Consider the following 72,089-nt stretch of genomic DNA (forward strand, 5'->3'; position numbering starts at 1 on the left):
ACAAAAATACATAAATCTATGCAATGCATATAACAGAACAAGTATTATCATCCTCCTGTTATACAATGTTAGCTAGTGCCGGACGAAAATGCTGGTTATCAATTATGTCGACGGTGTCTGCGGGAAGGCGGTTCCATTCACTTGATGTACGAGGCGAGAAAGACTGAAATGTCGTTATAGTGTTACATGTTTCAATGCCAACTTTGTGGCGACGATTAGTACGGTTTGACACGTATCCTTGGGACGAAATGAGAGCATCGTGTAGCATGGGGTGATGGTATAGTTTATGAAAAATTATCAAACGAATTGTCTGCTGGCGGGATGCTAAAAGAGGTAAAGAAATATTAGCTTTCATGCGTGTTAAGCTTGCGGTACGGTTAAATTTGGACATGAGAAAACGAGCAGCGTTATTTTGAACCAGCTCAAGCAAAGTTATCAGTTTTTCAGGATGGGGATCCCATATCGCGGGCCGTGTTCCAGATTAGAACGTATTAGTGTTTTATGAAGCAATAATTTCAAAGAAGATGGAGTTTTGGAAAAGGTATGGCGCACGTAGCCCAACATGCGATTAGCTTTGTTAGTAATGTACTCAATATGGCGCGTCCAGTTAAGGTCAGCAGAAATACGAACACCCAGGTATTTATATAAAGTAACCGCCTTTAAGACAACGTTATTTAGGTAGTACACAGGCGGAGAGTTGGAACTTCTTTATATTCGTATAATTTTGCACTCATTAGTATCAAGTTCAATAAGCCATTAATTACTCCAAACATAAATGTTAGAGAAATCCCGCTGAAGAATATTAGTATCGTCGGGCGATTTTATTTCGCAGGAAATAACGCAATCGTCAGCAAACAAAAGAATGTTAATTGTTACAATAAAAGGGAGATCATTGATGTAAATAAGAAACAAAAGGTGTCCAAGCACTGACCCTTGTGGCACGCCCGAGTAAAATTCGCTGAGAGGTGAGTAAAAATTATTAGCGGAAACGAACTGCGATCGGTTAAGAAGTAGGTATTCCATCCATTTCAGAACATTGTAGTCCATATTCAGTTGGGTTAGCTTTAAAAATAATAAGCGGTGACATACCTTGGTCTCGCAAGAAAATGACCTCCGAAAGCCATGCTGTGAGCGTGTAAAAAACGAACTAGACTCGAGAAAGTTCACAGGCTTAGTGAAGATGTCATGTTCTAATATTTTGCAACAAGTACTAGTGTGCGAGATTGGGCGATAATCTGTAGGGGAGGTTCTATTTCCTGATTTGAATAATGAAACCACCTTCCAGATTTTCCAGTGTGTTGGCAGAATGTAACTATCGAGAGTCCGCTGAAAATTTTTATATTATTATTATTATTATTATTATTATTATTATTATTATTATTATTATTATTATTATTATTATTATTATTATTATTATTATTAACGAGCTGGAGGCAATTGTATCCTTTTAATTTACCATGAATGCGGTCCAAGCCGGGCGATGAATGAAATTTTAGGGCATCAATAAGTTTAGTAACGAAAGATGAATCGATGAAAATTTGAGGCATAGTTGGGAAATTACACCGTGGTGTTTGATGTGCGCGAGAAGTTCTGAACAATCTGTCCTTTTAGTATAATACATTACACTACTACGCTGGACGAATATGGTTGCACAGAATCACGAAATGTTTGGCATACTATGGCCAGTACTACTACATTCAACCCACATTAGTGAATGTTCTTGCCTCTTGCTTTATATTTAGCATCATTGGAGCAGTTTTGTCTCTTTTTTCCAGGTGTTCCTATAACAACGATGATGATCCAAATTGTGGGAATACCGAAGGACCATATCCTGTCTGCTGCTATTGCTCTTAGGCCGGCTGGAATTCACGATAATGTGCCGAGTTTAAAAGAAAAGTGCATATTTAGCAGTCAGGTTTCGTAGAAATGGTTGTCAAGACATAGATCCCGTTTGAATCCTCAAGCTGGGATGGGAAAGAACATTCGTAATCTAAGATTGTTTTCCTGGGGACGGCTTTCGCACAGCGTTTCGTCATGCGGAATAAATTCAGCATAGTATTCCATTTTATGATTTCGTTATTCCACTTGAATACAGTTCATGGAATTATACTAGTGACATACCATAAGACAGAAAGCACACAAATTTGCCTCACAAGATTTATCAGTCTAACAGCGTAACTCAGCGATAAATAAAGGAGAAAGGTATAGAAGAAATAAGGATCAAAGCAGTGCAGTGTAATTGCCTTTGAGTGGGCAGGCCCGCTTTAGCTAAGGTACAAATGTAAGCTGTGAAGAGCGTAGCCCGTGCTACAAGGGAAGAATGGTGGAGCAAATATGCACTGCTATCGCATGTGTAATGTCAAAGGGTTGCTGCAGAACCGAAAGCACAAATACAAAAGAGGCGCTTTCAATGGAACTAGTAAATTATTACACGCGCGTCACAATGCGCTCTTGTCGCGTCCGGCCCCAGACATGAGATCGCAGACAGAGTCAGCTTGTGAACAGCGGGCGCCAGAAAACTCGTCGGGCGGCATAGCCCGCGGGCGAAGAAGTACAATCACAGCCATGCCAAACGTCATTTAGTGCGAAGAAAGGTTTTAGTCTATCGTGCGTCACATCTTCCGAACAAAACACGAGTTACTGCTGAATAACAGCTAGTTAGCTCTTAAACGCGCGGACGCAACGCATTATTGAAGTTAGCCCGGCCAATCCTGTACAGCCTAACATTTTGGCAATCCACGTTGTTTCCTTCGGGTAGAGTAACGGAAATTTTTCCGCATTGCCTCACAGGTTGTTGCACTCGTATACTCGGTACTGCCACAGCGGTAATCACCGTAAACGCTGCCGAAGCTTTTCCCGCGAGAACTGGGTCGGTTCAGTGGTTAGAGCGCTCGGCCACTGATCCGAAGTACCCGGATTCGAACCCGACCGCGGCGGCTGTGTTTCGGTGGAGCTAGTAGTAGTAAGTGGTTTTATTAAAATAATAATAAAACGGAAGGAAAAGATTTTTTCTAGCCCAGGCATCTGCCATCAATACTGAAGCAATTGAGCTGGGGCACCGGAAATAAAGAAGAGCAGGCAGAATGGAGAAATGCAATGAAAGAGGTGAGGGGACAGGAAGAGAGGATAAAGGGAGAGGTCAAACGCAAATGGCGCCCGTGTGCTGTGCGATGCCAGTGTACGTTAAAGATCCTCAGGTGGTCGGAATTATTCCGGATACCTCCCCCACTAAGGCACCTCTTTCTTCCTTTCTTCTTTCACTCCCACTTTCCTCCCTTCTATTAGGGCGCGGTTCCGGTGTCCGCCGATATGTGAGAAAGAAACTGCGCCATTTCCTTTCCCCCAAAACCAATTTTCAGTTTCATTTTTTATCTTTAACGTGCGCTGGCATCGCACAGCACACGCCCGCCTTTGCTTTTCGCCTTCATCGAAACGCGGCCGCTGGGGTCGAGTTCGAATCCGGGCAGTCCGGATCAGTAGCCGAGCGCCCTAACCACTGAGCCACCGCGGTGGGTGGCGAGCAAAAATTAGCTCCATCTTTAACATACGTAACGAAACTGAAAATGACTGCGCTTTCTTTTCACATTGTACAGACACCGGAGTTCCCGGGTTCGAACCCGACCGCGGCGGCCGCGTTTCGATTCCTCAAAAACCAACTTTCATTTTAATTTTTCTCTTTACTAATCACGCGCGCAACCTGTACACATTTCTTATTGTGTAAACAGTTTGTGTATACTACTTCTCTCCCTACCCTCTCTTCCTGTCCCCTCACCTCTTTCATTTCATTTCTCCCTTCTGCCTGCTAGCCTTTATTTCCGCTGCCCCAGCTAAGGTGCTACAGTATCGATGGCAGATGCCGGGGCTAGCAAAAATCTTATCCTTCCTTTTTATTATGATATTAATAAATCCCTACACACTGAGAAAACTTTATGCTGATCGGGTGGTGGTGACCACTTTATTTGAAACAGAGGAGTTTAGGACACGCAGGTCCTTGTGCCACCGCACGGCCCCACTGCACCCAAACGTTCATGTCCAGGAGGCTCATGACGCTGGCAGGGCATTATATGCTGGGACATAAGCGTACATTAAATCGCAGGGGTTTTCCGGTGGCCGCGGCATGCAGGCGCATCTATGCTACTTCAAGCAAAAAGGATATGGAACGCCAACATGCACTTTTCTACCCTCTTAGTTACAATTTCCGTAATTATAACTGCTATAATTTCACACGCTATCTTTAGTATACACTCAAAACACCACTTTACATGAAACACCGCATCGTATATATCTAAAAACTTGTTTGCACCCAAACCATAGAAGCAGACCTGCATGTGTAGGTGGTACCATGCCTTCCTTGCGACACAAGGCTGTGGGTTCGAGTCTCTACTGAAATGTGCAACATTTTTTTTATGTAAAACCAATTACATGATCAAGTTCAGTCATTTCATACACAATCTGGCAATTAATCCGTCTTACGATTTTACTTTTCATTCGAGACGCCTAAAGTGGGTTTCTTGACACGCATGACATGAGTTTCTCGACAAGGTTGATGTGACTGTCTGGCCACAACGTCGATGCCCATTTCCCCAAACAAGAACTTGTTACTTTCTTTGCTTTGCACTTCGTGCTCCGTGCGCTGGGTTTGGTTGCGCTTGGCGATCCCAGCTTTTCTGTGATTCGCGGCTTTGAAAGCCCGAGAAAAATGCATTAGGGAATGATACCTTAAAACGATCGGCTACAGTTTGGTGTCAGTTTTAATTCATTGCTGGGCTCTGCTCAATCGTTCTACATACAGATGACATAACCTATATGCAGTTCTTCAGTACACACTCCTTTTCACAAATGTAGTTAGTGAAATGTAATTATTAAAAGCAAAAAAGTAAACATAAACATTTTAAACGTGAATATAATGACGTGAGGCTTCCCTAACCGAATGTAAAGTCTCTATCAAAAGTATACTGCGCGAAGAGTTTGCCTGTAAGCTGTTTTAGTGGGGCACCCTAGCACATCTAGCACTTCAACGCTTGGGAGGATTGAAGACGCGAAGCCATTCCTCTTTTAAGAGATTATAGTCGCTGAGGATGCATAACGAGGCAGGCTGCATGCCTCAGAAGCAAACCTCTTGAGGTGTATACTATCGATGGGGGTGTACCTTTTGTTCCAGCTATTGGGTATTTAACGCCCATCATGAGAGATATTGAAGAGTTTTTCCTAGTTCATGGACATATGTTCGCGCTGAAGTCGAAAAGAGTGAATGCGACGAAAGAAATTCTTTATATACTCTTAGTCTGGTTCCACTTATGATTCAGATAAACTCAGCGGACTGTTTATTTTCATTGCAGAAACGCTCACCTTAGGCTCATCACTCAATAATAAATGAAACAAAGAATATATATTTTATATTTTTCTAAGTAGGTATATTGTCGTGGTGAACGCGAACCAATGTTTAAAACCGGGGTTATTGAACTTACTTCGATCCGCTTACTTCTGCCTCTATCCACGTAACATTTCCTGTGAATCCGCATGTGAATATTTCTCTGTTCTCTCTATTTTTCACTTCTGATGCACTTTGTCTTATGGAGGCAGTGGTTCGTAACATAGTGTTTCTTTCTGGCATTGTGTCGTGTACTTTGACATGCGAATTTCTGCTGAGGTTCTGTGGCGATCCACAGTGGTTATGTGTTACCCTTGCTCTTCGAATTACGTTATTACTCGCTCGAGGCTAGTAATCAGAGCTCGTTCATCATGCTCTGCGCCGAATCCCACGTAGATGCGCTTCCTGCACAGAAGTGCGCGCGCCGAGATTTGGCGCCGTCAAGCATGAAATAACTGCCTTCGGACTCATCGTGCGATGTGGCCAGCTGTGTGTAGTTCATGTTCCTCCTTGTGCTAAAGAGTGTTTTCCGTCGATCCCACGCTGTCGCTTTCGAGCGGCAGTACCTCTTCATTTTCATGTCATGTTGTCTACCAAGAGCGGTGTCTTCGGGGGCCAGTGCCGTCGTCACACTCTTGTGAGGACGCCGCCGAGGTTGCCTATCACCGCTGCCTTGAGGTAGGTGGCGCACTAAAGTAGCGGCAAGTTCCTCTCTCACCATTGTCTCGGCTAGCTGGGTGCTCCCGTGAGCCTGAGATTTCGTCCTCACCCTATGACTGCGACTGCAGCGGGCTGCGGCCCGGCTGGCGGTTCCTGCTGAGGTCTTACTCCGGCGACGTTGGGAGAGGAAGCGTGCCGGGCGTGATGTAAGTACAGTTGAAGGAAATGATTTTATTTGTTTCGCGGGGCCATGCATAAAGCGCCACAAGTGCATTTACACTGCAAGTAGCAACGTATTCGATGTAATTCTAACGCTAGGAGCCGGCGTTGGCGGTTACCACAAGTGTATTCACTCTCCGCGCCCGCGGCGAGCCATATACACAGCTCTGGCTGAGTTCAAATTCAAATTCAAATTTATTTGCCACCATGGTACAGATGATGGCGGGGACCCGTAGTAAAAGCTGCCGTTTGACAGCTTGACAAGGCCACAGGCCCCCACTTTGACAGCAATACAGTAAAGAAATAAAGAAAATACAATACAATACAATAAAGAAAATAAAAAAATACATATAGCAGAGCTGTTATCCGGTTACAGTAGTCAGCATAAAATCAACAGCATTGTCCTGGCTGGAAAGAAAACTTACAATGATGGTGGAAGAAAGAAGAATTAGGTAGACAAATCACAGAAAAAAGGTTAGGTGTAGTGTAAAAAAAAAAATACTCGAACAGTTTGTGGCGTGTTGTGTTTTGGAGATCAATATCGTTTTGTGCGAGTTTGTTAAGAAGTCGTGGTAGTTTATTTTCTAATGTTTGATTACCATAGAAAGTTCTGTATGTTTTTACGTTCCATTGTGCTATATTTCTTGTGCTGTACATTGCATCTCGTTTTTCTAAACCAGCTAATTTTGATAGAAAAGATATGTTCTTCAACACCTCGTTTTTCACACACTTGCTCAGACGATAGTCATAAAGCTTAGTAATTGGTAGTAAGTTATACTTTCAGAAAAGTGCGGCCGTATGGTAGGTATGCGAAACATTTTCAACAATTCTTAGAAATTTTTTCTGTAACAAGTGTAGTTTCTGAAGATTGCCTGCTGTTGTTGCACCCCAGGTTAAATGGCAATAGCTGAAATGAGATTGTATCAATGAATTATATAGCATTAGCATTACATTTCGCGGCAGTATCTCACGGTTCTTGTAAAGAAGACCAATAATACGTGAACATTTATTTCTTACAAAGCTAACATGATCATCCCATGACATTTTTTCATTAAATAATATACCTAATGTTTTAAATGAAGGCACAACTTCTAAGGGTACGGACTGCAGGAATATGTTCTTAGTGAGACAGACCTTCTTGTTTCTACCTCTGAAAACAACGACTTTAGTCTTTGCTGTGTTAATCCGCAACGCATTTCTGCTACTCCAGTTTTCTATTTGCTTCAGTGCATTGTTTGCAGTATCTGTGAGTTCAGCTGCATTATCTCCGGCAAGAAAAATACTGGTGTCATCAGCATAGATGATAAATTTAACGAATGGAGTTGCATGTACAATGTCATTGATGTAAAGATTAAACAGAAATGGACCCAAAATGCTACCTTGTGGAACGCCACAGCCTACAGATTGCATATCTGAGAGGAGACCATTTATTGCCACTGCCTGTTTGCGATCCATGAGGTATGACTGCACAAGTGATAGTGCATGGCCGCGGAAGCCACAAGGCTCAAGTTTACGAAGAAGTATTGTATGGTTTAATAAGTCGAATGCCTTCGAAAATCAAGAAAAATACCAATGACTATCCTATTATGTTCGAGTTCGTTCAATATATATTCTCGTTGATCTAATAGTGCAAGTTCAGTAGAGCGGTGCTTACGGAAGCCATACTGAGCTGCTGTTATAATTTTGTGTTTTTCTTCAAACTGCAAAAAGTTTCTAAGAATTACTTTTTCTAGTAGCTTAGAAAACACGGGTAAGATAGATATTGGCCTGTAATTCCCGAGCTGGTTTTTATCACCCTTTTTAAAGATAACTGTTACACGTGCAATCTGCATTTTACGAGGAAATACAGCGGTACTGACACAAAGGTTTAAGATATGCGTGATGTATGGTAAAATAAGGTCAAAAATATACCGTATAGGCTTTATCTGGAGGCCATCAATATCAATGGATGTGCTATTGTTTAGTTCGTGGAAGGCTGCCGTTACATCTGCTTCTTCAACCGGTTTGAGAAATACAGTGTCGCCTATATGAACAACATCACTGAGATTGTTATGCGGGACTTGATTTCTAGAAGCGCAAACAAAGTGCGTATTAAACGTATCTGCTAATTCTTTTCAAGTTATACTTACACCATCAATATTTAGCATATTTAATTCACCTGATTTGCTATTTCTCCCCAAAATTGCGTTTAGCCGCTTCCACATAATGTCGACACGACCACAAGTTGACGCGAATTGATTTGTGTAATAGGCGTTTCTGGCTTTCTTGAGCTCAGTATTCAAGCGGTTTTGATATTTTTTAAACGCTGTCAGTTCACATTCAACTCTCGATTTAATAAACTTATGATATAGGATGTTCTTTGTGTTTATCTTTGCCACCAACTCCGGTGTGACCCATGGTTTGCGACTGTGACGCCTTTGTTTTTTTGTTAATATTGGGAAACAGGCCTCGTAAATCGGCTTCAGAATGCCTAAGAATGCCTCGTAAGCATTATTGGCGTCAGTTTCTAAAAGGACAGGCCTCCAGTTGTTCTTTTCTACCGAGTTTCTAAATGTGGACAGTGTTTTTTCAGATATAAGTTGGAAAGAATATGTTGAACTACGTTTCTTTTTAGACATGTTTTTAACACACATAAATATTGGCAAGTGATCGCTGATGTCAGAAATTATTACTCCAGATGTGATCATACTAGGGTCATGGTTAGTGATAAACAAATCGATCAGCGATGAAGACGTGATCGTAACACGCGTTGGCATTTTGATTGCATTCAGAAGTCCATGTGTTCTAAGCAATAAATCTAAACTCATTTGGGATGCATCAACCGATAACATATTAATGTTTAGGTCACCACCAAGGACAATGTTTAAATGCTGACTGGTTGCAAATGTAATCAGGCTTTCAAGAAAATTCAAGATTCATCTTGCGCTCGTACTTACTCCGCTGTTCGAAAGGTGTGACACAAATCAAGTTAAAGTTCCGGAGTCTTGAAGGATCGTTAATTCATTATTGCGACATAATAGGTTCGACGCATGAAAGAGCGACAAAGCGGTCTGCGTTTTGCTGTTGCTGATGCCATGACCCTTAAGTTTATCAGCGTGCAGAACACGCTGAGATCGGTAAAACGTCTTTCGACCATCTGAAATGCAGCTAAATGCATTACAAAACACTTTAGCGCGTTAAATGCGGCCGGAAAGCCACGTCTACCAGTAAGAGGACCTTTAGACTGTAGTGTAACGTGAAATTCGCACCACTGGTAAAGTGGTGGCTGTCACTGCACAGAATCCTGATGGAGCTGTGAAGATGGAGAAGAATGCATGCAAATGGAATATGTTTGTAATTCTTTCTTAATAATAGTGCTGCTTAGATGTGTGTTCACCTCTGTGTTCGTCTTTAGTTTGAGTTATTTCTAGGGACACCATGCAACTTCTCCAGATCACACTTCCACGCCTTGAAAAAGTTAGCATGTGTAGATTTCATTGTACCATTTTGTTCGCGTTCCAGACAGCATTAAGCTTTCACTGGGGAGCGCCTTTGATGAATGATTCACCACGTATCTGCTCAGAAAGCACTGAGCTGGCACTGTAATAGGTCTTGGCAAATCAACAGGTAAAGAAGTATTTACATATTTCCTCGTGTCATATGGAAGCAATGAAAACACTCGGATCTTTTGTCGTGCATAAATATTTGGTTCAGAACTTCTTTCTTCTGCTATACTTTTACTAACTTAATTTGCTAATACCCTCTATTGATAGTAGCAGCATATTCATCACTTTCTAAATGTTGTGTGATGAAAACTGGCATTCATGTGACAATATGATGGCATGCCAAATTTACTCGTGCAATTCGCTTTACACATTTGAGAAAATAATTGTACTAAATATTTATATATAATGTTCTCTGTAACCTAATTGCATTTTCGTGGACCTTTAGGCGGCAGCGCTGCTGAGTCTTTGTGCACTATGTCAGAAATCGATAATACATAATAATCACTCCACATGTTACAGGGAATGGCTAACTTTCATTTAAAACAGCGAAACTTGGTACACTGAAGGCAATTTATCCAAGTGCATTTATCATGTTATCATGGTATTACATCGTACAGCCTAATGCCATGAGAAAGTTATTCAGATTGTGTTAATTGCTGTAAACTAATGGTGTAATTCTGTGAATGGTGTAGAATTGGTGTAATTATAAATAGACGGTAAACCATTTCACGCCTTCATACTGTGAGATGAAAACGGGAATTGTATTTCTCAAGCAATATTTCAGTAAAATATACCCGTAACCCAAGCAGCACAGATAATTGGCCCAATAATGTAAAGACATGGTTGGACAACGTTACTTTGTGAAACCAGTGTTTACCAATATATATATTCAATATTGGGCCGGCTACCTGTGCTGCTGGGGAATATGTCAACACAAAAGAGGAGTCAAGTGAAAAAGGGTAAAAAGTAACCACTGTGCCGGACATGGTCACGCGAGGCGACTGCATGGAGTCGAGAGGATAGACAAAGAATTCAAGAGATTGGCTCGACAACTAGGGCTGTAACCATCATCCAGATGTCAGGAATCAATCGACAAGTGAATGGAAAGAGGAACTCGTTATGACATACATGACAGCAGCCAGCAGTCACCGAAACCAAGGAGCATAGGGAATTTTTTTTAAATTGTAGTTTTTAATCACTGGTTGATTAATAAAAGTTAGAGGACGCTTACTCTTCGCCTTAAAAAGTGGAACGCCATAGCGTGGTACAATATTGCCAGGGAGTCCATGGAAAGCCATCGCTTCGCCCGTTGGACAAATCTCTCGGTGTCTCTAGGAGGCCTCTTAAAACAACAGATACACTGCTCCACAATAGCACTCGTACACGGTTCTGGTTCCATCACAGCTATTCAGAAACGAACGACACTACTCCGAGGCAAGAAGGTCGCCTACGCGCGCCATCTGCCGGGCTAGCGCCGTGCGCGGTGAAAGGGGATTTCAGTGGGTGCCAGACAGTGGCGCTATGACTGCACTCCAAGCACGAATGAAAAATTTAAAGGAAACGCATGGTACTCGCTTAATTCAGACATCTGTAATTTATATGCTCATAATTACTCATGTACGCCTCTATACACATCTCGAAGATACGTTTCTAAGAAACCCGTGCATTCACTAGACGCGCCGTTATTCATGCTCAAACGCACCGCCGTCGTGGCGGAGTGGAAGCGTCCCCGTCTCGAACACCATAGGCCCTGGTTCGAATTCCGGCCTTGACCCCGGTTTTCCTAATGAGTCCGCGTGCCCTACGGTCTGATTTTTACGCAGCGCTTGAATATTTCCGACGCGCGGTGCCAAAAACTACAAGTACCACTACGACGCCGACGGCTTTTTGATCGAAAGAGCTGTATAGGCTGTCGCGTAAAAAGCTGAAAAAAAAACAACCACATGCCGCCGGTCGGGTCCGATCCCACAATTTCCGACCGCGAAATTCGAAGATACACGGATGTTGATGCACGGGCAGTATATTCGACGCGCACTTGCTAGCAGCTGTCCAGCAGAGTTGGCAATGAAAATATGAAGACCGGGACCGCCTCGCATCCGCCTCGTGTGCGGGAGGTGGGGTGTTTGATCCCCAGTGCCGCCGGGTACCCAACGGTGATACAATGGATACAAGCTTTCCCCTGGTCTGGTGCTCGGCTTCTTTAGGGTGAAATGCTTCGAAAATGGGTCTTTGACGCCATCTGGTGTAATGAAAACTACCTTGTGCCTTGGCGCTCTTTGGCCGAAGCTGCCCTTGCGCCATAAAAATTGAACATCATCATAATTCTATATTCCTACCTTTGTTGGATTCCTTCATCTCCTGTGAGAACTGAGCTATAAACAAGCGATAGTGTTTGATCTGCATCGCATTCCGGAAGAGGGAGGAATCGTGTGACGAATACTGGCAAGATGCAAACTGCAGTTGCGTTCCTCGCCATTTTCCTGGCATCTGAAGCACTCCCCTGTCAAGGGTTGCGTCACCGTCCATGCAGGTATGTCATATTATTTAGCTGTTCTTTATCAAATAAACCGCATAATAGTTCAAACATCGTAACCCCTCACTATGTATGCTCAATCTCGACGTTCCTTGCGTACGAGCGACCGTTTTAAAAAATACGCTTCATGATTGAAATATACAGCTGCAATTTGTACTGTGCTTGATCACCTTCGAATCTTTGAAAATTTCTGCGATCACATCAGTTTCGAGCTTCTCACTGTATTCTGGCATGTCACTTGCGTATCAAGATAAATATAATGTGGCTCACTGGAATCGGTCACATATACTAGGGAGTCTAAAATAAAATTATAAACGAAGGAGGCTTGAAGAAGACGACGAGGTTGGCGATGAGGATGAAGTGGATTAACCGAAGACTAAAGAAGGTGAAGACGAAGCATTCGGTGAGGTGGAGAGAGATGATTGGTGGAGAAGAGAAGAAGAAGAGGACGATGACAAGGATTACGTGGACTAACGCCAAGGCTATAAAAGCGCGAGGGAAAGCGAGGCACAGGGGGGGGGGGGGGGGGGGGCAAGAACAGAGAAGCGGAGGCTCCGGCGGGTCAGAGACGCTTCGGCTAGAAGAGAGCAACGCCGGCTACTGCTCCTGTGAGCTCGAGTTCCACAGCTTCGCACCGTGAACTTCCTGCCTTTCCTGAGCCGGGGAGTCAACGAAGGACGCTACCACCTGCTACGGCCAGGGCCGTCTCCAGTGCTGTTGCCACCCATCCGGGTGGTGCCCCCAACGCCAACATCACCTGCATCACCTCCACGGGCGCTTGAACCGGGAGCTTGTACGACGCAGCCAGCAACGCCGCCAGCGGCGCCAGCCGCAACACGTCGAACGCCATCTCGACGCCGGTTACTGAACCCATACAACGCCGCAGCCGCACCCAAACAACCGTGAGCACGAACGCCGACAGATAACAGTATAACGCTAGTAGTAGAGGCTGGTAGCAGTGTTCCCGGGTCGTGCACATCTTGTGAGACTGCCCGCATCTATTTTTATTCCCTGAAAGACGCGGTCCTTATACGCTCCCTCTAGCGTGATTTTAGAGCCGCACCATCAGTCCGACTAAAAGAGACGAGCAATTTTGCGTGGTGTGACGGTCACTTGAGTCCGCAACAAGCTTAAATCAGCAGGATAAAGGAATACCCTGGTTAGCTTACCTACTTTATTCATAGCAGCCTACTTGCGAAAACAGCAGCTTATTTCGAATAGGTCAAGCTTGAAGTTATGACCTAAATATAACGTTAGACCCCACTGACCAGGTAACGATCGGAAACGCGCTGTTCACGCAGAGGGAAAAAAATAACATCGTGTCGACCTTTGTAGAGCGAACAAATGAAAAATGAATAATAGTTGGTCACTACAGAGAAATTTAAACCTACTTGCGTCTGGTGTCCTCAAAAAGGAATTGGAAAAAACCATATACTTTAAATGCCATCTAAATAATTAGAATGTCAACTATTTTCCTGGAATGCTAAATTGGATGCTCATAAAAAATAGCGCTATATCGCAGTCCATTATTCTCTATAGACCATATCTTCTGATAAAAATCGTGATCTCTAAAACTCATTAATAGTTAAAAAATTAATTACTTGGCCAACACCAGCAAACACAATTACGTTGAGTTCATTGGCATGCCATTTACAGCATAAGCCTACTCTTAGAGCTTTAATTTTGCAATGTTAGGGACACTGACACCGTCAAAATATTTGATTCCGTTTAAGAGGAGCACAATTTTTTCCGTTTCAAATTTTAACGCTGGGATTTATAATTTCTGTGGTTTGCTTTTCGGACGCACAATAGTCATTACCCGATGGTGCAGTTTTGTAAGTCTGTGTTCGGTAATAAGGAGGTACCTATTTCTGGCCCAACGTTTCGGATGACTGCAATTACGAAGGAAGGAAATTGGTGAACGGCGAGTCGATGACTCTCAACTAAACTGGCATCCAATGTGGTGCGAGAGGGGTAGAGTACGGCAGAGGGAGTAAGTATTCTCACTTAATGGTGAGAAACGACGCTTCAAATAGCGCAGATTTCTTATATATACACCTGTTTCTCGACATTGCTCCTAGCGTTGTGCATGACAGTATATCATCCATTCAACCTATTCATGTTAAACTGACTTCTCTCATACTTGTGTAGGGTCTACATATGTGCCAAACCAAGGTGATCAGCACATTTAGCGGTGTCATGAAACCGGAGTGTAGAAGCTCACTAAACGTTGGACCAGTTTCCGAAGGGCTACGTGTGGACTAGAATGGTGGCCTATATGGGCTTCGAAAGCATACTTTGTCATCAAAAAAGTGTGCTTCGACTGTATATTTAAGCTGCATGCAGCATAACAACCCCGATCTGACAGCATGGTGTCCACCTAATCCTGTACGTTCCCCAAGTCAGCGTTTAAAATTGCATCAGTGCTTTATGAGAGGACGCTACTCAAAGGATGTTTTTTTTTGTCACGTAAGCAACAAGTCATTTTATTCGTTGTATTTTTTAAACCAGTGTAAGTGTGAACGCAGTCGCCCTATATTTTCCCGAAGTGTAAAGTGAGCGGATGTGGTCGTATTAATATAACAGCAACCGAGCTGAAAAGGGCGAAAAAACACAGTTTTAAAAACTCTATATTACACGGGGAAACTTCCAACTTTCGTTGATTTCTTATCTATAAGCAGCACTTCTGCAGCTGCTTCTACCAACCACCGACACCAGTACCGCCTTTAACTGGAGCGCAATTGTTTGGCCTGAACCATTAACAGCACACGCAGCGTAGCTTGAAACCGGGTCCTCAGAAGAGCGTACAAAATTCAGAACATCACGTGTGGGAACAAAAAAACGCACGCTTATAGATACAGTAAAAATTGCACCAAGAAAAGGCGCATGCAGAATCTTATCAGAACTAATCGGATTTGAACAACAAAAGCAGGTTATCCATTGCGGAGAAAGGTGAGTTTTTTTTTTGAGAAGGACCACCGAAGCCTTACTCACGCAGCCTTTCGTGGTGCTAACTTTAAGGGCCTCTACAATTTCCCGGGCCATCCTATCAGAAGCTCGCCCGATAACAACAGTGGAACGGAGGAGAGGACGTCACTGCTGTTTCTTCTTATTCCTGTCAGTATAGTATTCGCATTTGAGGCAATGCAAAGACAGATTCGAGCCGCCACTTGCGCCCAGAGAATTAGCATGCTCTCTGAGCCTGTCATTGAGACAGCGCCCTGTCTGGCCTATATACACAGACCCACAGCTGAGCGGAATCTTATACACCACACCAACAGTGGAAGGCACAAACTGAGTTTGGTGTTTGATTACACATTTGTTCTTTGCCCTTTCGTTTTGGCACCTGTTGGTCATGGCGTAAAAACGACATCAACTCCGAACTTATTAGCCACCCTCTTGACATTGTGCGATAGCTTGTGCACATAAGGAATGACTTGAAAAGGTCTTTTTTCTCTTAGCAGCGTGGGGTGAGGAACATCGACGGCCCTCTCAAGCCTACTAAATTGTTTGAGCATCGACTCCGCCACAGAACCTATTACCGGTCTCGGAATCCGGCTTGCTCCAAACGTTCAACCTGGTGGTCAAAACTGAATTCGACCCTATGCGTGCATGACTTTGAAAGGGCTGACCTAAGACATAAGACACAATGCCACGTTTTACGAGCTTAGAATGAGATGAGTCATATGGCAACAATGCTTTCTTCGAACGCGGCATATAAGCCCAACAATGGTGTTTGTCAATACTGAAAAATAATTTTAGATCTAAAAATTGCTGACAGTTGGCCTGTGGTAGTTCAAGGGTAAAATTCAGAGTCTTCGAGCAAGCAAAAAACTTCCCAAAGACTGAGTCAGCAACCGTAGAAACGTCATTGTTCAAATCTAGTTGCCTTTTAAATACTTTATAGATAGTCTATAGACAAAAGGAAGTCAAGGCTGTTATATACTTTAGCTATCGATCGTCTATGAGTGACTGTAGACAAAAGGAAATTAGGGCTATTATATACTTAGGCTGTCGATAGTCTATTGCATAGACTGTCTATAGATAAAAGGAAATAAAAGTGGTTATAGACATTGGTCTATTGATCATCTATAGGCAAATGAAAATTGAAACTGTAATAGAAAGTAGCCTATAGCCCAACCATAGACAAAACGATATTAATACAGTTGAAGACATTAGCCTATAAATAGTCTACAGAATATCTATATACAAAAATAAATTACAGCGGTTATATAATTTAGTCTGTAGATAGTCTATAGACTTTCTAAAAAGAGAAAGAAAAGTTTAAAGGATGGCTATAAAGTCCCTAAAAACTGTATAAAAAGTCTATAGACCATTTTTATGAAGAATGAAAGAAATTTTTCTTATAATGCAAGATTTAACTGCATCAGTCCATATATTCGCAGTCTCCCGCCTACAGGCTTGCAATTATTCTTATTAACGGTTAAGCTACCGTCAATAACCATGTTTTTCTACCATCCGTCCCCATCGGAATTCTTTGCTAGGCTTAACTACTTTTTGCCAGCGATAGAAAAGCTTCAGAAGACAAACTTTAAAAAAAGAAAGGGCCTCTTGCCAGAGTGACAGCACCTTCATTAAAAACAAATCACACATATCAAGCCTTCCAAAAAAGCGATCTGTGAAGTTTAATTGTATTTTTCAAGGCACGTCGTTCTGAAGCATGCGTGTGGGTGCCGAAGAACGAAGGAAGCATCTACACAAGCATTACAAGATCACAAGGTGAACAAGTATAGCAACACTAGGATTCCTTGAGAAGTTATTAATCTCAAAAAGTCGAAAAACGTAAAGAATTTTCTACAACGACCGAAATAGGCGACTTTTCGTCGCTACAGAGACACGTGCCTTTCTTCTAGATTTTTGGTTTTCTTCAAAAGCTTAGGTAAGGCAATTTTAGTGACATGAGAGTAAAGTAAGCTGTCCAGCCGGCTTTCAGAATTTTTCTTTTCTCGCAAAATAAAGAGGATCATGTGCAACGTTGGAGGCTTTCTACGATTAATTTTTTACTTTATTTAAGTGAAGGAAGAAAGGCTGAGGACTATACCCAAAGATATGCCAGTTCCGTAGCAATGAGATGGCAGCTACAAATGAGCGACAAGCAAGTATATAATTTCAATATCACTAATTACCACACTATTTAAAGTTAGCTTCTCGATCATTTGGAAGCAGAGGCTGCAGATGACGGTAGCCTTGTTGAGGTGTTCCTTCGGAAATGACATTTGTTCGGGCCTCCTGGCCGTTCTGCCATTACATCTGCTATCCAAGTCGGCGGACCCTTCCGCTCGGTTGGACCCGTGGAGAATGTGGGGAAAGTATAGAAGTGGGCAGGAGGAACGTATCTCTAGCCTCCAAGTAATACGGCATTTAACGTCCAAAAGATGTACGTATGGGACATAGGGGAGACGTCGTTAATTGTGCATGGCGCAGCAATAATTTAGACCGCTTAGGGTTGGTTAACTTTGACTGACGTCACACAGCAGATGGGTGTCCTTGCATTGCGGCTCTACTGAAACGCTGTGGTTGCAGCCGGGATTCGACTGTTCTCGATTTGAAGATAGATCATGATGCGAGGTGTTATCATAATTGAAGAAACTTAACAGCCACAATATGCTAGCCACCCCACACGCAATATGAGACAAAATTGTTGGACACAAAGGCAAACGGCTTCCTCTGCGATCACCGCAGGAGTCAAGCTTGATCTTGTGATGACTATTACTGCCAGATTGCAGCAGGTGTATAAAGATTTATCGTTCGCCATTGGCTTTGCGCAGATTAGCTAATATATCATCTGATACGAAGAAAAGAGAGAGACTACATAGTATAAAACTGGTTCGAAGATAAACCACGGTTGGCTAATCTCATTAGGAGTGACACCAGTCAGATAAAAAAAAATTTGAAACAAGAAACAAATCAGAGGTCCGAAGATAGGCACGCGCACGTCAGAAGGTCAAAAATTAAACATCCAGAGTTAATCGCACTGGCGATTAGTCACGATGAAGCATAGCTCGGCCTTCGATGTAATCCAGGCTGGAGCCTTTGCGGCAAAACCATCTTAAATTCATCATTCTGATGTACCGCCGTTCATGCAACATGCTTTGGTATTTTACTGTAGTAACTGTACCTGTGTTCCCCCTTTGTGTCTATATGTGTCGGTAGCGCTTGTGTTATTCACAATGAATGTTTACCAAGTTGCTCAGTTATCTGCCTTGATGCCCTTGATTTGTAGTATACTATATGACAGGAAACATAGGCTGTGTGTGGTCTCGAGCAGTCATTCTACTAAGTTTCTCTTGCCAATAGTCAAATGTGCGGCTGTTCTTCAGACTTCTGACCTGTATTTCATGCGTTTTACTTGGGTGCTTGTAAAAATCACAGTATGATTGTTTTTTTCTATTTAGATGTGATGGAAGATGCGTTTTCTTGCCTGAATGCCATGGTTCTATGCTATGCTAAGCAAGCTATGCTTTTTGAGAACGGAGTCCTCCGTATCCCCTGCGTGACGCCCGTGTAGCCGGAGACAGTCATTCGATGAGGGTTGAAGGTAGTGGGCATCTGGACTACCCACTGCAAGATAGACGAATGGCTGTGTCTTAGCAAACAAGGGAGGAATAGATTTGTTCTGTGTGCAGTCAATGCTCCTTGAGCGAATATATTCTCTCACTGCTCTGTAAAGATGGCAAGCAACGACACTGGCACATGGTCACAAAGGGACGTGAGAAAAGAGCCATTGCATTGTAAAAGTTTGAAAAAGCACTTTTTCGCTAATACATATGCTGCAGCCTCCACTCACAAAAACTCAAAACGTAGAAAAGGTGTTGACTCGTGTTGTTGTCCCGGCTCCACCATTAACATGAAATAAATAGACATCGACATCTTCTACAGCTGTTCACAGAAAAACTGCAGGGCGCTTAAGCTTCGCCTTTAAAGCCCGGGATACATGGAGCGTTTTTGAGGCGATTTTCGCCTGACGGCGCCGATTTGACGCCCGGCGTCGAGAAAAACGCCCGCCGCCGCCGATCAGGACCGGCTAGATTTTGACGCGGCGCGCACGCGTTTGACGCTACCGGAAATGCCTGTCGGAGTCACTTCCGTCTGTTTTCGGCGGGAGCGCCAGCCGTCTCACCGTTCCTTGCCGTCCCTTGAACACTTCGCGCGCGTGCGCTGGTCACCACCATGGCTACGTCGGCGAAAGCATCACGCGTGGAGTTTAACGACAAACTTATAGGCGCGATACAGAAGCGTCCCATATTGTGGGACAGCACAAGGAAGGATTTCAAGGAGCAGAGGAAGAGGATGGCGGCGTGGGCCGAAGTGGCCACCGAAGTAGGATGTGACCCGGAAGGTATGGTTGCATTGCTACTAGTATTTCTAGCAAGACACAGTGCAATAACTTTGTTTTACAACCAGGTCAGATAAAAAGGGACGCGCGGTATATCCGCGCCGACTTGCTTAAATAACCAACCACGTCAATGGAAGCCAAGATAAAATACTGGCATGCTTCTGCAATAAACAGCTGTCATTGATATTACAAAAGTATTATATTTAACTGTTTTATTTGATGGTAATGTGTGGTAGTAAACCGAGGTTAATCTGTGCAATTCTACTTGCAGACAATAATCTACAGGGGCGGTGGAAGAGTCTTCGTGATACATTCACGAAGAAGCACCGCGCGTGGAAGACTGGTGCGCCAAGTGGCTCGGGAGCTGCTGATGCACAGCACGTGAAGTGGCCCTATTTCCACATGATGATGTTTCCAAAAGATCAGGTGGATATTGGCAGGTATGTCCCCAATGCTTCGTGGGTTACTTTTTGAAATAACTTACTTGCAAAAGGAGCTGAAGAAAGCCTTAAGTAGCAACATAAGGATGCTGGGCAGGTAAAAGCATATTCTCAGTAAGACCAAATGGCATATAAACTGTTGTACAGCAGATGTTGAAATTTCTGTCTTGTTATGCACACACATTTGTTGGGCCCACCACTAGGCTAATCAATTGCATTTGAATACGAGGCCTGTGCTTCCAAACAAGGAAATCAATAAAACATTCGAGAAACCAAATTGTGAAATGTAAACCGTGTGGTGTTCCGTGTCATCTGACGCTTAATTTTTCTTTCAGCACCTTCTCAAACAGCCATGTGCAGGACAGTGAAACTGCAGAGTCGGTCCTGGAATCGATCTACAGTGAAACAGAAGGTTCAAATTTATATTCCAGTTATGCTGCTATGCACCTGCAAACACTGTCGTTCACAAGTACCCACACTTGCAATATAATGAGCCAGCAGTGAAGTCTCTCAGATGTGAAAATAATTTATTTACTTCTGATGCTGAAACACTGCAAGGTGGTTTAGTTAAGAGCAGGAAGCGATCATTGTATGCACTGCATTCAACTTATGCTGAACACCATCTTGTCCTGTGTGGGCTCTGTTCTGAAATACATGCTTTCATTTGAAGAAGCAGCATGGGAAGTTTACAAATCATTTCATTACTTTTCCACTCTTTAAAATGATCCAAAAACCTTTCTGAGTGCTTAAAATTTGCAATTCTTTTCTTTATTCAAGATGGAGCAGAACCTCCTGAAGATGGTGCTTTCTCTCCACTTGTGCCCTCAAGAAGTACCACCCCAGAGCCACACACACCAAACGGGAGCTCACAAGCCAGCACCGCTGCAAGTACCCTGGCAGCCCCTCGGTCTGGCAGAGGAAAGAAAAGGAAAGAGAGGTCTCGGTGGCAGGACGACATTGAAAAAGTTGACGCCTTGATAACTGAGGACAAGGACCAAGCGTCAGTCTATGGGCAGCTAGTTGCCCACAAGCTGCGTGCATGCCCGAAACATGCGAAACGGGACATGGAAATGGATTTGCTGCAATTCATAGCGAAGTATACATTTCATGATAACCCTGAATAAATGCACATCAGATAGCTTTCTAAAAGACCTCGTATAGGGTCGTGTCCGGAAGTTGTTGTCAATGCAGCAAAAGACACGCGATAATTTCACGCTGTTTATTTACTACTAAAGAGGGTGCGACCAGCGTCGACCGAGGCGGAAGCCGAACTGCCGCCGCCCGAAGGACAGAGGAGACGGCGCGGCGTCCACACGAGGGAGTGGCTTCCCGACGGCGCGCGAAGAGGGGCAAGTGGCCGTTAGAATGGAACACTGGTGACACAGAACAGAACGAAAGAAGGGGACACAGCACAGGGGACACAACACTTCCTTCCCCCTTTAGAAAGTTGCCTGGTAGCATGCAGGGGGTCTGCGCGGACGCGTGGAGGCGCGCTGGCTTTGTGCGCTCGGGGGAGAAGCACTTGTAGGTTGGCTGTTAGTCGCTGTGTCTTCTAGGTCTGCCCTGGGCGAAGTCTTTTCCTCCGGGGAGAGGTGCCAGGCTATGTGGTTAGACGGTGCTCGTGTTTTCTCGGATGCCGGACTGCTGTCAGCAGGCGTCGTAAATCCACGCAGCTGGTTGAGGTGTCGGCGTGCTACTGTTCCATGTATGTTGACGAGCCAAGAGCGCAGGCCTATGCGTTTGACAATCGTAGTTTCCTCCCAGCGTGGCTTTTTGAGAAACTGCCGGGCGAGGACGCGCTGCCCCTCATGAAGCGTTCCGCAGCGCGGAATTGGTTTTTCTTCCCGGAACGTCTCCGCTTTGGGCTCGGGGAGGATGGCTGTGAGCTGGGTTCGCATTTCGCGTTCAAACATCATTTTCGCTGGGGTCTGGCCCGTTGTGCTCTGAACCGTCGTGTGCTGCTTGAAGAGAAAGCGCGCAAGGCGGCGCTGCAGCGACCCTGTATTATCTCTTTCAAGGGCGCGTTTTAGCTCGGCCACGTAGCGCTCGGCTTGTCCGTTTGTTGCTGGGTGGTAGGGGGCTGATGTGACTGATGAGATCCCGTTGTCACGATAAAACTTGAGAATCTCCGCAGACACAAACGGTGTTCCGTTGTCCGACACTACCTTGCGAGGCAGGCCGAACGTTGTGAACAGTGATCGCAGGTTGTCAATAACTGCTGCCGAAGTCGTCTGTTTCATTTCTCTTATCTCAAGCCACTTGGTGTAGGCATCTACGACCACGAGGAAGATGCAGCCCTCAATTGGTCCTGCAAAATCAATGTGCAAGGTGTGCCAGGGTGTGTCTGGTTTTTCCCATTCTGGGAGAGGAGCTTTAGGCGGGGCGCTGCGGCTGCTCTGGCAAGGCTTGCAATCTCGGACCACTGTTTCGATGTCGTGGTCAATGCCAGGCCGCCACATGTAGCTTCGGGCACACTTTTTCATCGCAACGATGCCGCTATGTCCAGCGTGGATGAGAGACATGGCTTGTGCGCGTAGTTCTCTCGGAATCACAACTCGAGACCCAAAAATGAAGCGGCCGCGATGGGTGCTCAACTCTGTAGCTCGCCTGCGGTAAGCGGTCTTCGGTAGGGTGGATGCCTGCTGCATCAATTCGGTGTCCCAGAAATTGCACTTCTGGCACCGCAAAATAGCATTTCGATTTGCTTATGCGCAAATTTGCGCTTGCTATTCTTTGAAAAACAAGCTCTAGGCGCGCTGCATGCTCTTCAATGGAAGCGCCACTGATGATGACATCGTCAAGGTAGACGCAAACTCCTGTGATCCCTTGAAGCACTGTCTCCATGAACTTTTGAAATATGGCCGGGGCTGCAGCTACGCCGAAAGGCAGTCGCTTGACTTTGTACAAGCCTTTCAGTGTATTAATTGTCAGTAATTCTGCCGTTGATACGCTCACCTTCAGCTGCTGATACGCCTGGGTGAGGTCCAATGTGCTGAAGACTCTTGCGCCACGTAATATACTAAACACTTCCTCAGGTGTCGGTAGCGGGTAAGAGGATGCTTTAGTCGCAAGGTTGACGGTGCTCCAGTAGTCTCCGCAGAGGCATATGGTTCCGTTCTTCTTGCGAACTACCACAAGTGGTGTGGCCCATTGTGAATGTTGCGTCGGCTCGATGACACCTTGCTGCTCCAGCTTGTCTAACTCCTTTTCAACTGAAGTTCTGAGAGCAAACGGCACCGGCCTGGCCTTCAAAAACTTTGGTTGCGCATTGCCCAACAACTCCAGTGTGACTGGGGGCCCTTCGTTTCCTGGAATTTCTTCCGAGAATACTATTTCGTATTTCTCTTGCAGTTGCTGAACCACATCCTGGCTCGGCGTCTGGTGTATGCCGCATATGGTCACGCCTAATGAAGCAAACCAGTTTCTACCTAGGAGGCTTGATCCTGAGCCCTTCACAACAAGCAGAGGTAGCGTATGGGTCTTGCCGTTGTAATTAACCCGCACGTTGGCAGAGCCCAATAGCGGCAGGTTTTGTCCTGACCACGTTCGCAGGTGCGTGTCGTCTTGTTGCAAGGCTGGTGCGTCAGATGGCCACGAAGTTCGGAATGTGTCCTCACTGATCAGAGTACAGGCTGCGCCGGAGTCCACCTCGAACTTAATCAGTTGATCATGTACGCTTACTTCGGTCGCGTGCCGAGTTTCATGGTGTTCAGGTCGTACAACACAGATGGTGCTGCTGCTGTTGTTGTTCCATGGACATCAGATGGCGGCGTATTCTCTGAGGCGTCGACGCTGTGATTAGGCTGGGAAGGCGACTTTATCTTGACAAGCTTCCGTTTCTTAATGCAAGCTCTCTCGATATGCCCTCGCTTGTGGCAAAAATTACACGTGGCTGACTGGAATCGGCATTCCTGGGGGTTGTGTTGGTCGTCACACCGCCAGCAGCGTTGTGCTTTCTTTACCAATTTCGCAGCAACAGAAGTTTTGCGTACCTGGTTGCTTGTTTGGTGTACCGGCTCGGTGTTCCGGCGAATCTCTCTCTGCTGGTGACCGGCGCTCTCCGCTCGTACGGTGATGTCGTAAGCTTTGTTGAACGTGAGATCCTTCTCAGCGAACATGCGCTGCTGCAGTGACTCGTCACACAGTCCGCACACAAATCTGTCACGTAACATCACGTCCAAGGGAAGCATGGTGGGGTTAGCAGAAGAAGCTGCGTCTCTTTCCTGCCCGGTAGCTGTTGTGATCAGCGTCCCAAAATTGCAGTGGGCAGCCAGCCTCTTGAGCGCTGCTATGTAGGCGCTCACAGTTTCTCCTTCCAGTTGATCTCTTCGTTGGAAGCGAGCCCGGCTGTAGACCTCGGATGGCCTTGGGTCGTAGTGCTTTTGCAGTGCTGCTATGATGTCGTCGTAAGACACTGCCGCTGGTGTGCTTGGCTGAATAAGGGCGCAGACAGTGTCGTAGGTCTGCTCCCCGCACAGCGTCAGCAGGTTGGCCCTCTTCAAGGCTGGGTCTGTGATGTTGTTAGCTTCAAAGTAGAACTGGAGGCGTCCAACCCACGATGACCACGATGAGCCGTTGAATTCTGGTATTTGGTTGGGAAACCCTCGCGTAGCCATGGCTTGCCAATAGCGTTGCGTAGCGCGGGTCGAATCCACTTTCTCGTCGCCACTGTCGTGTCCGGAAGTTGTTGTCAATGCAGCAAAAGACACGCGATAATTTCACACTATTTACTACTAAAGAGGGTGCGACCAGCGTCGACCGAGGCGGAAGCCGAACTGCTGCCCGAAGGACAGAGGGGACGGCGCGGCGTCCACACGAGGGAGTGGCTTCCCAGAACAAGAGGGCGCGGGGGCCCGCCGTGGGGGCATCTTGCGACGGCGCGCGAAGAGGGGCAAGTGGCCGTTAGAATGGAACACTGGTGACACAGAACAGAACGAAAGAAGGGGACACAGCACAGGGGACACAACATATAGTGACAATGGGTGCTTTAAATCCACTATGGATTCTGTGGCACTGCAAGTCCAGTGTGAGCCCACTGCCACGCAACGGCACCTTCATTAAAAAAGTACTGGGCGAAAAGATTTCTTGTGTCCGCAGCACTTGCTCTGTAGTTTCTAGACTGCGTTGTTTCAAGGTCAAGCAGGCTACTTGACACAGCATCACTTCTCCACTGGCCTGGGACGATATTCCCATAATCATCCTCGGAATCCACATAGCCTGGTGGACAGTAGGTTGTTTCCCGGGCAGAAGAGATGAAGTTATGGAGAGCGCAGCAAGCCAGGACAGCAAAGGTTGCATTTTGGGGTAGAAGGTTCATGGGCCCAAGCAAGATTCTCCAGCGAGCTGTCAGAATGCCAAAGGCATTTTCCACGATGCGCCTGCACATTTTGTAAAAACATGATTATTTGTAGCTGTGCTTTAGCATTACACAAGTTATTTTACTTGAAAGAAGTTTCTCTGAGTGCACTTCATCTATTAGTAATTGAAAGAATATCACATGAGAGAACATTTGCTAAATCTTGTTTCAAAGGTGCATACACACCAAACTTTAGTGCTTTATTCACTGCTTCATTGCCTTAATTCACCATAAGACTAAATAATGCTGCCTCAAAAGAAAGTGTGACAATGAATGAAAAAAACGGGGACCATATTGCAGTTTTCTTGTGCCTCATGCGCCCTGTGTATAACTGTAGTATCGAAGCCACCATTTGGCTATTTATGCCGGAACAGCGTGACTAAAGGAATTCATTTTTAAACTATGCATTGGTCGTAGACAAATACAATGTGGTGATTTATGTTTATAATGCCTCATGAATCATTACAAAGAAGAAAACACACTATCAAGAAAAGGTGTTTAAAGCTTAGTTTTTTACAGGCCGGAACGAGAAGTATGTACTGCAGAAAACAATTTTCTCTTGCTTCCTTGTCACTCAATCACAGCATAAGATACTGTACTGAGCCATCGCTGGGCATGAAAAGCAGTGCAAGAACACTTGAGTTCGTTCTTTTTTTTCCAACAACACAAATAAAAAAATGCCATATTTTTACAATGGCATTCAATACCTTGCTCTGCTCAGCCGGTAGTTGAACACCCTCTGGATTGGCAGCATGCCTTTGCCCGGGAATGGACGCAAAAAATCTGTCCTCAATTGGAATGCTTCGTCCCCGACAAAAACATGCGGCGCAACCTTCTGGCTTTTTGGAAGGCCTGCTGCTGCTGGTAGGGCCACGACGCCATCATTGAGCTTTTTTCCAAATGTGCACGATTTGAAGACTCCGCCGTCACTGTGTCGGCCTGGTGCACCGACATCTACCATCATGAACTTGTACTTTGTATCCACGATGGCCATCAACACAATAGAGAATGTCCCCTAATAAAAGGAGAACATTAGACATGCATGAGCACCCCTTGTATATGTATGACATCTGGTTCAGCTTATGGAGTGAACAGTACCTTATAGTTGAAAAATCTGCTTCCAGAATTTCGTGGTGCAGTAATCTGGACGTGCTTTCCGTCTACTGCTCCTACACAATGAGGAAAGTTCCAACGCCTGCTGAATTCTTGTGCAGATTCCTCCCATTGTGCAGACCCTGGCTCCTAAATGAAAAAAATAATAATAATAATAATTGGTTTTTGGGGAAAGGAAATGGCGCAGTATCTGTCTCATATATCGTTGGACACCTGAACCGCGCCGTTAGGGAAGGGATAAGGGAGGGAGTGAAAGAAGAAAGGAAGAAATGGGTGCCGTAGTGGAGGGCTCCGGAATAATTTCGACCACCTGGGGATCTTTAACGTGCACTGACATCGCACAGCACACGGGCGCCTTAGCGTTTTTCCTCCATAAAAACACAGCTGCCGCGGTCGGGTTCGAACCCGGGAACTCCGGATCAGTAGTCGAGCACCCTAACCACTGAGCCACCGCGGCGGGTGAAAAAAAAGAGCAAACCTGAATATTTGGGCGGATGGTTTGGAAGTGAGAGATGCTAAAAATGGTCTTGCTTTCTGAATTAGTTCATTTAAGCCACTACAATGCTCTACACTTTTGCCCTTTTGGCTCTTTCATGCAAATTTAAGATTGCTACATCGCCTATTAAAGTTCCACAACCAGAGTCAGGAACAGAATTAGGCAAGAAATACTTACAGGCAGGTAGAGCGGCTCCAAGTGCTTCCAGATAACTCTGCAGGCATTGTGAATCACAAGCCGACATGTTGCTGGTGCAACTCGAAATGTCAGTGCTATCTGCTTGATTGCCATTCCCGAGGATAGGTACCTGTGTACGATAAGAAAGTAGTTGAAAAATTGTGTGACAGCGTCACTGCAGTCACAAGTGCTACAGTACCTGAGGGTTATAGCAAGTCTCTCTTCAGAGCAAAGAGGCTCCCGGCAAACAAAATTCCTCCTCAGGTCACCGCGGACAATGCTGTGCAGTTCGGCAAATTGCTTCGGACTCATCCGATAGTATCGGAAGAACATGTCTTCATCTGTCTTCATGACTTGAAACTGCAATGACAACAGTGAAACAAAAATTACCAACTGACACCAAATATTTACCCCACCCTTCATCATTACACAAATGGTAGGTGACGTACAGAGATGTGGAGCTTATTTTGTGATTATTAATATTGGAGTGGGCATTTTTCTAGCGACGCGGACCACAGTTTACATCGTCCCGTTTTATAAAGTCACACCGCCAGCCTCTCTACCAAGCACTGTTTCTTAACAGCGTGTGTTGACATTAACGCAAAATCGGGAGTGGTACACACCAAGCGTAACAAAGTGACTTCCGAGTGCATTCTGAGCTCTCGGATGCGAATCTTAATCAATGCGAAAACGCTGCAGGCGCTGAAGCAAAACTGGTCAAGGGTACGTTGGCCTACGCTGCCGACGCGGCAACCAGTTTCTCAGGCATATGCGGAAAAGCAACGCTAGAGAATGCAGCCGCTTACAACGACACACCACGGAGTTCCTGGATTCATCTCAATTAATACAGCTCGTATGAAGCCATTCGTGCACTTTTAAAAGTGATAAATACATAACGTGGGTGGCATTCAGCTGGCATCTTAAGCATGGAAAAAAAAAGGAAAATATGCTAGTTATGAATTACGACCTCCGACTGGCACAAAATTTGATTATGGCAAGCACAAGCCGCAAAACATTCAGCTGGGCGAGTTGCTACAGATACATCATGTAAAACATAGCAAAAAAATGACAAACACAAGAAAAAGGAAGGAAGCAGGTAAGACAAAACGAAGAGTTGGGGGTAGTTAAAGTTCCCGAACGCACAACAGGAGATCCATCGCTACAGACCGACAAGTTACTTACCGCGGTGTGGTATTCACCCTCCTCCTTTCTGACTTGCCAGATGGGGTGCACCCAGAACTTCCTCTTTCTTTTCTTCTTTTCTTCTAGGTCTCTCATCTTCATCAGCAATAATCTTTTCTTTAACAACAAAAGACGCCGATGTACCCCCATGGACACTGGGTTTGGTCTCAAGAATAGAAGCGGCGCGTTCTCCCTCGCAGTAACGCTTCCTGCTTGCCGTCCGCGCGAAGTAAATGAAAACTCTGTTTAAAATTAGTTTTCAGCAACGAGAGCCACAAGCAATGTACAGAACGAAGCTCAGATAGAACTCTGCGCAATCCGCAACGGTCCACCGTTTCAGTCGCACAAGGTCGCCAGACGAAACATTTCCGGCCAACTCCCTCCGCTGAACTTCCACAAAAATATCGATACAATACTAAACATACCTGGTAATGTGTATAGACATATTAGTAGGGCATTTATTGCATAATTTATTAATTATAACACAAGAAAACAACATATAAGCATTGGTTGTTCATTTAGTTGTAGCCAAAACATTTTTGCCTTGTCTGGCCACACTGCGGCGGCGTTCGCCGCTCGTACGCCTCATGTAGCCTGGCCGGCGTCCCGCCAGCGCGTTTTTTTTTTTCGCGTGCGATAATCGCAGGAGAAAAACGCCCCATGTAGCCCCCGCTTAAGAGTGGAACGCGACAGCGTGTTGCAGCACTGCCAGGCAGTCCGCGGAACGCCATCTCCCGTTCGGAGCGACGCCTTGCCCGTTAGACAAATCGCTCTGCTACGTACGCCGAAACGGACGCGCGGAGCTGCAAACCACGTAGAAGTGCTGCCAGGCGCCTTGCCGAAACGCGCGGGACTCAAGTTGCAGTCGTAGTTCGTCGGCACATCGTTCTCGACAAACCCGATGCCACGAACGCCAGCATAGCTTCCTCGCCGAACGAACGGGCAGAAAGCCGCAACCTTTGCGCTTTGGATGTGCGCTGCATTGTTGGCCGCTCACCGCGTGATTCCTGCCTGCCCGCACGTCCCACTGCGCCCGAATGAGAGATATGTCAGACGCGTCACTTCCTTTCCTTAAAATCAATTTTCATTTCATTTTCCTTTCCTGACGGAGCGGTTTTGGTGTCCACAGAGATATGTGCGAGACAAGCCTCACTTCCTTTCCTTAAAATGAATTATTTTATTTTGCTTTCTTTGCGGTGCGGTCCGGGTTGCCCACCGAAATATGTGACATTCGTTCCTTCCTTTCCTTGCGCTGCCGTCGCGCGCTGTTGGGGCAGTGGCGTACGAGGAGGAGGAGGAGGAGGAGGAGGGATTTTTCACGCACGGCCGACGCCGGCTTTTCTGCGACACGAGCTCCTTAACGCTGCCGCGTGAATGTGTTTTTGCAGCTTCTGTGCTTAGTCTCTCAAATGTTAGCGGCTTCTGCATGATATCTCAAGCTTAGTCAGCCGCTCTAAATACGTGGCGAGACGACTCTAGCGACCGTCCCTACTATTGATAAGGTTATCTTAAGAAGGGTCTATATTTGAGCTCTGCTGGGTGTTGTGTCAGCAAGAAAATGCTTTTACTGCATAGAGAGTTTATCCGTGAAACTTGAAACTGAATGAAAAAGCAAAGAGGACAGACATTATCACGTGGTGTTTTTCACAGCCTGTGAAATTCTTTTTTTTTCTGCCAAAAGGGTCACTTATCTTAGAGTCACGTAAAGGGGCATCACGTAGATTCGCACAGAAGCTGCCCGAAGACGGTTCACAGCGGACCATTCGGGGCAGAATGCACGCGCTTGCAACGTCGGTTTCAGCGTTTATGGCTCTTGCCATACTGTACTGCAAGACTAGTGAAGGAAGGTCGGAGCTCACGTACCAATCAAGTAAGTGTTAGACGAAGAAGAGCTCTGGAAATGATGAATGTTGGGTACGCTTGAGACTAGCAGAGGCATTGTTCCTCCGTGGAATTTAAAAAATATTTTTGCTTCTTGTAAAGACATTATCGATTATTGTCTGCGCCGAGATAGCCTGTCTCATTATTCGCGTTTCACGAAATACTCAGTCATGAGATGTACGGCGCTGCTAATAAGCGGTGGCAATGCAGTTCTAGCGTGGCGAAAAAATTAACGCTCTGTAGGCGTTAATGAACAAGACATTGTTTGAGGAAGATCTGCATCACTAAGAAATTCCAAGCCTTTTGGACTGAAAACTTTGAAGAAAGAATGCTGTATAAATATGATATCTAAAAACAACCACCGCTTATTTCCTCTCCTAACTTTTGCCGCGTTGCTAAAGTAGTCAGGGCCCGAAAACTGAATTTTCGTCTGATTACGAACATTCTCACGGAGCAAGGATCAGCGCCTATAATAAATGCGTATGTGTAATGTGGTATTGCTGTGCAAGTATTAACGACATTAATGGCTTGTGGCTTAGGGGGGTGTACCGTCCCAAAGCGACTCTGTCTATAGGGACGGCTTAGTGAAGGGCTCCAAAATTTGGACTGCCTGAGATTCTTTAACGTGCACTGACATCGCAATGTAGACGGGCCTCTAGAACTTCACTTCAATCGAAATTCGACCGCCGCGACCAGCATCGAACCCGCGTCTTTCGGGTTAGCAGCCGAGTGCCATGCCCACTGATTCACCGAAGCGCCTTTCGACATTATTCATCAGCGTGGTAACACAAGGTGGAATCTAACAATTGAAAACATAATGTGCTACGTATTCATTTCTAAACAATTGGCGGTGGTTTAGCTCTTGTTAAACCTGGAATGACGCGATAGATGCAGCTGGCCGAGTGACCACGTGGCGGTGGTGGCGCCGCCATCGCCACGGTGCCGCCACGCTGAAGGCTCGAAATGCTACCGTAATGTAGCTATCGCTACAAAAGAAAAATGGAGGAACGCTTGTGTGCTCAATCTCCTGGTTAGGTTGATAATACGAGTAAATATGAAGCAAGTTTATTATTGACGTAGAAGAGGGATCACTGCCTGCATTAGTTCACGGATTGAGGCTGGTCAGTCATGCGAGCTCGTTTAAGAGCCGTGTGAAATTGAGGGTTCTAACGATAAGAGATATTCATTCTGGATTTTCTCGAGAAAACTGACTCAGCGGCTATTATATTTAGTCGACGTCATTAATGAACATTTCGGCTGCACAGTAGTCGCTTCACGAGTCAATCATTTTTGTTTGTTTTTTTGGCAGGCCCGCAATTGAAGCTTCGTTAGAAATGTTTCTTTTAGCTTATCATCACTTGCAAGTTTTTAGCCTACCGCAATAATTACGAGTTTTCATCAACCCCCATACCCGAATTAACGCTATCAGCGTGTGCTGTCATTAAAATCGCAGCAGCGTACAGTACACAATTTTGCCTAGGAACATATAGCGAAAGTAAAGTGCAATAAAACCTATGGATAAAAATTTTCAGACTTCTCAGCATCTAAATAATACGAAAACACACTGCTTCTGCCAAAATGCCGATTTGCTTCCTCATAACAGCCTAAACCCCTTAATTTGATACTTTTATGGGATACAGCACGTATCGCGCAAGAATGTTTGCTCTACGAAGCTCAGAACCAATTTTAAACGAAATCACTTAGCCACATGCAATCACGTTAAGTTTTTTTTTGGGCGTCCTCCGGAGCAGCTCTACTCTTATAGCTTGTAGTTATCTGTTTAGAGAACTGGCGTCTTTAAAAAGATAAACCTAGCTCAAAGAGAGGTACAGTAAATTTTTTTTTTAATTTCGAGCCAGCCATTTTTACTTCTACCGCTGTGCTTTTTGGATTTCTCTTCTGCTTCCCTTCCAAATGTCTCAGTCTCCAACAACACACTCTGCGACGCACAGAAGGAAGTCATGCGTTGACACACTTTGGTAAGTCTTGTGCCCTGTAATAAAGAGGTTTTTCTTTCTGGCTGAATATTTTCAGATACCTGCTATTACAATGGAAGGGAAGTGTTGAGCGGCTCGTCGATTACTCTTAACGAGACCTGTGTCAAAATATCCTGCTTGAGGGGCACATTAGAGCTGCAGCAGTAAGTAATATTTCTGCACTTTGATAGTCGAGTCTCCAAACAGCCCATATTTCTTATGCACACCCATTTTCCTTTAAAACTCCTGTTGCGAAAATGACCGCTCTCATAGTACTTTGAGATTTGCAGTCGTGGACAAAGTTTTGTGGACGCCGTGGTGTTTAAACGAGGTCGATCTCTCTATTATTAGTCTCTAACTGGAGGAAGACTTTCATTTGAGCTAGTTGGTTGTAGCTTGACATGGTTTACGAAAAAGCGTACAGGCGCTAAAAGACGAAGAAAAGCACACTCAAGACAGGACAGGCACCAACTTCCAACTAAGTTTATTCATGGTCAAAACCTAGACGACACTTGCAGCATTTGCCGTGAGTGGCCATGTGGCTCCCATAACCATTTTTTATCGCAATCTTGTGCTCTCTCACTCTTTCATTGTAGCATTGACCTGTCTGGCCAATATATTCCAGACCGCAGCTAAGAGGCACAGCATACACAACGTCAGTAGTGCAAACAGTGGCGCGGATTAGGTGATTAGTTTTGCACTGCCTAACCATTCTTGCTATGTTCAAAGTGCACACGCGCGACAGCTTGCAAGGAGCAGATAGAACCACATTCAAATTCATCGCAAGGTCTAAAGACAGATTAGAGCGTGAAATCATATAAGCTTATTACATCAAGCAGAGGGGTCATATCTGCATAAGCAAGGCATCTGTCTCGCTCTCAGAAGAAGAGATGAGGTTTCTCAGTGGGTCATTATCAGAGCTCTAATCATTGCTTGATCATTTTGGCACGTGTTCCTATGCTCTGTCACTGCGTGTTTTTTGTTTTGCTTTTATCTTTGCCTGCTGGTGTGGTTATTAAGCGGTTTTTTCCATGAATAAACTTAGTTGGAAGTTGGCGCCTGTCCTGTCTTGAGTGTGCTTGTCTTCGTCTTTTAGCGCCTGTACGCTTTTTGCGTAAACCATGTCTAACTGGAGGCCACGCCTGAAAAGGTTAAAATCTAAATCCTGTTCTTTCAACTTCACAAGTTTGGTCGACAGGCCGCGGCTAATATTAAAGCTATCAGCTTTGTTCACAGAGCCCACGCACAAAATAATTTTGCCCACAATGTACCTGAGCTTTGAATTTCGCTGCTCAGCATATGAAGTGTTGTCTTGCAGTGTGAGCGCAAGCATAGCACATAAATTAAAACAGGGTGTGCTTCGAAACCGCGTGTAGGTTCCAGTGTCGCCAACTGAAGGCCACAAAAGCATATTTATTGGTCAAAAGAAGGTTGCTTGTTCTTTCTGAAACGAAAAGCTTCACTACGCTAGGCAAAACAGTCGTCACGTAGGCAGAAGAATGACCTTGAACGACATTCAGCCCAACCACGTTAGCCGTGTATGACCATATGTGATACAGTTATGCTGTCGAACCCTTAACCCATGATATTTGAACTCTGACATTGGGTGACCTTTGCGTTGATCTTTGACCTCAAGAACATCCGATGAGGCGATGTGAAACCACGGGATGACATCCGATGGGGTATCGTAAGACTATGTGATACCACGTCACAGTGACGTGGTAGAGTGGGTATACACAGTACGGCTGTCGAGAGCGTATAGCGGAGCTGCCATGGACGAGCCTCAGACGCTTAGCAAGCGTTCGTGCTTTTCGCTGAATTCCAGGGTTAGCCAAGTTAAGCCACTGCCAATTTTTTTTATTAGCCGCATACCACATAACGCGCTTGATCAGAGTACACCGCACCTACCAGGTCTTCTACGTAACAAAAGTCAAAGTGTAGATGTACAGCAGCTCACTAAATGAAGACAAAAATAAAAAGACATTTTTAGCTTTCTCTATGCAGCAAGCCCTGTTATTTGTTGAAACCAATGTGAGCGCAATTGCCTTATCTTTTATGTCAAGCGTGAATAAAACGTACGTCGTGATAGAGCGATAAAAACAAACTAGTCGATGACGGTGAATAAAGATGTTTGGAAAAACAGTGTGTGAGCGAAACTGGATGCTTGTGTTTATTTCTGCTAAACAAGAAATCGTTGCATGCCCTACGCTCAATTTTTTTTTATCAGGACCAGTTTCGGCTGGAAGCGGAGTGTGACCTTGTGATCAGGACTATTAACAGCACTTTGAGCGCAGGTCCCCTAAAGTGTAGTGAGGAACGCGATGGAGTCCTCGCATGATTTTTCTATAATTGCATTGCCTTTCTGGAACAAAGAGAAATTTAAGGCGCAACGCATTCATAAGAACATGCTCACGTATTGCTTTTTGCACGTTTCCGGTATTAAGCGTTCGGAAAATTTGGCCCCATCAAAACATTCTAACTCACGAAGCTGTTCTTCCCAAAAATGTGGAGATCATCTTATTGAATCTATAGTGTGGACAAGAACAGGGTTCTGGTAAGCTGTTATTCAATTCGCTGCAGTATTTGGAAAAAAATTCAGAGGCTTATGTGACATGCTACCATAATTTCAGAGAAAAATAAAACTTTATCTCTCTCTGCCTCCACTGAAGAGGTTCTTTGGGAGGTATAGGTTGTCTACTGTTTTCTTGACTTGCATCTCGCACGCGAATAAAAAGAAAATTTTCTGTTATATGCACTCTGGCTAAACCTTGGAATTCTTTTCTGGGAATGTTGTTTCGCTTTCACTCTGTTACCTTACAGTGTACAGCGATGCATTTTACCGAAGCTTTCAACCGCTAAAAGTCGAAACAAAGATATCATTATGCGCATAGCTTCTGTCGATTGCATTTGACGGCACTTTTAGTCGATTGAATTTTTAGATTCATTCTTGTACGCTTCCTCTTAAATTATCGTCAAAATTCACCATATTTATAGCTCAGATAATTCCTCAGTATTTCTCTACTAACGGTGATAGCGCATACAATGGTGTAAACTAAGGATCCATTGCACGGGTCATGCGAAGTTCTGGGCACCAACTAAAAATATATTATTTGCATTGCGTCTATAATTAGAACATAAGAATACTTTCCTAAAAGATGCCCAGGTCTCCGCAATAGCTAGTCTAATGAACTGGGCAGGCTAATGTGGACTGATGGAATGCTTCGAAGCAATATCCGTATTTTAGCTTCGTGAGTGGTTGTATATTTATTCTTTTTGCTCTTATCACAGTGCAGTTTCACCCACCTAATTTCAACTCGATTTACTGTGCTTAGCAGAGCATGGTGGTCATATAGCTGCCGCTGCTGACTCCTTTCAATTCTATCTTGTATGTTCTTTTTCCCAATAGATGTCCGCCTGTTGAATTCAATGACCCTTTATGCGAGATCGTGAACGGCCCAGAAACTGAGTTCCCAGGCTGTTGCCCGGTCGCTTATTGCGAAAATCGTGGAAGCACTGAGCACTGATACATCGAAGCCCAGCGAAGTGTCAAGATGGTACACCGGTGTGATTAAAAATGACAGCGTATAAGGTCACACTTGCATCATGTATGATTTGAAATTCTTGACGATTTCTTTATTATTTGCTCTGCGCAAGAAAAGTTGTTTTTTCTCTGACTAGTTGCTTTTTTTAGAGTGGTAACTCATAAAAAACCTATTGCGTACAATAGTAGATGCGGAGTAAACGACAGTTTCTTGTTTATTAGAAAACGGGTGTTCAGGCGTACAGAGGAAAAGCTTCTATTGGTGCCAAGGGCGAAGTATGCCTCTTAAAAAACCTGTACTTGCAAAACACGAGGTCCTTCATTTGTGGAACAAGTAACGAGATTTACCTATAAACTATGCACGGCGAGCTTGCATGTGGGGCACAAAAATCTTCCATTTTTGACTTGCCCGCCATAGCGTTTGTTGAGTCGGTCTTCTATTTGCTCAGTTTTTCACTCAAGCGGCATTCGCTTACAATAACTATTTTTTTATGTTTAGCACTGCAGGAAACCATAACCGGCTTCGCTGGCTGCTTTTTAAGAGAGAAATCTGTACGTTGTAAGCTTCCAGGCATATGACTAGACTTACGATGAAGTTCTCGGTAGTTGCACTGAACAAAGAGTACAGAGTTTCGTTAGCCATGAGGACATTTTGCTTAGTAATGAAATATTTCTTGTTCAGCGCAATCAACATTTTGGCGAAAAAACATCGTCGGTGTTGTCATCAAAGGAGATAATAATGGGCGTAATCTAAAAAGAAATACAAGGAATGTTAGGACTGGGGGCTCCGATAATATCGGAAAGAAGGCAAACATCATAGTCTTTGCTCTTAAAAAATTCAGTTGGACACTGGTTGCTGAAGGAAGCAAGACTGGCCCGACAGCAAGAGTTTTTCCTGAAGGACGGCAATTATCTAATCATAAATGGAAACATGAGGCCCATAGGTGTTGCAACGCTCGTGCGTGATACTCTCATAGTTGATAACTTTGCTGAAAAATCATGACTGATCAAAGTTAGGCATTATCCACAGTATGGTCAAAACAGACTTCTGCCTGCCTTTGCTATTTATTTCCTCCGAGCACTGCGCCGGTGAGATAATCCTACCCCGGTCTTGTTTTCCTTTCACTACATAATCTACCTCATCCTGCTGAGCGCTACAGCAGCGACCGATAATGCCTATAAAACACACACTGTTCAGTGGCATCTACATTGTTATGAAAAGCACTCCGTGTCTAAATCTGTGAACATGGCACGGGAAGTATTCCTATTACCTCGCGACATAGCCTGAATATAAAACTCGCACGGTTAGGCTTATCTGAGTTTATATTCTATGAACTAACAACTAGTTTGCCCAACTTAACGCTCTGCTGGCCATCATTTATTACGTGCTCTATCCACCTAGCTCTCGTACGACTTTTCACTCTTCTGTCCCGGATTTGCCAGAATACTTGGCTGTGAAAAAATGCAAACACCTTTCCGCTGCCGAACTATTCATCATGAAAATAATGTTACCTTGTTACGTTAATCAATGAATTTTAGTAGCTTTTTTTCAGAACTACACACAAACCCATGCGTATAGAAATTTGTGGAGCATGAATGTCGTGAAAAAACAGTCTTCTGGTTGTCTGGTGGCACCGCCGGACATTGAAATATCCACTGTACAAGGAAAAGTTAGGAAATGTTAAAGACGTTTGATAAAAATCTTTTAAAGAACAGGCTACTATAACTATTTTTATGAGATTAAAGTGGTTGTAACACTACGCCAGCATGATAGTGGAGCATGCGAAATATAGATACACTTTTGAGGGTTGTTGCATTATCAAGAAGACGGCAATTAAACACAAGAAGAACAGCAAGGTAAAGATATCACCCAAGATGGAGGACCTGGAAGCTGAGTTGCAGATGGAGGGTGCAGTCGAGAAAGTGACAACCTGCGCCCCATGATTGGCGTCCACAAATTTTAGCGAGGGATAGACACATTACAAGAAAAAACATTACTTAAGAATAATCTATTTCTTGAAACACGCAGGCTATTTATGCACGTCCCTCACAATGCTAGCATGATAGCATAACATCATGATATACGCCAAAATCACCTTGCAATTTGCGCACAAATGCAGGAAACCAAAGGAACCTGAGACGCATGCAAATTACAGGCTTCTTTCAGGGTATTGGAATAGAGGGTAAAGCTCGCTGTCAGCCAACACAAGAAATGATTTAGGCCGAGTGAATGGCGAAGCTCTGCGATCACAGCTTCAGTTCATCCTCCAAAAAACTCTTAGAAAAATGAGTTTGCTCTCGCGTCTTCCTTCGTTCTGCTTTTGTAGCAGAATTCAGGCATTGTTTTTTATCGATAGCTGCATTACGATAGCATTTCGAGCCTTCACCGTGGCGGCGCCGTGGGTAGTCACGTGGTTGGTCACGTGGTGCGGAGCAGCTGCCGGGGGCGCGGCGCGCGGGCGAAACCGAGTCGGGGAGGAATGCAGAGGAGGAGAGGGGGGAGAGAGTGAATCCTCCTCGAGAGACGAAGAAGGTTTGGTTTGGTTTTATGGGGGTTTAACGTCCCAAAGCGACTCAAGCTATGAGGGACGCCGTAGTGAAGGTCTCCGGGAATTTCGAACACCTGGGGTTCTTTGACGTGCACTGACATCGCACAGTACACGGGCCTCTAGAATTTCGCCTCCATCGAAATTCGACCGCCGCGGCCGGGATCGAACTCGCGTATTTCGGGCCGGCAGCAGAGCGCCGTAACCACTCAGCCACCGCGGCGGCTAGATGAAAAAGGAACGCCCAGCGAAACGGAGCGGAGAAAGACTGACTTTGCAATTTATTATCTTTGCAATTTAAGTTTCACTCGGTCAGCTGCAGCTATCGCGTCGTTCCAGGTTTAACCAGAGCTAAACCACAGCCAATTTTTTACCTTGTTCATGCAATTATGCTGTAAGGCTGCCATTGTGGCAGACAAGCAAAAGTAGCGTATGGCTTTGAACACAAATTTGGTGGAAGCCAGTTGCCTTCTAGACTGTCGTGTATCTCTGCGAGCGGAATTTAACGTTCCTTTAATTTAAACATTTCACCACCAACTTGCCCGACCGAGCATCCTGGTGTATTATTAAAAATAAATTATTCAAAAGCCTCGCCAATTTTGATAAATACAAAGAAATTCGAACATTTTTTAGGACGCAGTCAATTACCGCTAGTAGTAAAATAAGTCCACAAATTCTATGTTCCCCTTATTGCTCTCCACTCTATATGGTGTTAGAAGGTTTCGCCACAGCGCTCCTACAGGACAAAAAGAAAAGCACTGAATGAAATGAAGGCTTTGACGTAGGATATGTCGGATCAGTAGATAAGGTACTTGCCACTGTCACAGACCGCACTGTAGAAAATGATAATCTCCACAAAAGACTTTCAAAGCTCGAAGAAGCTGGAACCAACGCTGAATTAAGTCTGCTCCTGTAAGCAACCTTGGCTTCCACAGTCGGAATTTGAACATCAAAATACACGCACTAAAAAAGAAGAACATAAATGCCTCGACTAAATTGTAACTTGATTCCTTCTAAAAGAAATGCGATACCCAGTATCGCTGTCCGTTTTATGCAACAATCAACACGCGATAAATGGCTCGAATATAGGAAAATGTAGAAAACGAAGTTTAGCTCATCATAACTGCCGAACTAGATCAACAGCGTTCATTTTTATTTCAGTTTCGATCAGCGCGGAGTGAATGCAGGTGGACAAGGCGCCCTTTATCGGCCACTCGATATGTTAGGCTGGTGGACTTCTTGGCAGGCTTCTGCGGATGAGGATTGCAAAGCTGAAGTGAATCATGCACACGCACATGCACACGCTTACGCGGTTACGCGCGCACTTAGAGGTTATTCACTGGGTGCCAAAGAGACCGGAGTCCTCTAAATAAAGAACCACCAAGAACCATACACCTATCCAAGCTACACCTATCCAAGCGAAAGATAGAAAAATGCGAAGAATATAGTCATCAAGACTGCCTCCTAGAAATTATTTTATGTCGCCTTTGTATCGGAACACTGATTTAGCATACAATTTCATCCTCGCAAAACTGTATGAACACAGCTGCGATGTGTGAGGTGAGCCGTTCAACACAAGCTACGTTTCCGGAGGCAACAAGTAAATCGAGCACACTCGGCGCTAACGCGTCGTTTTATTCCCGCCGTAATTGACGGACTAAACAATATTTTTCGAGGCGTACATCTGCCTAGCAACACACACAAAAAAAACAGCAGACAGCTTGCGAGGAGCAGCCTACCACCACGGGTTTCGCACCGACTGCCTTTCCGCGCGTTAGGGACAACTTAGCGGCACAGATATAAGCGGCTGTAGCAAAGAGCCGGATGGCTTCCGCGGCTTTTAACGCCGCTTACAAACAATGGTGAGAAGTTTGTCGCGGCGCAGACAATCTGTTCTGCACCCAGAGCTCTGCTTAGTGCGGTTTAGGAGACCAAATTAATAAAACATAATCGTGAAGGCTTACCGTGAGTGGACGATTAAGTTGGATTTCGTTGAAAACTTAATCCAGGAGGGAACGCGCCTACTTCACCGGCGACATGGACACACCCGTGCACACAGTTGTTTGCAGCCCGAATGATTTTCCGGCGTCTCGCGTTAAAATGGGTAAAACGTGAAACAGAAACCCGTTTCACGGTCGTACCTTTACCATTCGCACTTTTGCTGCGTATAGCTTGACGTGCTATCTAAGACCGTAGAGGGCAATTGAATTATGAACTTAGATTCTCCACTCCCGCTTTAAAAATAGCATTGTTTTCAAGAAAAAAAAACGCAACCTTACTGCTTAGTTCATACGCGCGCATCTCCCAGCGATTAGTAAGTGGCACACTTTTTGAATAGTAATTAAAAAGTTTTATAGCTTAAAGTCTTCTTTGTCTGTTTGTGTTTAAAAAAACGGTTTACGCGGAGGAACGAAAAATTACTGGTTTGTGACTGTTCCGTTGAAGCACATTCTCAAGCGAGTGCTAACGTCAAAGGTATAAATGGCAGAAGTTAATCGCGCTGAACAACATGCTCTTTGAGACACTTCTAGCGATGTTTCTAAGTGATGGGCACATCCTTTAATTCCCACACCCGTGTTTCCTGCTTTATATTCAAGAGGTTTTAGGGAAATGTGCAATCGCTAATGAAGCGTTTCTTAGTTAAGCGCGTTAGACAGTAACGATCTAAAAATAGAACGCAATTGTCTCGAGCGATTTCTTTAACGGAGAGCATGTTCCTTTGATATAGTACAGTTTGCGGGCACCCTTACTTCACGAATGGCTGCCTTTCCTCGCTTTACCTGTCAGCATTGAATATTATTTATTTTTCTTTACAATACACGTCACGGTATAACCAAAAGCAGCTTTTCAAGGCTTGTAAAAAGAGTACACTGGAGGACGTTACATTGTCGTAACCAAATATTTTTTAATTCCTGAAACATCGAAGGAGGTGGAGGATTCTAGCCATAGTTCCGTTCACTTTCTGCGGAGTTTCCTCGACATGCACAGCAAAAAGTAATTCAAAATTTTATAGACTTAGTATAAAGATAGTGTAGACCCTTTCTGCTGACAAAAAGAAAGTAAGATTACTATAGACTTTGATCCTTCGATAATCTATAGACTGTCAGATAAAAGTAAAGTACGCCTTTTAAAGACATTATAGATAGTCTGTATGCAAAAGGAAGTCAAGGCTGTGATATACTTTAGCTATTGATCTTCTGTGAGTGACTGTAGACAAAAGGAAATTAGGGCAATTATATACTTAGGCTGTCGATAGTCTATAGTATAGACTGTCTATAGACAAAAGGAAATAAGGGTGGTTATGAACATTGGTCTATAGATCGGCTATAGGGAAAGGAAAATTGAAGTTGTAATAGAAACTAGTCTATAGCCCAATCATATACAAAAGGAAATTAAGGCAGTTAAAGACATTCGTATATATACAGTCTACAGAATATCTTTATACAAAAATAAATTACAGCGGTTATATACTTTGCTCTGTAGATATCCCATAGACTTTCTAAAAAGAGAAATAAAAGTTTAAAGGATGGCTATAAAGTCCCTAAAGACTGTATAGAAAGTCTGCAGGCCATTTTTATAAAGTATAGAGGAAATTTTTCTTGTAATGCAAGAGTTTCCTGCATCAGTCCACAAATTCGCAGTCTCCCGCCTACAGACTTGCAATTATTCTCATTAACGGTTAAGCTACCGTCAATAACCATGTTTTTCTACCATCCGTCCCCATCGGAATTCTTTGCTAGGCTTAACTACTTTTTGCCAGCGATAGAAAAGCTTCAAAAGAAAAACTAAAAAAAGAAAGGCCTCTTGCCAGAGCGACAGCACCTTCATTAAAAACAAGTCACTCAAATCAAGCCTTCCAAGAAAGCGATCTGTGACTTTTAATTGCATTTTTCAAGGCACGCCGTTATGAAGCATGCGTGTGGGTGCCGAAGAACGGCGGAAGCTTCTACACAAGCATTACAAGATCACAAGGTGAACAAGTATAGCAACAATAGGATTTCTGGAAAAGTTATTAATCTCAAAAAGTCGAAAAACGTAAATAATTTTCTACAACGACCGAAATAGGCGACTTTTCGTCGCTACAAAGACACGTGCCTTTCTTCTAGATTTTTGGTTTTCTTCAAAAGCTTAGGTAAGGCAATTTTAGTGACATGAGAGTAAAGTAAGTTGTCCAGTCGGGTTTCAGAATTTTTCTTATCTCGCGAAATAAAGAGAATCGTGTGCAACGTTGGAGGCTTTCTACGATTAATTTATTACTTTATTTAAGTGAAGGAAGAAAGGCTGAGGGCTATACCCAAAGATATGTCGGTTCCGTAGCAATGAGATGGGAGTTACAAATGAGCGACAAGCAAGTACATAATTTCAATATCACTGATTACAACACTATTGAAAGTTAGCTTCTCGATCATTTGGAAGCAGACGCTGCAGATGACGGTAGTCTTGTCGAGGTGTTCCTTCGGAAATGACATTTGTTGGAGCTTTCTACACATTCTGTCGTTTCATCTTCTATCCCAGTGGGCTGACCCTACTGTTGGGTTGGACCAGTGGAGAATGTGGGGAAAGTATAGAAGTGGGCAGGAGGAACGTATCTCTGACCTCCAAGTAATGCGTGATTTAACGTCCAAAAGTTGCACATATGGGACATAGGGTACGTCGTTTATTGTGGATGGCGGCACGATTTAGATCACTTGGGGTAGGTTAACTTGACTGACGGCACACATCAGATGGGTGTTCTTGCATTGTGATTCTACTTAAATATGATCGCCGCGAATGAAATTCTACTACCTCCAATTTCAAGAGAGATCATGATGCGAGGTGTTATCATAACTGAAGAAACTTAACAGCCACAATGCGCTAGCCAACCTACACGCAATATGAGACTAAATTGTTCGACACAAAGGCAAACGGCTTCCTCTGCGATTATTGTAAAAATCAAGCTTGCCCTTGTGATAAATAGCACTGCCAGATTGCAGCGGGTGTATAAAGATTTATCGTTCGCCATTGGCTTTGCGCTGATTAGCTAATAATTCATCTGATAGGAAGAATAGAGAGAGACTACATAGTATAAAACAGGTTCGAAGATGAACCACGGTTGGCTAATCTCAATAGGAGTGACACCAGTCAGATTTAAAAAATTGAGACAAGAAACAAATCGGAGGTCCGAAGATAGGCACGCGCACGTCAGAAGGTTAAAAATTAAAGATCCAGAGTAAATCGCACTGGCGATTAGTCATGATGAAGCATAGCTCGGCCTACAATGTAATCCAGGTTGGAGCCTTTGCGGCAAAATCATCTTAAATTCATCATTCTGATGTACCGCCGTTCATGCAACATGCTTTGATATTTTACTGTAGTAACTGTACCTGTGTTCCCGCTTTGTGTCTGTGTTGGTAGCGCTTGTGTTATTCACAACGAATGTTTACCAGCTTGCTCAGTTATCTGCCTTGATGCCCTTGATTGTCGTATACTATATGACAGGAAACATGGGCTATGTGTCGTCTCGAGCAGTCATTCTACTAAGTTTTGCGGGCCAATAGTCAAATGTGGGGCTGTTCTTCACACTTCTGACCTATATTTCACGTGTTTTACTTAGGTGCTCGTGAAAATCGCAGCGTAATTATGTTTTTTTTTATTTAGATGTGATGATAATAATAATAATAATTGGTTTTGGGCGAAAGAAAATGGCGCAGTATCTGTCTCGTATATCGTTGGACACCTGAACCGCGCCGTAAGCGAAGGGATAATGGAGGGAGTGAAAGAAGAAAGAAAGAAAGAGGTGCCGTAGTGGAGGGCTCCGGAATAATTTCGACCACCTGGGGATCTTTAACATAATAATTGTTTTTAAAGGAAATGGCGCAGTATCTGTCTCATATATCGGCGGACACCTGAACCGCGCCGTAAGGGAAGGGATAAATGAGGGAGTGAAAGAAGAAAGGAAGAAAGAGGTGCCGTAGTGGAGGGCTCCGGAGTAATTTCGACCTGGGGATCTTTAACGTGCACTGACATTAGATGTGAAGGAAGATGCGTTTGCTTTCGTTCTATGCTATGCTAAGCAAGCTATACTTTGAAAACAGAGTTCTCCGGATCTCCTGCGTGACGAACGAAGCCGGAGAATGTCATTCGATGCGGCTTGAAGATAATGGGCATGCTGCGCCACCCAGTGCAATATAGACGAATGGGTGTACTGTGTCTTGGCAAACAAGGGAGGAATAGATTTGTTCTGTGTGCAGTCAATGCACCTTGAGCAAATATATTCTCTGAATGCTCTGTAAAGCTTGCAAGCAGCGACACTGGCATCTGCTCACAAAGGGACGTGAGAAAAGAGCCAATGCATTGCAAAAATTTGAAAAAGCACTTTTTCACTAATACATATGCTGCAGCCTCCACTCACAAAAACTCAGAACGTAGAAAGGGTGTTGACTCGTGTTGTTGTCCCGGCTCCACCATTAACATGAAATAGACATCACGTTCTTCTACAGCTGCGCACAGAACAACTGGAGGATGCTTAAGCTTCGCCTTTAAGAGTGGAACGCGACAGCGTGTTGCAGCACTGCCGGGGTGTCCACGGAACGCCATCGCCCGTTCGGCTTGACGTCTTTCCCGTTAGAGAAATCGCTCTGCTACGTGCGATGAAATGGACGCGCGGAGCGGCAAACCACGTAGAAACGCTGCTAGGCGCCTTGCCGAAACGCGCGGGACTCAAGTTGCAGTCGTAGTTCGTCGGCACATCGTCCTCGACAAAGCCGATGCCACGAACGCCAGCATAGCTTCCACGCCGAACGAACGGGCAGAAACCCGCAACCTTTGCGCTTTAGATGTGGGCTGCATTGTTCGCCGCTCACCGCGTGATTCCTGCCTGCCAGCACGTCCCACTGCGCCCGAGCAAGAGATATGTCAGGCGCGTCACTTCCTTTTTTAAAATTAATTTTGGTTCATTTTCCTTTCCTTGCGGCGCGGTTCGGCTGTCCACAGAGATATGTGTGAGACAAGCCTCACTTCCTTTCCTTAAAACGAATTTTCATTTTATTTTCCTTTCTTTGCGGCGCGGACGTGGTTGCCCACAGAAATATGACAGGCGTTCCTTCCTTTCTTTGCGCTTCCGTCGCGCGCTATCTTTTGGGGCAGTTGGAGGAGGAGGAGGAGGAGGAGGAGGAGGAGGAGGAGGAGGAGGAGGAGGAGGAGGAGGAGGAGGAGGAGGAGGAGGAGGAGGAGGAGGAGGAGGAGGGATTTTTTGCGCACGGCCGACGCCGACGACGCCGGCTTTTCTGCGGGACGAGCTCCTTAACGCTGCCGCGTGAAAATGTGTTTTTGCAACCTCTATGCTTAGTCTCTCAAATGTTAGCGGTTTCTGCATCATATCTCAAGCTTAGTCAGCCGCTCTAAATACGTGGCGAGACTACTCTAGCGACCGTCCCTACTATTGATAAGGTTATCTTAAGAAGGGTCTGTATTTGAGCTCCGCTGGGTGTTGTGTCAGCAAGAAAATGCTTTTGCTGCATACAGAGTTTATCAGTGAAACTTGAAACTGAATGGAAAAGCAAAGAGGACAGAAATTATCAGGTCGTGTTTTTCACAGCGTGTCAAATTCTTTTTTTTTTTCTGCCGAAAGGGTGACTTATCTTAGATTCACGTAAAGGGGCATCACGTAGATTCACACAGAAGCCGCCCGAAGACGGTTCATAGCGGACCATTCGGGGCAGAATGCACGCACTTGCAACGTCGGTTTCAGCGTTTATGACTCTTGCCATAATTCACTGCAAGACTAGTGAAGGAAGGCCGGAGCTCACGTACCAATCAAGTAAGCGTTAGACGAAGAAGAGCTCTGGAAATGATGAATGTTGGGTACGCTTGAGACTAGCAGAGGCATTGTTCCTCCGTGGAATTTAAAAATTACATTCTTGCTTCTTGTAAAGACATTATCGATTATTGTCTGCACCGAGATAGTCTGTCTCATTATCCGTGTTCCACGAAATACTCAGTCATGAGATGTACGGCTCTGCTAATAAGCGGTGGCAATGCAGTTCAAGCGCGGCGAAAAAATTAACGCTCTGTAGGCGTTAATGAACAAGACATTGTTTGAGGAAGATATGCATTACTAAGAACTTCCAAGCCTTTGTGACTTAAAGCTTTGAAGAAAGAATGCTGTATAAATATATCTAAAAACAACGACCGCTTATTCCCTCTCCTAACTTTTGCCCCATTGCTAAAATAGACAGGGCCAGAAAACTGAATTTTCGTCTAATTACGAACATTCTCACGGCGCAAGGATCAGCGACTATAATAAATGCGTATGTGTAATATGGTATTGCTGTGCAAGTATTAACGACATTAATGGCTTGTGGCTTAGGGGGGTGTAACGTCGCAAAGTGACTCTGTCTATAAGGACGGCTTAGTGAAGGGCTTTGGAAATTTGGACTGCTTGAGATTCTTTAACGTGCACTGACATCGCAATGTAGACGGGCCTCTAGAACTTCACTTCAATCGAAATTCGACCGCCGCGACCGGCATCGAACCCGCGTCTTTCGGGTTAGCAGCTGAGTGCCATGCCCACTGAGTCATCGCAGCGCCTTTCGACATTAATCATCAGCGTGGTAACACAAGGTGGAATCTGACAATTGAAAACTTAATGTGCTACGTATTCATTTCTAAAAAGAAAAATGGAGGAGCGCTTGTGTGCTCAATCTCCTGGTTAGGTTGATAATACGAGGAAATATGAAGCAAGTTTATTATTTACGTCGAAGAGGGATCGCAGCCTGCATTAGTCACCGATTCAGGCCGGTCAGTCATGCGAGCTCATTTAAGAGCCGGGTGAAATTCATGGTTATAACGAGAAGAGATATTCATTCTGGATTTTGTCAAGAAAACTGACTCAGTGGCTATTGTATTTAGTCGACGTCATTAAAGAACATTTAGGCTGCACAGTAGTCGCTTCACGAGGCAATCGTTTTTTTTTTTTGGCAGGCCCGTAATTGAAGCTTCCTTTGAAATGTTTCTTAGAGCGTATCATCACTTGCAAGTTTTTAGCCTAAAGCAATAATTATGAGTTTTTATCAGCCACCATACTGAATTAACGCTATCAGCGTGCGACGTCATTATAATCGCAGCAGCGCACAGTACACCATTCTGCCTAGGAACATGTAGCGAAAGTAAAGTGCAATAAAACCTTTGGATAAAAAATTTCAAACATCTCAGCATCTAAATAATACGAATACAAACTGCTTCTGCCAAAATGCCGATTTGCTTCCTCATAACAGCTAAACCCCTTAATTTGATACTTCTATGGGATATAACACGTATCGCGCAAGAATATGTGCTCTACGAAACTCAGAACTAATTTCAAATGAAATCACTTAGCCAAGCATGCCAAATGCAATCACGTTAAGTTTTTTGGGGGTATCCTCCGGAGCAGCTCTACTCTTATAGCTTGTAGTTATCTGTTTAGAAAACTGGCGTCTTGAAAAAGATAAACCGAGCTCAAAGAGAGGTACAGTAATTTTTTTTAAATTTCGAGCCAGCCATTTTTACTTCTGCCTTTGTGCTTTTTGGATTTCTCTTTTGATTCCCTTCCAAATATCTCAGTCTCCAACAACACACTCTGCGACGCACAGAAGGAAGTCATGCGTTGACACACTTTGGTAAGTCTTGAGCCCCGTAATAAAGAGATTTTTCTTTCTTGCTGAATATTTTCAGATATCTGCTATTACAATGGAAAGTAATTGTTGAGCGGCTCGTCGATTACTCTTAACGAGACCTGTGTCAAAATATCCTACTTGAGGGGCACATTAGAGCTGGAGCAGTAAGTAATATTTCTGCACTTTGATAGTCGAGCTTCCGAACAGCCCATTTTTCTTATGCACAGTCATTTTCCTTTAAAACTCCTGTTTCAAAAATGACTGCTCTCATCGTCTTTTGAGGTTTGCAGTCGTGGAAAAATTTTGTGGACGACTTGGTGTTTAAACGAGGTCGATCGCTCTATTATTAGTCTCTAACTGGAGGCCACGCCTGAAAAGGTTAAAATCTAACTCCTGTTCTTTCAACTTCACGAGTTTGGTCGACAGGCCGCGGCTAATATTAAAGCTATCAGCTTCGTTCACAGAGCCCACGCACAAAATGCTTTTGCCCCCAATGTACCTGAGCGTTGAATCTCGCTGGTCAGCATATGCAGTGCTGCCTTGCAGTGTGAGCGCAAGCATAGCACAGATATTTAGACCGGGTGTCCTTAGGAACCGCGTGTAGGCTCCAGTGTCGCCATCTGAAGGTCACAAAAGCATATTTATTGGTCAAAAGAAGGTTGCTTGTTCTTTTGAAGCGAAAAGCTTCACTACGCTAGGCAATTAAGTCGTCCCGTAGGCATAAGAATGAACTTGCACGACCTTCAGCCCAACCACGTTAGCCATGTATGACCATATGTGATGCAGTTATTGTGTCGAACCCTTAACCCATGACCTTTATTTGAACTCTGACATTGGGTGAGCTTTGCGTTGATCTTTGACCTCAAGAACATCCGATGAGGTGATGTGAAACCACGTGATGACATCCTTTGGGGCTGTCGTAAGACCACGTGATACCACGTCATAGCTACGTGGTCGTGCGGGTATATATATAGAACGGCTGTCGAGAGCGTGTAGCGGAGCTGCCATGGACAAGCCTCAGACGCTTAGCAAGCGTGCTTGCTTTTCGCTGAATTCCAGGGTTAGCCAAGTTAAGCCACTGCCAATTTTTTTTTATTTGCTGCGTATGACATAACACGCGTGATCTTAGTACACCGTACCTACCAGGTCTTCTACGTAACAAAAGTCAAAGTATAGATGTACAGCAGCTCACTAAATGAAGACAAAAATAAAAAGACATTTTTAGCTTTCTCTATGCAGCAAGCCCTGTTATTTCTTGAAACCAATGTGAGCGCAATCGCCTTATCTTTTATGTCAAGCGTGAATAAAACGGACGTCGTGGTAGAGCGATAAAAACAAACTAGTTGATGACGGTGAACAAAGATGTTTGGAAAAACAGTGTGTGAGCGAAACTGGATGCTTGTGTTTATTAATGCTAAACAAGAAATCGTTCCGTGCCCTACGCCCATTTTTTTTTTATCAGGACCAGTTTCGGCTGGAAGCGGAGTGTGACCTTGTGATCAGGACTATTAACAGCACTTTGAGCGCAGGTCCCCTAAAGTGTAGTGCGGAACGCGATGGAGTCCTCGCATGATTTTTCTATAATTGCATTGCTTTCTGGAACAAAGAGAAATTTAAGGCGCAACGCATTCATAAGAACATGTTCACGTATTGCTTTTTGCACGTTTCCGGTATTAAGCGTTCGGAAAATTTGGCCCTATCAAAACATTTTAACTCACAAAGCTGTTCTTCCCAAAAATGTGGAGATCATCTTATTAAATCTATAGTGTGGACAAGAACAGGGTTCTAGTAAGCTGCTATTCAATTCACTGCAGTATTTGGAAAAAAACATTCAGTGGCTTATGTGACATGCGACCACAATTTCAGAGAAAAATAAAACTTTATCTCTCTCTGTCTCCACTGAAGTTCTTCGGGAGGTTAGGTTGTCTACTGTTTTCTTGACTTGCATACCTCACGCGAATAAAAAAAAATTTCTGTTATATGCACTCTGGCTAAACCTTGGAATTCTCTTCTGGGAATGTTGTTTCGCTTTGAATCTGTTGCCTTACAGTTTAGAGCGATGCATTTTACTGAAGCTTTCAACCGCAAAAATTCGAAACAAAGATATTATTATGCGCAGAGCTTCTGTTGCATGCATGTGACAGCACATTTAGTCTATTGAATTTTTAGGTTCATTCTTCTACGCTTCCTCTGAAACTATCGTCAAAATTCACCATATTCAGAGCTCAGATAATTCTTCAGTATTTCTCGACTAACGGTGATAGCGCATAGAATGATGTAAACTAAGGATCCAATCCACAGGCCATGCGCAGTTCTGGGCATCAATTAAAAAAATAATATTTACACTGCGTCTATAATTAGAACATAAGAATACTTCCCCAAAGGATGCCCAGGTCTCCGCAGTAGCTAGTCTAATGAACTGGGCAGGCTAATGTGGACTGATCGGATGCTTCGAAGCAATATCCGTATTTTAGCCTCGTGAGTGGTTGTATATTTATTATTTTTGCCTTTTTCACAGTGCAGTTCCACCCACCTAATTTCAACTCGATTGGCTGTGCTTAGCAGAACATGGTGGTCATATAGCTGCCGCTGCTGACTCCTTTCAGTTCTATCTTGTATATTCTTTTTCCTGATAGGTGTCCGCCTGTTGAATTCAATGACCCTTTATGCGGGATCGTGAACGGCCCAGAAACTGAGTTCCCAGGCTGTTGCCCGGTCGCTTATTGTGGAAATCGTGGAAGCACTGAGCACTGATACATCGAAGCCCAGCATAGTGTCAAGATGGTACACCGATGTGATTAAACATGACAGCGTATAAGGTCACAGTGTCATCATGTATGATTTGAATTTTTTGACGATTTCTTCATTCTGTGCTCGGCGCAAGAAAAGTTAAGTTTTTTTTTTCTCTGACTAGCTGATTTTAGAGTGGTAACTCATGAAAAAGCTAGTGCATACAATACTAGATGAGGAGTAAACGACTGTTTCTTGTTTATTAGAAAACGGGTGTTCAGGCGTACAGAGGTAAAGGTTCTATTGGTGCCATGGGCGAAGTATGCCTCTTAAAAAATCTGTACTTGCAAAACACGAAGTTTTTCATTTGTGGAACAAGTAAGAAGATTTGCCTATAAACTATGCACGGCGAGCTTGCAAGTGGGGCACAAAATCTTCCATTTAAGACTTGAACGTCATAGCGTTCGTTGTGTCGGTCTTAAATTTGCTCATTTTTCACTCAAGCGGCATTCGCTTACAATAACTGTATTTTTCTTTAAGTTTAGCACTGCCGAAAACCATAACCGGCTTCGCGGGCAGCTTTTTAAGAGACACATCTTTACGTTGTAGGCTTGCCCGCATATGATAAGACTTACCATGAAGTTCTCGTTAGTCGCTTTGAGCAAAGAGTACAGAGTTTCATTGGCCATGAGAACATTTTGCATAGTAATAAAATATTTCTTCTCAGGTACGTTTTTCTAAAGCTCCTTGTTCGGCGCAGTCAACATTTTGGCGAAAAAACATTCTCGGTGTTTTCATCAAAGGAGATAATTATGGACGTAATCTAAAAAAAATGCAAGGAATGTTTAGGGCTGGGGGCTCCGCTAATAGCGGAAAGAAGGCAAACATCGTAGTCTTTGCTCTTAAAAAATTCAGCTTGGCACTGGTTGCTTAAGGAAACAAGACTGGCTTGACGTCAAGAGAGTTTTTCCTGAAGGACGGCAATTATCTAATCAGAAATGGAAAGATGAAACGGATATGTTTTGCACCGCTCTAGCGAGAGACTCTCATAGTTGATCACTTTGCGGAAAAATCATGACTGATCAAAGTTAGGTATTATCCACAGTAGGCTCAAAGCAGATTTATGCCTGCCTTAGCTATTGCTTTCCTCAGTGCACTGCAGCAGGTGAGATAAACCTACCCCGGTCTTGTTTTCCTTTCACTACATAATCTACCTCATCCTGCTGAGCGCTACAGCAGCGACCGATAATGCCTATAAAACACACACTGTTCAGTGGCATCTACACTGTCCGGAAAAGCTCTCCGTGTCTAAATCTGTGAACATGGCACGGGAAGTATTCTTATTACCTCGGCACATAGCCGGAGTATAAAACTCGCGCGGTGAGGCTTATATGAGCCATCGCTTTCTGCAGTAACAACCAGTTTGCCCAACTGAACGCTCTGCTGGCCATAATTTATTTATTACGTGCTCTATCCACCTAGCTCTCGTACGACTTTTCACTCTTCTGTCCTAGATCTGCGAGAATGCTTTGCGATGGAAGAAATGCAAACAGCTTTCAGCTGCCGAACTATACATCATGAAAAGCATGTTACCTTTTTATGCAAATCAGTGAATTTTAGTAGCTTTTTTTTCAGAACTACACACAAACACAAGCGTATAGAAATTTGTGGAGAATGAAAGTCGCGAAAAAAAACAGTTTCTGGTTGTCTGGTGGCACCGCCGGACATTGAAATATCCACTGTACAAAAAAAAGTTTGGAAATGTTGAAAACGTTTGATACAAATCTTTTAAGGAACAGGCTACTATAACTATTTTATGAGAGTAAAGTGGTTGTAACACTACGCCAGTATGATAGTAGAGCATGCAAAGTATTGATACACTTTTGAGGGTTGTTGCATTATCAAGAAGACGCACCTAAACACAAGAAGATTAACAAGGTAAAGTTATCGCCCAAGATGGAGGGCCTGGAAGCAGAGTTGCAGATGGAGGGTGCAGTCGAGAAATGGCAACCTGCGCCCCATGATTGGCGTCCACAAATTTTAGCGAGGGATAGACACATTACATGAAAAAAACACTACTTAAGAATAATATATTTCTTGAAACCCGCAGGCTATTTATGCACGTCCCTCACAATGCTAGCATGATAGCATACCATCATGATAAACGCCAAAATCACCTTGTAATTTGCGCACAAATGCAGGAACCCAAAGGAACCTGAGACGCATGCAAATTACAAGCTTCTTTCAGGGTATTGGAATAGAGGGTGAAGCTCGCTGTCAGCCAACACAAGAAATGAGTTAGGTCGAGTGAATGGCGAAGCTCTACGATCAAAGCTTCAGTTCATCCTCCAAAAAACTCTTAGAACAATGAGGTTGCTCTTGCGTTTTCCTTCCTTCTGCTTTTGTAGCAGAATTCAGGCATTGTTTTTTAGCGATCGCTGCATTACGCTACATTTCGAGCCTTCAGCGTGGCGGCGCCGAGGGTAGTCACGTGGTTGGTCACGTGGTGCGGAGCAGCTGCCGGGGGCGCGGCGCGCGGACAAAACCGAGTCGGGGAGGAATGCAGAGGAGGAGAGGGGGGAGAGAGTGAATCCTCCTCGAGAGACGAAGAAGGTTTGGTTTGGTTTTATGGGGGTTTAACGTCCCAAAGCGACTCAAGCTATGAGGGACGCCGTAGTGAAGGTCTCCGGGAATTTCGAACACCTGGGGTTCTTTGACGTGCACTGACATCGCACAGTACACGGGCCTCTAGAATTTCGCCTCCATCGAAATTCGACCGCCGCGGCCGGGATCGAACTCGCGTATTTCGGGCCGGCAGCAGAGCGCCGTAAACACTCAGCCACCGCGGCGGCTAGATGAAAAAGGAACGCCCAGCGAAACGGAGCGGAGAAAGACTGAGTTTGCAATTTATTATCTTTGCAATTTAAGTTTCACTCGGTCAGCTGCAGCTATCGCGTCGTTCCAGGTTTAACCAGAGCTAAACCACAGCCAATTTTTTACCTTGTTCATGCAATTATGCTGTAAGGCTGCCATTGTGGCAGACAAGCAAAAGTAGCGTATGGCTTTGAACACAAATTTGGTGGAAGCCAGTTGCCTTCTAGACTGTCGTGTATCTCTGCGAGCGGAATTTAACGTTCCTTTAATTTAAACATTTCACCATCAACTTGCCCGACCGAGCATCCTGGTGTATTATTACAAATAAATTATTCAAAAGCCTCGCCAATTTTGATAAATACAAAGAAATTCGAACATTTTTTAGGACGCAGTCAATTACCGCTAGTAGTAAAATAAGTCCACAAACTCTATGTTCCCCTTATTGCTCTCCACTCTATATGGTGTTAGAAGGTTTCGCCGCAGCGCTCCTACAGGACAAAAAGAAAAGCACTGAATGAAATGAAGGCTTTGACATATGATATGTCGGATCAGTAGATAAGGTACTTGCCACTGTCACAGACCGCACTATAGAAAATGATAATCTCGACAAAAGGAACGCCGACCAAAAGGTTGTTGTTTAAAACGAGACGTTTCGGCTTCCACACGGAAGCCTTGATCACTGGGCGGAAAGCCCAAAGCACAAAGCTTAAGTGCGTCGAAGTAATCGCCCCAAGCATCTTGCGTACGTAGGCGGGAGATTGCCTGCGTTGTGGTTAAAACAACAGACAAAACCCTTAACCACAACGCAGGCAATCTCCCGCCTACATACGCAAAATGCTTGGGGCGATTATTTCGACGCACTTAAGCTTTGTGCTTTGGGCTTTCCGCCAAGTGATCAAGGCTTCCGTATGGAAGTCGAAACGTCTCGTTTTAAACAACAACCTTTTGGTCGGCGTTCCTTTTTCTTCATACATGAGACTTGCGAATTCCTTTTCTTCTTTCTTTGTCATCGTGTGCCCACGTCAAAAAGCAGTCAAATAAAAAAATGTATTTTTTTCCGTTGTCCGGCAGGAGTGCAACAAGTTAGGTTATTACTACCAAGTGTCAACGACGATAGTTCTTACCTGTAACGATATACAGGATCACTCCGTCGCCCTGGTCGCTGGGTGCACTGCTGCCGGACTGAAGAGCGAAGCAGGGATTCCAAGCTTATGTAGGCAGCCGGTCACGCTACTCTGTCAGCGTAGGCAGAGACGAGGATGCGCTGTAGGATCCTCTGGCGTCGCGGTGACCAAAGGGCACAGACAGTCTTCGTCGTTGATGACCAGCTGTTGCGTTGAACAAAGGCCCCAGGAAACTTGTGGCTGAAACGATATATAAGCTCACTCCATCGCCCTGCTCACTGGGTGCACTGCTGCCGGACTGAAGAGAGAAGCAGGGATTCCAGGCTAATGTAGGCACCCGGTCATTCTACTCCGTCAGCGTAGGCAGAGACGAGGATGCGCAGTAGGATCCTCTGGCGTCGCGGTGACCAAAGGGGACAGGCAGTCTGCGTCATTGATGGCCAGCTGTTGCGTTGATCCAAGGCCCCATGGAACGTGTGGCTGAAACGATATATAAGCTCACTCCATCGCCCTGCTCGCTGGGTGCACTGCTGCCGGACTGAAGAGAGAAGCAGGGATTATAGGCTTATGTAGGCAGCCGGTCACGCTGCTACGTCAGCGTAGGCAGAGACAAGCATGCGCAGCAGGTTGCTCTGGCGTCGCGGTGAGCAAAGGGCACAGGCAGTCTGCGTCGTTGATGGCCAGCCGTTGCGTTGATCCAAGGCCCCAGGAAACGCGTGGCTGTAACGATATACAGGATCACTCTGTCGCCAAGCTCGCTCGGTGCACTGCGGCCGGACTGAACAGCGCGGCAGGGATTCCAGGCTTATGTTGGCAGCCGGTCACGCTGCTCCGTCAGCGTCGGCAGAGAAGAGGATGCGCAGTAGGATGGTCTGGCGTCGCGGTGACCAAAGGGCACCGACAGTCTGTGTCGTTGATGGCCAGCCGTTGCGTTGACCCAAGGCCCAAGGAAAAGTGTGGCTGTAACAGTATACAGGATCACTCTGTCGTCCTGCTCGCTGATTAAAAACTAGCGCTAAAGAACACAGACAGAGGACGGTACGAGACAAACTTAATGCGCTGATGCGGCTTCATCTCCTTCAGTGTGTCTCGTTTCGGCCTGTGTCTGTGTTCTTTAGCGCTGGTTTTTAATACGATGAAAAATAATGTCGCAAGTGGGTATGATGAAGTTAAAGTTGAACCTATAAAGCGAGTGTCATTAACAATCAGCCCTGTCCTAGCCTATCTCTTTAATATCGCGCTTTCTACTGGAGTCTTCCCGGATAAACTAAAGCTGGCCAAAGTAATTCCAATACACAAAGGAGGCATAACTCACGATTACCTGCCAATCTCAGTGCTACTGGTGTTTTCTAAGATTTACGATTTGTCAATCAATAGCCGGCTGTGAAAATATCTAACAAAGTATCACATAATATCCCCCTCGCAGTATGGTTTCCAGAAAAATAAGACAACTCAAGGCACTCTTCTTACCGTCAAGCAGCAAATAATCAGAAATGTTTAAGATCAGTACTTCACTTGATGAATATTTTTCATTCTGCGCAAAGCTTTTGATTCCGTTGACCACAAAATCTTAGCTATAAAATTAGTTTGTACGGAATTCGAGGCATCACATTGGACCTTATCAGAGCTACTTATCGTTTTGGCGTAAGTTTGCTAAAACAGATTGTACTTCTGTAAAGGAGAGAGAAAGAGAAAGGCATAAGGAAAGGTATAGAGGTTAACTAGGCAGCGCCCGGTATGCTACCCTACACGTTGTTAAGGAGAACTGAGGGAGATATAGAAAGGGGAGAAAACAAAGGGAGGTGATCACTTTTCCCCATGTCCGTTGGCCATTACTTGCAGGGTACACAGCTCTCACACTGATAGTTCACAACCTTGCACTCAGCCCTGAGAAAAGAAATCTGTAAAAGAACTTGACATTCAACTAGGTGTCTCGCAAGGTTCGTTATTAGGCACGTTACTTTTCCTTTTAAATGTGAATGACATCACGGAACTACAAAGAAGTCCCACAATAGCCATGCTTGCAGACGACACATGTTTATTCTTTACAGGTAGAACACTGCACGATATTAAACAATCGGCCAATCTGTATTTAAAAGATTTATCCACATGGTTGGAACAAAACAAACTTCAGTTGAATGCAGCAAAAAAAATGCATGATATTTAATCCAATCAATAACCATAAAAAATGATTAACATACAGTACAGAGGACAAAACTTAGAACAAGTAAGTGTGCAAAAGTTCGTTGGGGTATGGTGTAGTGAAGAGTTGTCTTGGACTCCGGATGTCAGTCACCTGCTCTCGGAGCTCGCGAAGTCTGTTGGATGTATTAGAAAAAAATTCTCTCTCTATTATCTCGTTTTGCTAAAGCAATCACTACATTCCTCCCTGTTCTATTCAAAACTTTTGTATGGAATTCTCGTCTGGGGATCAACGAAAAAAGGGGACTATGATAGGCTGCAACTGCTGCAAAAACGTGTCCTCCGGATTTTTATGAACCACACCGGCCCTATTAGATTGCTGTCAAAGCAACCCCTTTTTCCCAGATTTGATGTTTTACCAGCAAATAAAGTCTGTTTATGGATACTGGCGCACCGAATATATAAAAAGTAACTCCACACTATTTTCACACCTGTCTTGGTGTAATATGATATCCGTAACACCAAACGCAGAAACAAAAAAGTCTGAACAAATTATAGAAAACAAGATCGGGAATATCGGGTAATAGACATGTTTAATAACTGGTCATCAAATTTGGGTTTTTCCCTGCCCAGAAAAACATTCAAACGTGAACTGCTGGCAGCTTTGTTTTCCGTTGAGATTGTTAATTAACAGTGATGAATGTAAATTTCCTTTTCATTATGCAAATTTTGTCTTCTTTTTACGTGTTTTTGTGAACTTGAGCGAATCTTCAATGTGATTGAAAAAACCGTCCACAGTGCTTAAGTACAGCCATTATGTACATGATGTATGCGTGTACTATTTGTATCGCAGCTTCTATTTTTTGTGCTAGCTCTCTGATGTGCTGGTGTAGGCTGCTCTTTTTGTTACGGGGGCAGATACCTCGTCACGCAACCATGCCATTAGTCTTTGCCACGCATAGAGAGATGCGATTTTCCTTGAAATAAAAACTGACTTACTGACGGAGATCAAGCATATTTTTATAACGAACCTCCAAGCCGCATTTTCAAATTCCTCCAGAACTAAAACCAAGCATTGCTTTATAATGAACCCCCAAGTAGCATTTAAAAATGATCACATCGAGATGTAAGACCAAGCAGTGTTTTATAACGAACCTCCAAATAGCATTTAAAAATAATCACATCGAGATGTAAGACCAAGCAGGTTTTATAACGAACCTCCAAGAAGCATTTGGAAATACTCATATCCTTGGCTTTATTGCAACCCGCGTAACTTAGTCGAGCATATCGCATGAGCAAAAAATATCAAATAAAATCTGCGATCACACAAAAACAGCTTTTCATAACTTTGTTGCAATTTGAAGGCGGATATTTTCTTCGAGATAAGCCCCTTCGATGTTTCCAGATGGCGAAAGACGGTATAAATTATGTCCTGAATTTGAAAGTTGCCTCAAACATTTCCTGCTCGTTATTTGATTAAAAATGAAGAAAGCGTGCTTTTGCACTCAACTGTAAGTTCTTTTCTCAGAAATGTCTTTAACCTCACCTCAATATATCTATTTTCTTTTTCGCTGACGAATTATTGCCGGAAGACTGATGTAATTTCTGAGAAAGTTTCTCTAAGTTGATTTCCCTGCGCAATTGCTAAGTGAGAACTAAATGATAAGGAGCCGATCCGAGAAACTAGCTAAGAACCCTCGCTCATCTGAAGGACATCAATGTTCCCAAAATATGGTTCATGCTTGCAAAGTGTGGTAGGTTGCTTTTCTGGCAGTATTTTCTCCAGAAGTGTTGCAGTGGTTTTAGTAACTCTTCCCTTGCCACGCTACAAAACTACTGGCTATGCCATTCGTGCCCCTAATGATTTCTGCTCTCATCGAAACATTCAGGATTTACATACTGTAACTGCTATAAATGAAAAAGAAAACAGCTGATATCTTCAGCTGAAATTAAAATAAGGTGGCAGAAAATTATATAATTCCTAACAAAATCCTAGAGGAAAAAAATGGAGCCACCATCGATGCGAGATTCTTAAACAGCGTATTACATACTGCGGGATTCCCTGGAAGACGGGGTTTCTTATTTGGCTTGCCTAAAGCTGGGCCGAAAACATGTATTCTCAGAGCGGCACCATGATAGACAGCTAGAGTAGATCTAGCCCCCGTAGCCGCAATACTTACCACTCTGTTAGATTGTTTTTTACTTTCTCAGAAATATTACGTCAGTGGTTTTTGGGTATAGGTTCGTAATAAAATCAAAAAAGCAATTTTGGGAGGCTCGTCTCCTGAAAAGTCTTATACAGTATTTATTGAATCCCTGTTTTCGGCCAAAAGTATAAAGTCGAAATACGAAGCCATGTCTTCCTGGCATTCAAATGGTGAACAAAGTGCCGCGTTGCTACCTTTTCCTCTACGTACGCATATCAGAAACCTCGGCTTTAAGCAACCTGCGCACATAAGATAAAAGAATTGGCTCAGGTATTTTAGACGACGGCAAGCGCAGGAAAGGATAAAATGGAGATAATTATTCGTGTACGGCGCTGTTCAGTGCACAAATCCAGGCTGCTTTTGATTATGATGATGATGGTGAATAGATCAGAGCAACAGTATAAACAGTTAGGTGAACGCTTACGTAACAGTGCAAATTTTAAATTTCACAACGCATGCTCTGGTATGATACGGTAAGGCAAAGGAGATATCTCAGTTAGAAAATAGCTGTTTACGATATCCAGAAACAGCCAGCATTGGACCTAGGTCCGAAATAAAACTATATGAGTAAAGAGCTCCCGCTTATACGAGTAAATACCTCTCAATACATTCTGCAGTAACTTGGGGCTTGTGCGCATAGAATCGTAGTACTTTTGGCTCCAAGTCTTGCTTTTCTATCGCCGCATTCACAAAAAATAATTACTTTCCATTTTGTGAATAAATCATCCCAGTACACAACAAGCATGAAATGTAATAAGCTTGTCGTTATCTCTTTTCCATTATTCTAAACAGCTTCTGCACATGTAACACCTTATTGCAGAGGTCTCAAACTGACATTTCTACGTGGGCGCATTGAAAAAATTTGGTCTCCATCCAGCAAAGCACGAAAAAACGCTCACGTTCCAGTCTTTCTCTGCACCGTGTCCCCGTTTGGCGCTTCAGTGTCTGGAGAATAGGACGTTACTGGATTTCAATTTCCACAAAAGATAATTCGACTCGGGTGTGGAAATTGTCCACTCTTTAAGCTGGAACGAGCTTCTGCCATAAAAGATGAAAATTGGAGGGCCCACGGGCCACAGGCCACCGCTCTGCGGGCCGCGTGTTGAAGACCCCTGGCTTACTGCGTACGGCTGTTGCTGCAAGACCGTTAAATTTCTTTTTTGCGAATTATTACCTTTCTTGTAGAATCAAAGACGACAGAAATATGAAGCTGCAGTTAGTAAAGAACAGAGAAAAATAAAAAACAAACGATCTGGCTCGTGCTTCACAACCATGGACTGTTTGGCGCGCGCTGACCAAACCAGGACCAAGACACAGGACCAACCAAAACGCCAAGCGTGGGAAACATGTTCAGCTGGCCGCGCGATTCGCGAGCTGAGCTTTCTCTTTTGACCTTTGCCGTTCAAAACGGGGTTGCTTATGATTTATCAGAAATATCACGACGCCTCGTGCACTGACTTTTGTCACTGAGAACCACTGGTTCTCTCCTTTGGAAACAAACGCTACCCACCCATAAAGATTTAACTAAAATATCCAGAGTTCCGAGCATTCTTCACAGTGCCACCCGTGAAGGCGACAGAAGGTCTATTGTTGCTTGCAAGCGCTTCTGCGCTATACTCACGCCTACTTTAGCCGTTGCAACAACAGCCGTAGCCCAAACTACGAAATGTGTAACAACTGAACTGTTTTGTCGTAGATCTCCAATCTCTAGAAAAGCTTACCAGCACGTATGTTTCACACGGTTAAAGCTCTACCTCGCTGTCATAGCTGTGTTTCTATAACCTCCCAAACTCCATATACTTCATACTTGTAAGTTCATATACTTACAACACCTTTTTTGCAGTGTTTACACCTACAGCACGGTTTAAATTCTGCATTAAGGGGTTATCGCCTCCCATGTAGATAGAAAGAAAACAAACAAGCAGCTCAACGAAGAAGAGAAGAGAGAAATATTTAACTTTTAACAAACTGCCTGAGTTAAAAATCCATGAAATGTTAGTTTTGCGCAGTCCACGACAGGACCAAAACGTGAAGCATAGGAAACACAATGAATGTGACACCGGACTTGCTAGCTAAGCTGTGTTGTTTAGTCTGTGCGATTAAAAGTGCGCCCTTTAAGATTTAGCCGCGAACATCATCAAGCCTCGTGAGCGGAATTGTGTCGCTGAGAACTACGGGCTGACTTCTCAGGAACAAAAGGCCCGCTAATTCTCGATGATCTGACAGAAATATTTATATTTCCCAAAGTTGTTCATGGGGCCCTCACCGGTCGACTATTGAATGCAAGTGGCCTGGCACTGCTCTCTCGTTTTCTTTAATCTTTGCAAAAGTAGCAGCAGATTGCACAACGGACCGAGCAATTTCTGAAATGTATCAACTCGGCTTTGCCAGCTCTAAAAAAACGATCAACCACGTCCATTTTCGATGGCGAGCGCCCTACCCTGCAGTCACAGTTCCGCTTCTATGAGCTCGCAAGCAATACCAGTGCAGTCATGTTCCAATAACATTGAGAAAAAAAAACCAGTTTACTATAAACTTCCAAGCAGGCGATTGGAACTGAGCGTAGTTTAGCACTTGTCTGAAATCTGTGGCATGCGATAAATAAACCTTCTGGTAGTGTTTACAGATATCTCATCCGAAAACTACGCACAAGACGCTTTTTTTTAAAAAAAAAGGGCGCTGAGGAAAACCTGTGACCTATTCTCTGAATAGAGTCATCTCCTGTATATTGGTGGTCCCAGCCATATTTTCGCTTAATTTTCCCCAACGATTATTCAAGGTGTGCATAGATGCCTTCGAGCAGTTGCAGGTCATGTCATCATTGTGGTGTGATTGTAGACAGCGCGTGAACACTGAACCTCTCTCCAAACGGTTGACAGCGAAAGGCCTGCAATTAGCTTTGTTGAGGTCATCAGAGGAAGCGTTATGTAATGGTTTCTAAGCAACCACATCCGCAGGTTACGCATTTCAAACTTCCATGATAACATCAACAAGTTAAAGGCATAAAGCACTAGACCTGTATGTCTCAGTCGAAAGTAATCGTGTTAAGAGTTCAGGACTCTTCTTCAACCCAGAATTCCGCAAGCGCGAATTCATTTACAGCACGGAAGCACACTCTGTGCATAAAAAACAAAAAAGTTGAAATTAATGCTATTTTTTGTGCAAGTTGATCATGATTGTCCTCACTTTTTACAGCGCCTTCTGGGGATTATAAATCACTCACTGCTCAGCATTTCTCTCTCTGCCAGGCACTAATTATCTTCGAAGGAATATGCTTTCAAAATGTTGAAGGTGATCACAATGTAGACGTTTTAAACTGATGATAAAAAAAAGTTTTTGTTAAAAAATTGATATCAGATTTTTTCTTATTTCTTGAAACGTCGCCAAGATGCCCAGATATAAAATCGCTCTTTGCACACTGAGACGCACAGATCTTTCCAGCAATCGAAGACATACGAAGGATCAGACTGCTATCCAGATTCATCTGGCTACGGTAAGCAAGTAGAGACTGCTGATACTTTTATTAGAGCTGTCGTGTTCTGTTGGTAGACTATCATTGGAAGTTTTTCATCTTGATTTGAACGATAAACCTCCTTTGCTTGGAGGAATTTGTGCAGTTAAACGTCAGCGTTTGAATGCTACCCAGTACTTAAAGGGTGTTTACCTAAGGATACCTACTCAACACCCTTCAGATATGTACCTCCTCGAATATTTTCTGCTCATATAAAAAATTCAACAAACTTAACTGAAAGCATGGTGCCCGGTCTCAACCGTCTTCAGGCGAAAAAAAGTAACAGGGCGCTCAGGAGACGTCGTGCAGCCAATAAATGCGTGCGCAGTTATGGCGCAGGACGCAAGTATTGCAGCATTGGGCGCATAGGGAGTGACATGCTCTTCACATTTTCTTTGAAATTATTCCGCATGTCACCTAATCCTTAATTTTGGGGCGTGTGCACCTTTAAAGACTGGCCCTCAAGTTACGTCCCCATTTTTCCAAATCTGTATACATGTTGTTTTACTGTACTAAGCATTTTGCAGTCATATTCCTGGTTCGTCTGTTGCCGGCGTATATCTGCATCTCCTCCTCTCCTACATAGCCCTTGCTTTCTTTTGCATGTGGCTGCAGAGAAAGCTGTAGGGAGAGAGCAACAAAAAGCGGAACTGCCTCACGTACTGTATTGCATGTTGCCTACGTTCCGCATATTCCCGTATTCCACTGCAGTATCAATGCAGTTTCAAAGGGAAAAAAATAGCACGAATCCGGAAGGGTTGAGGCCTGCAAGGCTCATTTTCTACCCAGTGTGTTTGAAAGAATGTTGCTTCTTATTTTGGTTGCCGTTCCAGGCTTTTCTTTGTCACGCATACGATGCACCTAACAATGCTTCTATAAAGCCAAAAGTACATCTGCGTTATGAAAAAAACGCACATTTAGGGTTTGTGTTCAAAACCCGAGGTCAGTTAGAGTGAGCCGTGCCACAGAAAAAAAACACACGTTAGTCAGGAATTCATGTTTTGTTTCAGGCTCGAAATTTCTTGAGCCATCCGTAGTGCACAGTATAACCGATCTACAAGCTTTATCAAGCTGCAGAATAAAGCACGAATTATGTCACTGCCTCCGTGTGGAACCTTGTTCTCTGCTGTTGCTGTTCTGTGGGGATCTTGAGAGTAATGAGGCCATTAAGATTCATCGGCTTACTTTATTGCGGAAGTCCTTAAAAGCTTTAAAGATTTAAACGAATGATCAATCAGATTTAAAATGTGGAAAACTGGCTGTTGCAACAGCAACTGAACTGAAAAATCAACAGAAAACCGCTTTTAAAGCTGTATCAGGCATAAACGCACAGTTACAAGCTTTCGAAGGACAGACTTCAAAACTTCAGCAATGGCAGGCTAATTTCAGTGAACCACTACATAATAAATTCAAGTGCCTTGAACTATAAGCTTGCGCTTTGTGCTGTTGGCTATATGACGCTTAAAATTGTTCTCTGCTCGAGAGTCTATCTTTTTTTACAAATTGAAAGGTGTGGAAAATTAAGCAGTTTCTGATTCATAGGCGAAAGTTTTAGTCGTGATTATCGATAAACTGAAACTGAACCTCACCAGTGAGAGCATATTACATGAACACCGGATCGGTTGATTTGTTGCAGAAAAAACCGGCTCTTTATTTTCAAATTTCCTTCATATAAGCATATAACATCGGTTTTTGCAAAATGTTTTTTGCTAAAAAGGACTTCTGCCCCACCACACGCAACACTAAAAAAACTAAGAGATTATGATAAAAGTCTCCATAAGCCATATAAACTGCGCGACAAAGAACTGCGTGTTGACGAAAAATTCTGCGGTTACAACGAAGTTGATGCCACCGTTTTTAAGGTTGGACCCCTGGATGCCTCAGCGAATTCCGATGTTTAGTAAGGCAGGAACTTGGGCTAGTTGAATATTGTTTGAACTCATATTTTCTAGCGCTTAGTGAACACAAGGGACAAGAACACAAATACACAGGGCGTACGCTAGTCTTCAAGACTAGCGTACGTCTTGTGTATTTGTGTTCTTGTCCCTTGTGTTCACTAAGCGCTAGAAAATATGAATTCCGATGGTACGAGTACATCCCCTCAAGCAATTCGCTCTAGTCGCCTGCTATAGCCCATTGACCAATTGGAATACGCGATAAGAAACAGGCGTGTATGGTCGTAATCAAAATTTTTTATTTTATACTATAATATTCGAAGTATTTTCTCTAAGAGGGATGAGTCATACAGTCTGATCAACAACCTGAAGTTGATTTCTTTTTACTAACTGAAACACGGCTCAGCAGCCAAATATCTAACTCAGAAGTGCTTCATTGCGACAAAAAGTGTGTTGTCTACCGCTTTGACCGCACTAAAAAAATAAGGGGTTGTGTTTTACTCACTATCGACGAGCGTTTTGATTGCTACTGCATACCACTCGTTTCTTAAACTGAATCAGTCTGCTGTACACAGGCTGTACCGCCTTCATTTTCTAGCTCATATTCAGCCTAATTACGATAACTGGCACCCTTTCGTTAATGCCAAGAATTCCTCCATGTTGTCAGATATATCCAAATTGATGAGGAATCCCATACCCAGTTTTAATCTGACCACTAATCCACGATAGCATAGTACGTGCGCACCGTTTACCACGATGTAGACCTCATCTGCCCTCCAAACCTCACTGAGCCCCCTGGCATCGCAGTTAAGACCAACTAGTTTCTCGAGTACAACTACCAGACTAGCCTCGTTAGATAAGGCTCTACCGTTAAACGTTGCCAGGTTCAGTTTCCAATGGAGACCTGTCCACAGCCAGAGATCGTAAGCACACTCCGCGGCGTTACAGGTTCGACTGCCGCCATGGTCAGTTTCTTCGCAGCCGCTAGAACTGAGAAGAGGTTGTGGCCAAGTACTACACTAAGGTGGCGAAATTCTGCTCTGTAGAGGAAGCGCGTTTTCGGTTGTGGTCACCGGGATCTGGCTATATGCCTGGCCCGGTTATACAATTCTAACCACATGCGGAGTTTTTTTTTCTTTTTATCCGATGGAGAATGGAGTGACCCCGAATTCGAAATTCGGCCCCTCGCACACGAGCTGAATGCGCTGCCTCCACGCCTTCGCTCACCATACCATACCATCGCCATACCCAATAATTCTGAACAACAGCGTTTTTCAAAGTAGACAATTTATGAGGGCAAGTTTTTATATGTTGTACAATTTTATAAAAGCAGTCAATAGATCCGGACGTTTGCATTTTTTTCTAATAATATTTTTGCTATCATCAAAATTGTTCGCCATTGGTTTCTATGGCAAACATAACTGCTTCTTGGGAACGATTCAAAAACTTTATAAGAAAAATTTTTCTTCGCATCAGGAAAGTGGACCATTACCATCAGTATTTTCATAATGGTACCTTACAATATTCCAATATTCAAAATTTTTGTCCAAGAATGCGGGGCCTCTAAATTCTCTCCTTACCTTCGAAAGATGCTTATAGATATACTGTGTTTTTGTCTAGAACGTAATACGAGAGAAGCGTCGCTATGATAATCTTTCTGATAAAATTAGCATATATGTTGCATTAAAATGATGCTATACCTTCTATTATAAAAACCAAACTACCACATGAGAAAGCAAACTTCACACCGAGCTTGACACTACAGTCACAGAAATTTTAATCGTTTTATTTTGCCTTCAGGGCTTGCTGCCAGATTATCGTGCAACAAAACAATGTCACTAATTACTCGACTTTATCTTGTGTTTCTCGCCAGGTACAAACAGATCCTGTATACTAACCAAAAGGGATGGCTGCCACTCTACAAACAGTCTTAATATTCTTCGCTATGGAATTCGCCCACGCGATTATGGACTCAAACAACACCGTCTATATTAAAGGTAAACATCTGAGTAATACTTAATAGCTTATTTAAAGACTGAAAATTTATGACAATTATTTACCCTCAGTGTAGGCCAGAGAGCGGAGTTTGCTGGTTTTCTAAAGGATTAAAACAGTCATGGCAGAAGTGATGAAACTGAGAAGTCTAAGTTCGTGTAATTGCAAAGCTACATTTAATGCACTACAACTCGAACACAAAACACCAAAGAGCGTCATTAGGCTACGCATGGTTCCCATTACAACGACGGGGTACGCGCCATTTATTTTTCCCCTAAGTCTCGATACGTTGGTGCTTTCCTTATGCGGACGAGACGACGACGACAAACCAAAACCAGGGGAAACAATCCCTTTCTTAATTATTATTCTTATAATTTTGAAATAAAAACTCTCATCCCTTTTCTGTTCGTGAGGAAGAATTCACCGGTGTTGCGCTCCCACGTGCTTTTCCTTTTTATTAACTGCGTTCAGGTGAATAGCCACCCGATTCTTGGCCGATCCCCCAGTGTGGGTATGTGCCATCTTTTGACAGGCTAACAACAACAAGGTTTTACAGCTGTTCTTGTAAAAGAAAATTCCATAGGTTTAATCAATTAAAACCAGTGCCGAAGAAATAATTCCTAATCGTTAGCGTCCTCAGCTGCATAACGCCTACAGAAATCGCGGCCGCTCCATGGGAGAAAATTTCCTAATCTAAGCAATTTGTGAGAAAACATTCTTAATTTTAAGGGTGACTGTTTAGGTGCTTCAAAAAGAAATCGCAATTATCTTCTTTTATGCAACCAGGGCTCATGCACAAGCTCCAGTCCGTTGTGCTTCCGTTTTCGAAGATGCTTGCTCTCATAGAAAAAAAGGGGCACGTATCGCACAGATATCGTGAATTTTTCTCAAGGAATGAGGGTGTGAAATAAAAAGCACAAGCAGTGTGGCAGATGTGGCCAACGCCTTTTCCTGCTCATCTTGCTGTGGAAACACCATACGCTGCTCAGAGCACGGTGGCAGGAAGATGAAAAATAAAAATAGAAAAAATAAAATTTTTGACAGATAATCCAGAGGAATGGAATATAGAGTACAAAAGAGTAATTAAGATAGCGGTGCAATTCACGGCTCAGAAAATGAGACTAAAAGGAAATGAAACACGAAAATTTCTGAGAAAACAAAATGAAATACGCCGATCATAAAAAACATAGAAACCTCGGAGTTCCTCTACTCTTCAGTTCACTGCAATCAAGCGAAATAGCTTCTTTTTCGTAATAGGTTATGAAATAAGGAATTTTTTTTATGATAGGAAAATGATTTTCTCAGGGCGCTCATTGTGTCCTGGTGAAGCCGCTCTTAAATTTATATATAAGATACCGCTCTCGCACTTCTTTGTCGTAATGCATGTGGAAGTTCTATTCCTGAATGGTTTCTTTGAGGTCACTTGACTCGCTACCAGGCATGTTAGCATATCTGGAAAAGAAGAGAATAGGCAGAAATTTTGCGTGAGAGTGATGTTTGTTAAGCTTTATTCTAAACTGGGTCTCTGTTTAGCCGATATATCGGAGGCGACACATTAAACACCCAAAAGGTATGCCACATTTTAGCTGTCACCTTTGAAGTTACCTCATATTTTACAAATATCCATATATAAAGTGGGAAGTAAACGGTAGGGAAATGAACAGAAGCACTTTACAACATTTGCTTTGGTTTCACTGACAATTGCCTTCGTTCATATGTACAAAATATGTATGTATCAGAGAATAATTTGTTCTAAGTATTTCTGTTTTCAATTTTTCAGATGGGTCATGTCGTTACGGTAACTTCTACTTGAACGATAAATTGGATCTGGATGACTACTGCAAAAGACTACTATGCGATCGCGCGAACCACACAGTTACTGTTGAGGAGTAAGTGTCAGCAACATCAAAAACAAATATTACCAAAATAATATAATTATATTTATACTCCTTAGTGTATTTGTGTTAGTTTTAGAAGTGTAAAATAAGGCGGAGTTGAATTTCGAAAATAGGTGACCAGGATCACGAGAATGCAACAGCTGCAAGAAAAACGGCTGGGAGTTTAGCATTGCTAAGCACGAAATATTGTGCGAAAGCACAGTTTTTTTTTTTCGGGTGCAAACCACCTCCACGTACCTGAACTGGCCATTGAGGTGTCCACTGAGCCAGGGAGCCACTTATGCGCGGCTTCAACTTTTTCATCGTCAGTGCCAATTTACCCAATTTTCGCCGGCGGCCTACGCTCCAGTGCCGCATTTCGGCAGCAATGTTGTGCGCGTCAACGCATGCAGCGCACATCTCTCGAGACAGGCGACCCGAGTGCTCTCACGCTTTTTAAGCGACACGGGCCTTGCCTCGCGTCATTGATATTAGAAAGTGTGCCTTGTTTTTTTGTGTGTATTCTTTCATTTCCCTTCTTCCATCATCATCACCCCCCATCGTGACACTCTTTTTTTTTCCTCTTCCCGCTCCCCAGTGCAGAGCAGCAGGCCAGATATTTATTTTTCCGGACAACCTCTCTGTCTTTCCCGTCAATAAACCCTCTCTCTCCCTCTTTCTCTCTCTCTCTCTCACACATCTCTCTGCCACTACTGCCTCATAGCTCAAAGCGCAAATGTTAGTTTGATAGTAGTATTATATGTACGACGCACAAGATGTACAATGCAAGGCGCGAGAGTGTGTTGCAGTTTACACGAGGCGTGAACGGCTGCGGCAATAGCCCAGTGCTCTCGCGCAGTGGCCAGCGAAGCTGATCTGTTTGCGCCGCCGCGGATTCGACACCCAATCGAGGATATTTCTTTGATTTATTCTCATTTATTCTTTTTTCTTAGCACAAACCCACAAAAATTGCAATTACAAGAACAACGACGACAAGTATGCTGTATAGCTGGGTCCGCCCGGCACCAAATATGCGTGCAAAAATTAATCTACTTATTCCAAAAATGCATCTACTCAACGATTGGTTTCATTGTTCGCGAGAGAAAACTTTGCACACTATATGTAGGAAATATAGAGCACGGGTTGTCTGGAACGTCTAAAATATTTAATAAAGTGTTTTTGATATATAGAGAAGCTTTTTGCAAAATAGCAATGCCAGTGTTCTGGCGGCTCATTGGTTAAGGCACGCGGCTAATGAGCAGGAGTATACGTGTTCGGATCCGACCACAGCTGCAGCGTTTCGTTGGAGGCGAAACGCACGGGCGCCCGTGTGCTGTGTGATGTCAGTGCACGTTAAAGATCCCCAGTTGATCAAAATTATTCCCAGCCTGGCTCTACGGCCCCCTTCCTTCCTTCCTTCCTTCCTTTCTCCTTTAACTCCCTCCTTCATCCCCTACATTGCGGCGTGGTTCAGGTGTCCACTGAGATGTGAAACAGATACGGCGCCATTTCCTTTCCTCAAAAACCAACTTTTATTGTTGGCGGAAGTTAAAATAAGCAAATAATATTTACTAGCTAGGTGATTGACTTAAGTCTAAAAGTTGACTTTTTAACTATTACCGATAGCCACCCCGCCGTAATTAGAGAATTGTAGCTGGTGCTGTGGCCCGACAAAATTAGGGTAATTTGGGTTGCCTGCAATGAAGGGGTTGCGTAGCCTGCATGCTTTTCGAAAAGGCATATATTTTGGCACGATGTAGCCAAACCTGCTTATGCCACAGCGTCGAAACTAATCAGGTTTTCGAAATTATATAAACTGATTAGATATTGCTAACAACCGGCCACAAATCTCTAATGCAACCAGGTCCCTATCGATTAAGGTTAAAAAGTTAACTATTATAATCTTGGTAATCACTATCCTAGTTGTAAGATTCGCCTGTTTTTTGGCATAGGTCAACAGTGGGATTACCATACCGCTAAAAGAGTCCCATTACCTCAATAACCGTATTTTTAATATTTCGAAACATAAAAAAACAATCGCCCTACATTTACGCCATGTCAGAAGCCACAAATGAGGGGCAAGTAAATCTGTATACCACAGAAATTAACAGGGATAATACAGAGGAAGAGCAAAACGGAATTTAATACATGTGCAGTTGCTTTAACAGAATTTATATTAAGAGAATATGGACAAAAATTGTTAGGCACACTTCAGAGAACGACGAAAAGAAGAATGAAAGGATTCTTTATTAAAACTTGAAATATCTGGTTCACGCATCGTGTTTGATATTTGTTGAAGCTTATACTAGAGACAGTTGAATGTAAACCTATCGCGTAATGTAAAGCCTATTGCATTCGCCACCGCAAAGAACTGGAATAAGAATAGGTGCAATACCAAATGGGTTGTCAACCATTGCGTGTTAGTTTTGAAATATTGTCGACAAATGCTTGCACTGCTGGTATGAGACAGTTCTTTTTGTATGAGTCGCAACATTTTCAAGGAATACAGTAAGGAAGCTTTCGGCTTCTACAGAATGTACCTAATTTTTTATGCTTTTAACATCTGCTTGTAAAAGTGGACTTCATGACACTGACGAATGTATTCAGCATTAGTGAAGCTTAAATTGCGCTATCCCATCTGGTCTGGATGTTGTGTGCTCTATCTGATGTATTATGACTGAGCCTTCAAAACCTTTACACAGAGGGAAGCACTGGAGCTCCATCAAGCGACTTCAGGAAAAAAAAAAACATAAAACTGCACGAGCACATCGTCTACGAGGCAGAGTTAGTAAGAGCCGTATATTTAACTGTTAGTGAACGGACACTGAGATCCTTTGGTTGCTGACCAACCGTAACAATAGATTTGCCTGAACATCGGCCAAGGCTTCAACTCAAGCGCATGATTCCAAAACACCAGCTAGTCGTAACAATGGGCACTGGAGGAAATTGAGCCCCTTCTGGCAGTTCTCCTGACAGGTGAACAGTTAAGGCGAAAGCCTTTAATGGCTCATCGTTGTCCGTCCGTCTGCCATCAAAGACGTCATCAATGGCATAATGGCTAAAACCCATATACTTTTACCAATCACTAATGGGTGATCAGTATTTAGTCATTAGTTAGCAATTAGTAAAAATAAAAATTAAAACGAGCGAAAGAAGTGGGGAAAATTAAAAATAGCTAAACAAAAATTCAACGAAGAGAAAAGGAAATCAAACAAAAATAAATAAACAGATAAAAAATACAAAATAAACGAAAATACGAAGTAAAAACAACAGAAAGAAGGAATGCCTACAGGCGCCGTGGAAAAAAACCCGCGTTCTATAAAGTTCTATGCTTTCGCATTCCTGTACGCAAGCATACTTCGGTGCCCTCAGAATTTTTCCTCTTATTCAAACAGATATGCATGGCGTTCTTGGCTAATTTCCAGTTGCCTATTCAAAACCTATAAGGAGCCTTCTGTATGTCTTTCTTGGATACGCAAGTCTTTTAAAGTACCCTGGCTCATATCCAATGAAAAGCGAGAAAAAGACAAGACTATAGCTTGGACCATAGAAAGTAATGAGAACAGTTTAGATGTTTTCGCCTAATTTCTAGTCTAAGTTTTGTCCACCATTGCTATCAAATAAAATTATATTGTAATATTACATGTTCACTATTGGTAAGACCGATTTGCATCCGGCTTCTTAAGTATTTACGGGATATGCGGTTTTCAATGAGAATTTTCCTTTCCTTAGGTGCGAACTCCAACCACAACCAGCCTCACATGAACGT

The 72,089-nt window shown here is 43.7% G+C and overlaps 2 protein-coding genes and 1 long non-coding RNA gene across 5 annotated transcripts; 1 reads left to right on the forward strand and 2 right to left on the reverse strand.

Annotated features, from left to right (window-relative positions):
* Positions 1–25,061: 25,061 nt before the first annotated feature.
* On the reverse strand, positions 25,062–26,260 carry LOC144099990 (uncharacterized). Its single transcript, XM_077633038.1, has 2 exons — positions 26,129–26,260; positions 25,062–25,443 (listed from the first exon to the last, which is right to left on the reverse strand). The coding sequence occupies exons 1-2, from the start codon at positions 26,173–26,175 to the stop codon at positions 25,062–25,064; spliced, it is 429 nt and encodes a 142-aa protein (XP_077489164.1). The 5' UTR covers positions 26,176–26,260.
* Positions 26,261–26,508: 248 nt separating this feature from the next.
* LOC144100795 (uncharacterized) lies at positions 26,509–27,466 on the reverse strand. Its single transcript, XR_013307849.1, has 3 exons — positions 27,407–27,466; positions 27,208–27,337; positions 26,509–26,663 (listed from the first exon to the last, which is right to left on the reverse strand). It is a non-coding gene; the product is annotated as an uncharacterized LOC144100795 (long non-coding RNA).
* A 2,605-nt stretch (positions 27,467–30,071) lies between these two features.
* LOC144099991 (uncharacterized) lies at positions 30,072–50,801 on the forward strand. 3 transcript variants are annotated; one of them, XM_077633041.1, is made up of 3 exons: positions 30,072–30,259; positions 32,305–32,410; positions 50,602–50,801. In XM_077633041.1, the coding sequence occupies exons 1-3, from the start codon at positions 30,163–30,165 to the stop codon at positions 50,717–50,719; spliced, it is 321 nt and encodes a 106-aa protein (XP_077489167.1). In that variant the 5' UTR covers positions 30,072–30,162; the 3' UTR covers positions 50,720–50,801. The 3 variants fall into 3 exon arrangements, with proteins under 3 accessions (XP_077489167.1, XP_077489168.1, XP_077489165.1); XM_077633042.1 differs by lacking the exon at positions 50,602–50,801 and adding an exon at positions 34,474–34,525 and having other exon boundaries at positions 30,074–30,259; XM_077633039.1 differs by lacking the exon at positions 50,602–50,801 and adding an exon at positions 35,653–35,859 and having other exon boundaries at positions 30,079–30,259.
* Positions 50,802–72,089: the final 21,288 nt, after the last annotated feature.

The sequence above is a fragment of the Amblyomma americanum genome, chromosome 8 (assembly GCF_052857255.1).
Source record: "Amblyomma americanum isolate KBUSLIRL-KWMA chromosome 8, ASM5285725v1, whole genome shotgun sequence".
Classification (NCBI taxonomy): domain Eukaryota; kingdom Metazoa; phylum Arthropoda; class Arachnida; order Ixodida; family Ixodidae; genus Amblyomma; species Amblyomma americanum.

Coding starts and splice junctions, on each gene's coding strand:
- LOC144099991 (XM_077633041.1), top strand. CDS start 30,163: ATGCACGCGCTTGCAACGTCGGTTTCAGCGTTTATGGCTCTTGCCATA. Junction 30,260..32,304: donor GGAGCTCACGTACCAATCAA/GTAAGTGTTAGA, acceptor GAATATTTTCAG/ATACCTGCTATTACAATGGA. Junction 32,411..50,601: donor GGCACATTAGAGCTGCAGCA/GTAAGTAATATT, acceptor TTTTCCTGATAG/GTGTCCGCCTGTTGAATTCA.
- LOC144099990 (XM_077633038.1), bottom strand. CDS start 26,175: ATGCTGCCAATCCAGAGGGTGTTCAACTACCGGCTGAGCAGAGCAAG. Junction 25,444..26,128: donor TACCGGCTGAGCAGAGCAAG/GTATTGAATGCC, acceptor CAAAATGTGCAG/GCGCATCGTGGAAAATGCCT.